The 69,248-nt window shown below is 39.5% G+C and overlaps 4 protein-coding genes and 2 long non-coding RNA genes across 10 annotated transcripts; 1 reads left to right on the plus strand and 5 right to left on the minus strand.

The window, feature by feature from the left end:
- Positions 1–7,898: 7,898 nt before the first annotated feature.
- On the minus strand, positions 7,899–10,686 carry LOC120433892 (type-2 ice-structuring protein-like). Its single transcript, XM_039600888.1, has 5 exons — positions 10,669–10,686; positions 10,450–10,554; positions 10,218–10,346; positions 8,986–9,094; positions 7,899–8,080 (listed from the first exon to the last, which is right to left on the minus strand). Exons 1-5 carry the CDS (start codon positions 10,684–10,686, stop codon positions 8,013–8,015), a joined length of 429 nt encoding a protein of 142 aa, XP_039456822.1. The 3' UTR covers positions 7,899–8,012.
- Positions 10,687–10,995: 309 nt separating this feature from the next.
- On the minus strand, positions 10,996–28,380 carry LOC120435924 (type-2 ice-structuring protein-like). 2 transcript variants are annotated; one of them, XR_005610019.1, is made up of 7 exons: positions 23,208–23,229; positions 17,700–17,809; positions 17,491–17,610; positions 17,072–17,177; positions 13,952–14,078; positions 11,950–12,025; positions 10,996–11,796 (listed from the first exon to the last, which is right to left on the minus strand). XR_005610019.1 is itself a non-coding variant. In XM_039606118.1 (6 exons), the coding sequence occupies exons 1-5, from the start codon at positions 28,330–28,332 to the stop codon at positions 17,133–17,135; spliced, it is 432 nt and encodes a 143-aa protein (XP_039462052.1). In that variant the 5' UTR covers positions 28,333–28,380; the 3' UTR covers positions 16,747–16,937; positions 17,072–17,132. The 2 variants fall into 2 exon arrangements, 1 of the variants encoding a protein (XP_039462052.1); XM_039606118.1 differs by lacking the exons at positions 10,996–11,796; positions 11,950–12,025; positions 13,952–14,078 and adding exons at positions 16,747–16,937; positions 28,253–28,380 and having other exon boundaries at positions 23,208–23,284.
- Positions 28,381–34,285: 5,905 nt separating this feature from the next.
- Positions 34,286–44,464, minus strand: LOC120435926. Of its 2 annotated transcripts, none has more exons than XR_005610021.1 (3): positions 42,287–44,452; positions 39,086–39,235; positions 34,286–34,711 (listed from the first exon to the last, which is right to left on the minus strand). It is a non-coding gene; the product is annotated as an uncharacterized LOC120435926 (long non-coding RNA). The 2 variants fall into 2 exon arrangements; XR_005610022.1 differs by lacking the exons at positions 34,286–34,711; positions 39,086–39,235 and adding an exon at positions 41,069–41,849 and having other exon boundaries at positions 42,287–42,540; positions 44,409–44,464.
- A 1,697-nt stretch (positions 44,465–46,161) lies between these two features.
- Positions 46,162–49,266, minus strand: LOC120435921 (type-2 ice-structuring protein-like). Its single transcript, XM_039606113.1, has 6 exons — positions 49,188–49,266; positions 48,275–48,351; positions 47,666–47,802; positions 47,457–47,576; positions 47,033–47,138; positions 46,162–46,894 (listed from the first exon to the last, which is right to left on the minus strand). The coding sequence occupies exons 2-6, from the start codon at positions 48,333–48,335 to the stop codon at positions 46,824–46,826; spliced, it is 495 nt and encodes a 164-aa protein (XP_039462047.1). The 5' UTR covers positions 48,336–48,351; positions 49,188–49,266; the 3' UTR covers positions 46,162–46,823.
- An 8,494-nt stretch (positions 49,267–57,760) lies between these two features.
- On the plus strand, positions 57,761–59,590 carry LOC120437697. Of its 2 annotated transcripts, XR_005611353.1 has the most exons (3): positions 57,761–59,148; positions 59,244–59,365; positions 59,455–59,590. It is a non-coding gene; the product is annotated as an uncharacterized LOC120437697 (long non-coding RNA). The 2 variants fall into 2 exon arrangements; XR_005611352.1 differs by having other exon boundaries at positions 57,761–59,365.
- A 132-nt stretch (positions 59,591–59,722) lies between these two features.
- LOC120437696 (Fc receptor-like protein 5) lies at positions 59,723–63,423 on the minus strand. 2 transcript variants are annotated; one of them, XM_039608213.1, is made up of 5 exons: positions 63,293–63,423; positions 62,430–62,702; positions 62,059–62,316; positions 60,604–60,752; positions 59,723–59,986 (listed from the first exon to the last, which is right to left on the minus strand). In XM_039608213.1, exons 1-4 carry the CDS (start codon positions 63,360–63,362, stop codon positions 60,610–60,612), a joined length of 744 nt encoding a protein of 247 aa, XP_039464147.1. In that variant the 5' UTR covers positions 63,363–63,423; the 3' UTR covers positions 59,723–59,986; positions 60,604–60,609. The 2 variants fall into 2 exon arrangements, with proteins under 2 accessions (XP_039464147.1, XP_039464146.1); XM_039608212.1 differs by having other exon boundaries at positions 59,723–60,752.
- Positions 63,424–69,248: the final 5,825 nt, after the last annotated feature.

Here is a 69,248-nt window from a genome sequence, read left to right on the forward strand (position 1 = left end):
CAGCTGGGAATTTACTCAGGGCCTTCGTGATATGATGTTCTGCTTCCCTGGCCTCTGGCTGCTAAAAGGTTAGAGATGAAACCATAACTTTTCTGAAACAATGTCAGAACTTCAGTTTTTAAAACATGTTTTGAAAGCTGATACTTCTTCAGACTAATCAAGACTGTCTTGTAACTGGCCTTGTGCTGGCCCATGTGTGGGCCACCTCTGGCAAACCTGATCTGGGCCGCCAAAGAGCCGTCATTCTTAGTGGTATGTGGGCCATGTGTAAGCACATTGTGTGGGCCAGATCCGGGCCATACCAATTTTGCTATGTGGGAATGTATGTAATGTATATGCCAGATATGCCAGATATACATTATATCTTGATTTCACCATTATGGCTACGTTTAGGACCCTTTTGGCTAACTGTAGACACGCTTCTCAGTGCGAGAGAAACAGTCCTGCAGTTGATGATTCATGACGTTGGGCCTTGTTGTGTGTATTCATAAGAAAGGAGCAGAGGAAGTGGTCAGACTGGCCTAAGTGTGGGAGTTACCTGAATCTTTATGTTTGTATAAACATGATCCAAAGTTTTTTTCCTTTCTGGTCGCACGTGTTACATATTGTACATATTGGTAGTGTTAGTTTAATTAGTGTTAGCCTCCATAATTAGCAAGACTGTTAGCTCCCTCCATAGAAAAAAAGGTTGTGGTGTAACAGGAAAGTACTCTATGTCCAGTCAGCAGTGTGTGTGTGTCATCATTCTTTTTTCAGACCAGCATATAAATGCACAAACCCCCTCATCGTCTCCTAGCTCCACAGGTGTGTTGGATCTTATTGAAATGCAACTCTCTCAGACAGAGAAATTTGCATGAATGAGTAGTTCAAACTTGTTCTTTTTTTGATCAGGGATTGTGTATTGCTGAGAAACACTCCTAGGCTGTGTCTGGGTGGTACTTTTGAGCAGCATCCCTGCTTCTGCTTCCTCTATCCTCCATCTTTCCCATCTGCGAGTAACAATAACAATCCACGTATCACCCACTGGTCGCGTTGGTTCCTTTGGTATGTTAAAGGAGCAACAAGACTCTTCAGATCTTGTCAGTTTCATGTTGTAGCCGATGTGCAGTAACTCCTGGCCGCTTTATGTGAGATTAGCAACAATTTTAAGCAAACTTTAATTCACTTAGTTATTAGGGGGTATTGTGTTTAGAATTTTGAAGTGAAAAAATAAATGTAATCCATTTTGAAGGAGGCTATAACATATAAAGATGTGGAAAAAGTGAAACGAGAACAAGTGAATACTTTTCAGATGCATTTAAAAAAAAAACGGAGTCACGGGGATTGAAAATGAACAACAGCCTTCACAAGAAAGCCTTCAACAGTCCCATGTTTAAAATTTTGCACACTTCTTTCTTTACATCATTATTATTTCAGAAAAGTTCAGGAATATCATTCAGTGAAAGGGGAATCATTTTAGCATACATCTTGGTGTATACAGTCACGTGACGCTCTCTGAAGCTATGTGTATCTGTTTGTCCTTGGCTCCTGGAAACAGAAAAAACGAAAGACTTAGCACATATCCTCACCCCTCATGTTTATGTGTCACTCAAGGTTGTACTTTCACTTTCATTTTGACTGCACAGATTCCTGGCACAGCCTCTCTGATTGCTTTTAGATGTCATTTCACTGACAGTTTCTTTTGTTTATTTGCTTGGTAATTAAACTTGATTTTATTTATTTTATTCTAAAGAAATTTTAAAGAAAAATGGTCATATATTTAAGGAAACCTATTAAAGATTATAAATGTCAGTTAACCCATCTGTAAGTTCAAGTAAAATAATAATGATAATAATAATACTTCCATCAATTCAGTTTACAACATGGTGTATTATACATGTTAATAAAAAACACAGAGATCCTGAAAATTGTTTTCTGAAGTGCTCATTTGTTGACACAGCTGACACTGCTCTCTTCATTTCCCAGACATCGAAGATCATTGTGTACATCTAAACCTTTGATATGTTCATCATTACACATGTGGTGCACTTTGGTGCCAGTGTCCTGTCTTAATGATCACTGCATTGCTGACTTCTGTCGAATAACAGCCCTGTTTTGATGACTGGTAGTAGCAAAATTTTTGAACCTACGATTCAAACTTGCACTTGTTTTTGCTGTTCCCTCCCAGGACTCAATGTCTCCACTCAGTTTTTCCTTTTACTGTCAATCATTGCTTGTTTTTAAGCACTAATAACAACCTGTTTTTGTTTAAGCACTAAAATTTGGCAGATTGGGGGAATTTCCGCTGCTGCTGTCGGTTTCAGAACACTAGGATTTGCTACACTTTGAGTTTCAGTTCCAAAAGAAAAACAAAAAGAAAATCTGTATCAGTTTAGCTAGTTTGTAGATGTGTGTCATAGAAGCATCTGCCCGTATTTAGCAAATGATTAAAAAACTTTCAAATGTTTCCCACAAACAATCAGCTGCTGCTGGTATGAATAAAGACAAATTACTTCACCACATTTTATTAATTAATTATTTTCCCCCCTGGAAAGCTAATTCAGTGCAGGTGTGTGTTATTGTATTACATTGTTGTTGACAAATCAAAGGCAAACCAGGAGTTAGGGAGTATTCTTGCATAGGAGACTGGAGGAGCTTAATGCATTTATGTTTTCCAAAGGTAAGTTTAACTCTATGGTTCCAATGTCTGACTCAACTATAGGCTGTTGTGGTGCATTATGGGTAATGTAGGGATCAAAAACTAAAACAGGAGGACGACTGTTTTGATTTGTGGTTTTACTACAAAAGTACTAAATAAGTGTACTCACAAGTAGTGTTGGGTAAGTTACTTTAAATTAGTATCCTGCCACAAGTGCACTGTGCCACCTACCAACAGAAAGGAAAAAATAATGTGCATATTACGATGAGAGGAATCCCACGCCTGGACCATCGTCTACTGCCGCCATGATTCTAGCCTACGTCACAGCGTCACGTGCGCTTTTTACATCCAACACAAAAACTGCAGTCGTGGTGCTTTCGATTGTACTCAGAACTCGGAAATTCTGCCTTCTGAATAGGAAGATGTAGGTAACATCAGACTGCAGATGAGCTGCATACAGAGCTGGACTGGAACAAAAAATCGGCCCGGGCATTTTGACTAGAGACCGGCTCACCATTATAGGAAAAACCATAAAGCCTTTGAATGAAAACAAATGCTGTTGTGACAGTGATGTACACTGTTTTGACGGTATATATGTATCAATCTAGCAATCGTTTGTTGTAAGATTCAGATAATTATTTGTTAAAAGCTAGATATTTTAAATGAGAATAAGAAAGAAAGGTATTTCTTTGTGCCCCCCTTTCCCTGTTAATGCCCTACCTGGCCCCCCTGGCAAAAGTTTGCTAGACCCACCCCTGCACAGTTACCAGCTGTCAGCTACGTAAAAAAAAGGATCCTGGTGTTATTTGTCTCTCAGAAACAGTTCATAACTTCCCTTCAACTCATTCATGTCACCTAAAAGGTAAACCTGTTCCTCCATCACCTGTTCAGCTCTGATGATTCAGTAAGGACATCTCCTGGTTTCATCTTCATGTTTCCCTCTCACCACATATCCAAACCGATATCATGACCAGCAGCTTTACAGCTGTGGCTCCAGCAAACATCAGCTGATACTAGAAATTAATATTAAATAAATTTTAACAACAGCTGATCAAGCTTAAATGTGCTGCTGTTGTTTAGCGCGACATCTACTGGGGCCTTCTTTCTGGCGCAAAGTGGATGATAAACAAACAAGAGAGATGGGACTTGTGACAGAAAAGCCGATCAGCTGATCATTGATCAGTTTCATGATTGAAGTAGAAACAGGAGAGGGAGGGGGAGAGAATGAGAGAAGAAGAGACAGCTGCAGCGTAAAGACGCAGAATAACTCCAGCTTTGTGTCTTTTTCCATTCTAGCTGAAGTCCGGGACAAACTGTTCCTTTTCACCTCTATACAAAACGCGTAATATTTTCTTTGAATACAAGAATACGAGACCTTTCATTGTTTATACCGTTACGGAAAAAAAGAGAAAATAAAACATCGGAAACATCAAAACGAAAAATCACCACCGGCCCACCGAGTCCAGCTATGGCTACAGAAGTGTTTAGTAGTAATTTGTTTTTGTAGAGGGCTAGCAAAACAACCATTTTCGAGGGCATTGCCATATTGGAATCCCGACTTGTCTGACGAGGCTAACCTGAACGCTGTTTACTGGAGTGTGACATTATTCCCAGGTCTTTAACATGTCTCAGTATTTTTCTTTCCCTGTTTGTGTGGGAATGTGTTCATCACAATTGTTGACAGTCTGGTATAAAAAAGTCACTTTTGTTTCTGTTAAGTTTTTTCAAGTTGCTGGGGGTGTGCTCTTCCAATCTGACCATGTGCACATGTGTAAAAAAAAATCAAGTGGTGCCTTTTTATGTTCCGGCAACAATGACATCCATGAGTTATTATTCCTCCGTGAAATAGGTTTATTGGACTGGTGTTCCTACCCTTGATATGATGTGCCAACATTTGGAAACAATTTGTGCGGGGCATGTCTGCATCATTGTCTCAATGAACGGCATCATCGAGATTTGGTGATAGCCAAATTGGCCAGCAGGGGTCAATATGGAGATAGTAAGTAAAGCACAATCTGATATCGTCGTGTTGGTGTTGTTCCCAGATCATCATACTAAATGTTGTTCCAGGATCAACATTGGAAGTGACCAATCAGAATGTTGTGACGTCATACTTTTGCGACTTCGGGAAAAACCGCCGTAAAACAAAAAACTGTACTTAAGCTGCAAGAAACCGCCTCTGTCCACCGATCAACGGACCCTGACCCTAACCCTTTAATAAACGGTAAGCAGAATTGATATTGTCCTTGCTACATTGGAATTTCATAAATGCACGAATGGCTTGGCGCGCAAAAGAATAACGTCACAACAATGTGATTGGTCACTTGCAATGTTGAACCTGGAACAACATTTTCATGATGATCTGGGAACAACACCAACACGACGATATCAGATCATCCGGAAGGAAATAAGTAAGTAAAATTTATTTATATAGCACTTTTAAAAACAGGAAGTTATTTCAAAGTGCTTCACATGGGGATATAAAAGCATATTAAATGAAACAATAAAACAGTATAAAGAGGGTATAATAGCATATCCAATAAAACAGCATACTGCACATGAATATTACCTAAATGCCTGTCTAAACAGATGTGTTTTGAGCTGTTTTTAAAAGAAGCCACAGAGTTGATGGTGCATAGCGGGCGAGGTAAACTGTTCCACAATATTGGAGCCAGGGTTTGAAAAGCGCGATCCCCCTTCATTTTCAAATGGGTCCGTGGAATGGTTAGAAGGACACTATCAGTGGATCTAAGGATCCGGTTTGGAGAGTAAGGTTGGAGAAGCTCAGTGATATAAGTGGGGGGTTCACCTTGTAGTGACATGAATGTAAAAGTGAGGATTTTAAACTGATATCTATACCCAACCGGAAGCCAGTGCAAGGATTTTAACACAGGGGTGATATGGGAGAATTTATGACTGTGGGATAAAAGCCTTGCTGCGGCATTTTGGACCGCTTGGAGACGATTTAGGGAAACCTTAGACAGACAAGAAAAGAGTGCGTTACAGTAATCTAAACGAGAGGAGATGAAGGCAAGGATAAGCATTTCCAATTTGCCTTTGGATACAATAGTCCTGAGTTTGGCAATGTTTCTTAGATGAAAAAAGCATCACATTTTGGGTTATTTAGACCAAAATACTAAATCTTGCTCTACAAGGGCCTGATATCCACTTACGAGGACATTATACCGCTACTGTTCTATCGAAATTTTAAGTGAATATCCTCATATGTGGCTCTCATTTTTCTTAGAAACAAAAATAAGGTAAAAAAAAAATCTGGTAATTCTTTGTTTTTACATTCATCGGGTCCCAATCAGCCCAAATATCAAAGAGAAATTAAAAATGCATGCCGTGGAAGAGTTCGGGTCTTAGGAAGTTAAAGGAGATGTAGTGATAGGAGATAGTGGGGTTAGGTGAATTTAAAAGTCAAAGGTGTGAATGTGAGTGTGAATGGTTCTCTGTCTCTATGTGTTAGTCCTGTGATAGACTGATAATTATCTTATATCTGATAAGATAATTTAGAGCATACTCTGACTGGTATGTAACCAGTGTTAGTGATGTAAACAATGGTGATATTTAGTGTCCAGATTGTGGTATTGTGGCAAAGAAGAGAAAAATAAAATTAACCTGTCAGTTTCAACCCTCACATTTAATTCTTTAAAGGCTCAACAATATAAAGAATATTAAAGGATAAAAACCTGGGGCTCACTCCACACATTGGCCCTTTAATTTTATTAATTTATTAACTACCTGGGTTGCTTTTTAATCATTATACAATTATTGTTGTGACCCTTCTTTTTAGTACTATATGGAAATGAAAAGTTTTTAACTGAACGCTGTTAATTTTACGTTTAAAGGTTAATCGTTTAACCTTTTTTTGTTACAGCTCTAGGCACATTTTTAAAAAATATAACAAATTAATTTAATATATTTCTACCTTACCAATAATCCTGCATAGTTTTATGATTGGTACAACTGTACTTATTAAAGGTCATATTTCCTGGGTTGAAATACCCCAGGTGGTGGTGTCAGTCCCCTTTCTTCCATTGTTCTGATGTCAACAGCACTTGGTTCAAACCACATATCTCGCCTTTCTCTTTGCCTTGCCAAATACTGTTATGTACACTCCAAAGTTTGCTTAAAATAGTTAGATTACTGTCATGTTTTGTTATCCTCTCTATGAAGGAGATTGGGCTTGAATTTGTAATTTCTGTGCTTTCAGAGATGGGCCCAGCTACAGATAAGTTTCTACATATTGGATTATGTGTTGACAATTTTTTGTTGTTTCATCTTTAACTGTATACAAAGAGACATGAGTGCTGTATTTAGGAATAATGTTGGTAGAGAGTCAGAAAGGGGTTAAAAAAAAGTAGATCAAATTTTCATCACATGCCCACTGATAGGTTTGTAGCTTAACCCTATTCGCTGGAACGTTGAAGACAATTTAATTACACAGCAAAGCAAGACACAAGTAGGCAAAGTTCTTTATGTTTCACGTGCACGGGAGAGAACCGGACAAGCGCCGTTCCTTCGCTTGACCCCAGTTGCTCTCGTCCGCTCCCCCGTAACACTGCTCTTTTATTGTGGTTACATGAATATACATAGGTTCATTAACATATGACGTATACATACACACAAAGAGTACCTTGCCTGTGCGTTGTGTAAGTATATGTGTGTGTGTGTTTGTGTGTGTGTGTGGGGGGGGGGTCAGAGTGTGACCCCATAAATGACTTACCTAAACCTGCTGGCCTGGAAGTCCAGCAGTTCATCTAAACAAAAGGCACTTAGCCTAAAACAGACATAGATACGTTTATCCTACCACAAAACAATAAGAGAAGGTACGACCTCTCCCATGCTCCCAGAGTGCTCTGGAATGCACACAAAGTTTGCAGACTATTAAGGATCAAACCCTACAACTAATTATAAAACTCTAAGCATATATGAGTAGATATTTCTAAGCATAAATGACAATCCACTATATAAACCTAACACCCACTTACCGTGGCATTACATACAAACAAGGGGGAAACACAAATTTGTATAAACAATCTTAGCACTTTTATTTAAGTTAACTGAATGTCTCATGAATGTATTAAATAAACTGGTTTATTGGACCAGACAATTAAACTAATACATGAGACAGAGACATGCTTGCTTAAAACTAATGTTGCAAGAAAGAGATGTGAGCAAACAAGAGAAATTTAAGATCTTTAAGGTAGCCCAGCTTGTGTTGACTGGTCATTTTGTTGTTTTACTTGGGTGGTACAAAGAAGAACATATTATACTTCAAAATAAAATAATGTAAGAGACAACAACACACAAACTGTATCACACATAAGTGCAGGAATTTACTGCTAAAGTCTCAGTCAAAGATTCATCAGATTTCCATAGCGCAGATAGATGGCCGATGATAGGAGCACCACAGATCATCCCAGCACTTGGGACCTGCAAGATTCAAAAGTAAAAATAAGTAAATGTTACAAAAATGAAAACCTAAACCCTACCCACTCTGCAAAGTGACGCCAGTGAGTATCAACAAAGACTGTTGAGCAGATAGACCAGTTCATACATATATACTTGCACAAACATCTCATACTTTCTGTTGCAACTTCTCTCAGTCCTGCCTTCGATCACAACCATTCACTTCCTTTAATAAAGCTCTTCCCAGTTAAACAGGATACTTGTAAAAATAAATCATACATAATGGATATATTCATTTAAAGTTTTTTTTAAAGGACAACATTCCTTTTCCTTTTAAAAGGAATTCCAAATTTTTTACTCAATAGTTAGCATTGTTATTTAAATGGATTTAAATGTGTTTACTATTTCATCACATAAATGACAGCTTTAACCTGGTTACAAACAAATAACTTGATTAACTGAAATAAATCAATAAATTATTAAATGGAAAAATGGAAAATAACCCCCCCGCATACATATTTACTGAATAAATAGGCAAACACATAATAAATAGTGTTTGTTAATAAATAAACCACATGCACATGTGTTGATAACAGAAATGTTGAATGGTGACATTTGTAAAAAAAAAAGAAAAAAAAAAGAAATACTGATATTAGTAAATAAAAAATATTCCATTTATTAATCATATAAATTTCCTCCATCTGTCATAGATGTAAAAATAAATGACCTAGTCCAAAGTTCAAATGGTGAACATTGTATTGACGTCCAAGTTAGGTCATGTTTGGACGTCCAAATGGACGTAGTATGCATGTCCAGATTAATCCAATGCAGACAAGATCTGCACGTGAGTTAACATGCTTTATGGCTTGTACCTTTAATCTCTCATTCACTTATTAATAACTCATTTTAAATATTGTGCTTTGAATCACCTCTATAATTCATCTGAAGACAATGCTGAAAGAACATATTATTTGGCTCTCCACTGCACCAGCGTCTGTAGTCGAAACGGCTCCCATCACTCCAGAACCAAACACCCTCCTAGAAGACAGAAATTAATTGCATTATGTAGACACGTCAAAATGTGAAGCGTAGTCTTCTCAGATCAGCTGACTTCAGTACAAGTACATAACTTTCCATGTAACTAACTGGCAGATTTCACTTAGTATTGAGGCCCAAGTTAGGTCATGGTTGAATGTCCAAATGGATATAGTTTGCATGTCCAGAATTGGTCATGGATTGATGAACCCAATACAGACACACACATTAAGAGCTCATTTTAAATATTGTGCTTTGAATCACTGCAGAAGTTACTTGGATGAGTGACAAAATGTACGCTACATCCAGATGAACATAATCAACTTTTGGGGGTAATGAATGCTTGAATTCCTTTTAGAGCATCACTCTGTTTGTTTCTAATTTTATAGAGATATTTTGCAAATGGAAGAAAGCTGTCATATATAAATATGCTTCATGTGCATTGAGACATCGTGGTCAAAAACCACTCCAAGTTTCCACCGAGTGTTACTGGAGACAAAGATAATGCCATGCCAATATAAAGCATCTGGTTAGACACTACATTTTTAAGAGTTTTCATTTCATACATTTTTCTACACATTTTTCTTGAGCTATCGTAAGGTCACATGAAGGTTGAAGGTTTGTAGCCAGTGGCTCTGCAGAAAATCAGTCACTTGCACACTGAATCCACTCTGTGATTTTACATGGCCGATTTGTTCTGGTTCTAAATCGCTTCCATTTTTTTACAATACCACTAACAGCTGACTGGAATATTTAGTAGCTTGGAAATTTCATGACTGAACTTGTTGGACATGTGGCATTTTATCACGGCTTAATGCTGGAATTTGCTGAGCTCCCGAGAGTGATCTGTTCTTTCACAAACGTTTGTGGAAGCAGTCTGCATGCCTAAGTGCTTCATTTTGTACACCTGTGCCCATTGAAGTGATTATAAAACCTGAATTCAATGATTTGGATGGGTGAGTGAATACTTTTGGCAATATAGTTATGAACATGAAAGAGATATCTAATATCATTAGACAGAGGTTCCTGCAAGTGTAAATTAAAAGTTTCTTTTCACTATGCAGTAGAGAGCCTGAATGAATTCAACAGACACCTTAGAAATAGTATGTAATGATAAACAAATTACATAGGCTGCATCAGTTCCTCCAAGCCAAGCTTCTCTGTAGCCATAAGGGGCAGTCAGCCTCTGAATCTGATGGTACTCCCACCAACTGTGCACTGATGCAAGGTGTGCCCCCATGTACAAGCAGTTTATCTTCAATAGAGACAGAGAGCAGAGGTTTTCAAAGTAACAAGTAACAGTTAAAATGATGTGGTTTAGCCAGGTGTTAAATACAATACAAACAAAGGAAAGTTACCTCAGCATTAGCCCAGTTCATAACTGCTGGAACGTAGCGAAAGCAGCGACCACTAATCAAAGTCCAACCATCGGGACAATCAGTGGCCCTCTTGACGATGTGACTCTTGGCTGGGAGTAAATGAATAGCTCTACATGTTTCTTTGGATAATATCTTATTTTATGTTATTTTTAATCATCATATAAATAGAATAGAATGTGTCTTTATTGTCACTGTTACAAGAACAATGAAACACATTTTGGCATCTCTCTGTTAGCAGCATGCAAATTTTTACACAAAAACTCTTTTAGAATAAGAGAAGAAAAAGGAAAAGGAAAAAAAAAACAAGAGAGACAATAAAGAAAATTGACTTAAAGTTTAAGAGGTGCCTACACAGCGAATGTGTGTAATAATGTAAGTATCTACACAGACACGTACAAGTTATATATGCTATATAAATGAGTGGGTGGAATGTAAGGAGCAAGTTATGACTTCAATTTAAGGTGCAATGTGATCGGTTGTAGTGCATATTGAGTAAGAGGTAGGACTAGAGGTAGGAATGCTGTGTAGAAACTTTTATTGAGTCTCTTTGTCTTTGTCCATTAACTGAACTGAAACAATAACTAAAGTTGTACAAGTAACAATTTCACAATGAAACATTAGTTAAGTGATTGACAGTTTACAGCTGCACGTATGCATACAAAATGTAGGGCATTCTGGCTTTCTCAGCGTTATAGATTTTAGTTCTATGCATGCAACTGTAAGCTCTGTAATTATTATGACATTATTCTAATTATAACAATATTAACTTCTCAGTTGTCTTGAAAAAATACAAAGTGATTTCACAAACAAACAATATCAGGGAAGAAGGTAAATTACAACAGGAAGACAAGCAGGAAGGTTAAACAAAGCTGAAGGACCCTGATGGCAAGGCCTGATCAACTTGTGATTCAAGTATCACCTTTAAAATATCCAGATCCTTGAATACACCATTTATATTAGAATTCAGCTCAGTTCAATTCAGTTTTATTTATATAACACTGGGACAGCTCCATCAAGGTGCTATATATTGTAATACCCTACAATAACACAGAGAAAACCAAATGACCCCATTTGAGCAAGCACCTGGCGATAGTGCGAAGGTAAAACTCCCTTTTGATGAGAAGAACGCTCTGGCAGAAACAAGCTCAGGGAGGGGTAGACATCTGCCACAACTGATTAGGGATGAGGGGAGGCAGAAAGGACAAAAACATGCTGTGGAAGAGACACTACAGTACAAACATTGAGGTGGTGTTTCTCTCAATTTTGGTGTATGTACAAAATGTCACTTACCTGGTGCCAAAGATTCCTCTGCCCCATCTTTGGTCTCTGCACATTGAAGACCCAGAGAAGTTAAAAAATATTGTCTGTGATCATCTGTTTTCTGTATATGATATTCATAAGCAAAGTGTACATTGCACTATTCATTTGTATGTTTAATGACACTGATCTACATGATGGACATTATATTGCAATACTCACCAGCAGCCATGGTCAGAGCTATTATAGCACAGAAAATTGCAGATGCAGTCAGCTTCTTCATGGTGATGTTTAGTATCTGTAGTAACCAGAAAACCAAAAGTGAATAACAATTCATTAAAGAAAGAAGGAAAGTTTGTTGCAGACCTTTTTTAGACTATCTTCTCCTATTTCTATTCACTATCAGCCCGTAACTTCAAGCATCAAGTGTGGATGTGCTGAACTGCTCTCAGACCAGTGTTTAGGTAAGGATTATTAGATTTACATATTTGCATAACCAGAATGTAACACTGAAAAAACTAACACCTTTATTTTTCATGTCTTCATCACATTTCTTTCCAAATCTAAACAAAAATAACTGTCTTATACCTAATTGGATTTCCTACTTTTTTCCAATTTTCCTGCTTAATTTCACACACTGACTGAACCTCAATAGAGGTTTCATGAGGACAAATACAGAACAATTAACAGTGTCTTGTAGGAAAAGAGCAGTGATGGGAATAACATCATTATAAGTAATGCCATTACTTTTTTCAGTAACTAGTAATCTAACTAATTCTTATTTCTATCCTTACAACGCCGTTACCTTTACTAACAAGAAAACGCAGGAGCTAGCGGGGCAAAACAATCGCACAAGTGCTGCTGATTGGCTGAGAAAGAAAAGTAGTCGTGTTAAACCAATCACATGACCAATTTAAGATGACATAGCAACAAGATGCTATATATGTCAACCCAAGACAAGCCTGAGTGTCCGTTTATGTGTTAAAAGTGTGGACTTCAAACTGTCTGGGCCTAAACAACATACCTGCATAGCAGTGATGTGTTCACATCACTGCAGTGGTGGCCCTAATCCATCCATCAGTCCCCTATTTCCTTCTTCCTGTACTCATGAACAAAACCCCAAGATACTTAAACACCTCCACTTGGAGCAACAACACATCAGTGACCCAGAGCAAACACGCCAGCCTTTTCTGGTTGAGGACACTGGCCTCAGACTTGGAGGTCCTGATTCTCATTTCTCCCACTTCATACTTGGCTGTGAATCGCTTCACTGTGAGTTGTAGGCTATCAGCTGATAAACCCAACAGAACCACTTCATCTGCAAAAAGCAGAGATAAGATTCTGAGGCTACCATAGTGGAAGCCTCCGGCTACTAGGCTGCACCTAGAAATTCTGTTCATAAAAACTAGGAAGAGAGTTGGAGACAAATGGCAACCCTGGCAGAATCCAACACCCACAGGGATCTAGTCTGACTTATTGCTGACAATTCAGACCAAGCCCTCACAATAGTTGTACAGGGAAAGAGTCACTCATAGCACCAGGTGAGAGATCCCACACTCCCAAAGCACCCCTCGTAGGATACGTGATCAAAGGACGTGGTTAACTGCCTTATGTCTTGCTCTCTGTCCTTTCATGTCTCCTCTTTCGTGTCTTCTTCTGGGCCAGATTTTTCTTTTGGATTTTTTTCTCTCCTTCTCTCTGATCGTTGTAGCTCTCCTTGTCTTGGTTTTTGGTTAATTGGATAAATGTTTTTTTTACTCATTAACATTATGGATTATACATTTATGTTTGTCTAAAAACAATCAAAATTTGATCAAAAAAATGAGAGAGAGAAACATTTCAGACAGTTCACACTCTCAAAATCACTCATCCACCATGTCGACTGAGAGAGAGAGAGATCAGGCACCACTGAAGCAGTTATTTAACAAAATTGAAGTGAGTGTGAGCACTAACCCTAAGATAAGTTCTCCCTGTTTTTTCTTTTTTTAATACAAAACACAGGATAAGATTTTAATACCACATATTCTTACATTTTTCCAGATTATTTACCATACAGTAATATTGATAATCAATGTTTATGAGAGTTCTGATCATCCTGATCAACATTATTTTAACATCATAATGCAATTAATGCTCTATTTTCTATTTTCTGCTGATGTAAGCAGGCAGCTTAGTTTGACCCAGAATTTCAATAGTTAAAATTTGACTCTGGTTTGAGACTGACCTGTGACACGAGACCCAGAATGACCGTCTGTAGATAAAAACACCCTCCAATGGAGCAGCCTCTGCAATGATCCACACGCAGACTAGAATGAGCTTCAGTCCAGGAAACAGTGGAACAAAACTTCACTCTGTGAGGACAGAGCATACACTTCTCATCAACACTTGGATCAAAACAGAAATAAAAGCATTTACAGCCCTGATTTTTGAAATGTGATCTGGAATCATTTAATCGGTGTCAACAGAAAGAAGAGAGAAAGCACTGGAAAATAAAATTCATAAAATTCAGATTCCAGCGATGACACTAGGAAACTCCCTCTTCCAGTCAGCAGCATTATGCTGTGTGTCTTTTGGATGAAATTTAGTTTGTCAAGATCCACCAGGCTAAAAAAAAAAGGCTCATTTTGAAACATCTCTGGCTTGATTCATATTACGGGTACCCAGCTTAACATTGCTCATATTTTTTTGTCTACCTCTGATTGACCATGTCTCTGTGATTGAGACTTTTTTCACTTTACATTATTGTTGTTTAGTTGACCAACCCCACTGTTCAAGAATGTGATGGAGCTCATGTAGATGTCTGTTTTCCATTTGATTCCATAACAACAGGCTCTTAAACAAACAGCACAACATTACACTGCTGTAACAATATCTGCTCCATATCCAGGTGTTAACATCCATAAAGAAGGTAATTTCCATAAACATTCTGAACCAAGATTATAATTATATTAATTACATTATATAAAGTGTTCAGTTTGCATTGAAACAAGCGGAAAGTGTCAAAATGTCCACAAGGTGGAGACAGACAGTAACACACTACTGATGAGGACATTTGTGAGACTATTTTTCCACCAAGAAGTGGTGGCTGTAGCTCAGGTGGCAGTGCAGGTCAGTCACTAATCAGAGGGTTGGTGGTTTGATCCCAGGCTGCCTCCTGGCTGCATGCCAAATATCCTTGGGCAAGATACTAACCCCATGTTTGCCTACTGGTGGTGGTCAGAGGGCCCGGTGGCGCCAGTGTCCGACAGCCTCGCCTCTGTCAGTGCGCCCCAGGGTGGCTGTGGCTACAATGTAGCTTGCTGTTGCCAGTGTGTGTGAATGACTGAATGTAGTGTAAAGCGCTTTGGGGTCCTTAGGGACTGAGTAAAGCGCTATACAAATGCAGGCCATTTACCATTTGTAATCACAGAGCTGAATTCAAGATTAAGAATATGGTTCATTAATTTAAATAAATATAACAAACACTCAGTATCAAAATAAAAGCTGATAGTTTAAATCCACTGAAAAGTAATTATATAAATTTATGTTGCATATTAGTTTTTGCAATATTACTCATATTGAAATAACTATATACACAAATATTCTAATTTTACATATTTGAGTTTATTATATATTTACTTACTTCTTATTATTCATCTTAACATATCATTTTATGTTTAAAATTTGTTTTTATTTATTATGGCACCTTGTGAGTGCTAATTTTTTCCCCTACCTCATGTTCACAGTGGGAATATTTTTGGAGTGTAACGTGCTTGAGTGTGTGTCAAAAAGATATTTTTAAGGGAAACTTTAGCCTGCCAGCCGCACCTTAAAGAGACTGAAGAAGAAAAACATCAGAACTGGATCTGAGAGAGATGAGTGTATGTGTGTATGTTGAAATGAATGTCTGATGGTATAGCTGACTACGTACATGTCTGTTTATTTGTTTTGTATGTTTTTATCGTGTATACTCATCTTCAATGTGTTGCTTTTATTTGAACTGTGAAGTACTTTGTAATTCAGTAAAAAGGACTAGATGTTATAGTCCCTTATCGGGACTATAACATCTAGTCCTTTTTACTTTGTAATTAGTGTAGTTGTTGTTGTTATTATTATTATTATTATTATTATTATTATTATTATTATTATTATTATTATTATTATTATTATTATTATTATTATTACTACTACTACATGTGCAATACAATTTTGTGCGCTTTTGCAAATGCTCAAATGCTGTGCAAAACAAGCAAGTCATGACATTTGCACAAGGTCTTTACTCATGGAGCACATCTTGAAACATGCTGTGGTTGCTGGACTGTTTGCCCTCATTTTAGTTGTGATGAGAATCACTGAAAACTGGCAAGCTCAGAAGTCATAAGAACATCAATGCAGCACATGTTCTTTGCTCACAAGAAGAGTAGCAGATTCTGCAGGAAGCTTAAGAAAAAGGCAAATAGTTGGTTCTTATGCAAGAAAACCATTTTTTTGATTTAAGCTGCAGTGGTAAACTTTTCCGGACTGAAAGCCTCTGTCCCCCAGTCTCCACTCACAAAAAAACTTATCTGAGCTAATAAATGAGGTAGTATAATAATCTAGGTGCAATAACACAAATGCATGAACAACTTCTGTAGTGCAGAAGAGGAGACAGCTCACAATTAATAAGTGTTGCTTAAATAAAAGAAACATGTACATGAGATCTATGTTATATGCGCGCATGGCTTGACTGATTCCTGAATTAACATCAGAGGGAGCTATAATCCTAGCCTCAGTCTTACTGTAGGCCATTACTGGAGTGTCAGTAACTAATCTGGGATAAACAGGGTGGACAACCTGTCAAATTGGTCTACCTTAAAATACACATATAGCTGAATGTTATCAATATAGAAATGATAAAAATGCAAGAAAAAGATTGAATAATTACAGCTGAAGGAATGGGGCCAGAAAGAAACTGAGAATAATAATTAATCCAGGCTCAAACCTTGTAGAATCATCAATAAATCATTAGATTTTTATTAGGTTTTATTAAGAATGTTGGGCTTCAATTTGTAATTTCTGTGCTCAAAGATGGGCACATGCACAATAAACTATAGACAAGTTTCTTTGTATTGTTGTATTATTATGTAGAGAAAAAGAAAAGGTGAAATTGTCATAGCATGCTACCAAGATATTCTTGGCACAGAGAGATGGCAGATGTTTTTCACACCATGTGTCACGCCAACAATTTGAAACTGAAAGAATCAAGAGCAGAAATCATTCAAATGTTACTCAAATGAAAAACCTAAAGAACCAGCCTTTATGGCTTGTATATTTGATCACTTCAACCAATCATACACATTAAGCATTGATAATTGTTCTAAATTACCTCGAGAACTCATCTGCAGACAGTTCTCATAGTAACCATTGCTTGGCTCTCCCCAGCACCATTATGAAAAGGAGAAACTGGTCCCATCATTCCACCACCAATTACCCTTGTAGAAGAAAAAAATTGAAAAAAGTAGTTCAGACAGACCTAAGTGTTATCCTAACCGGTGTTGGGCAAGTTACTTTGAAAAAGTAATTAATTATAGTTAAGTTTTCAAGTAATGAATTACTTTTACAATCTTATTACTCAGTTACTAGCTAAACTACTTTTTTGAAGAAGTAACTAGTAACTATAATTAATTACTGTTTCAAAGTAACTTGCCCAACACTGGTTATCATTAATGCCTGATCTTTTAGCTTCTCTCCCCTGCCTCAGGTTTCACTGCAGGTGGGAATTAACATTTTCTTTTGACAAAATACCTTGGGTCCTTTGCTGCCTCCAATCCAAGCTGGCCAGTTGCCAAACAGTTGAATAATCCTTTGGTGCTCCCAATAAGTGTGCACTGATGCAAGGTTTGCCCCCAACTCCCAGCAGTGTCTCTTCAATGAAGAGGGACAAAGCAGAGGTTTTTTAAAACAATGAGTGGTTCAATCAGGTGTTAAAGATGATAAAAGTAAAATAAAATTACCTTAGCAGAATCCCAACTCATGGGGTTTTGATTGTAGATAAAGCAGCGACTACCGACTTGAGTCCAACCATCAGGACAATAAATGCACCAATTGAACAGGTGACTCTCGCCTGTGAACAAATCAACAGTTGTACATGTGTCTCTGCTTCATATTTTATTTTGTATTACTTTTAATTATTATATATCCAATAACTGACAAGTCATACAAGTAATATTGGACATATAAACATTAGTTAAAGCATTGGTGGTGTTCAGGTGCAGTTATGTGTATGAAGTGCAGGGCGTTGTCTTTCCTTCACATTTATAGATTGGTATAGATATATGATATATGTAACTTTAAGCTTTGCATTTATTAAGACATTATAATTACTTGTAACAATGGTAACTTATATATCGTATCTGTTATCTTGGAAAAATAATATATATGATTTAACAAACAACCATAATCAGGAAAGAAGGTCAATTAAAAGTGGAAGCCAATGATTTAGGTATTTTTTTTTTTTCTCTTTTTTTTTTAACCTGTCCCGTTTGGTTCTTTTGCCATCAGAATTATTGTCTAAAGGCGAAGAAAGATGCCCAACGGATTTACTTTACCAAATGGACCATCCCAGCCTGTTAGGTACAGGCTGTGTGCAGACAGGAATAGGACCCAAGGTGCAGACTCCGGAGACCAAAGGTGAACTCAAAACAGCTTTAATACTGAACTCAAAAAGGGGTAACATAACATGACTGGAAAAAATCAAAATAAACTTAAACCAGAGGACTAACAGAACACACAGCTAAGTAAACGGTAGAACGCGACAGAGAGCACAGGAAAACACAGGGCTTAAATACGCAGAGGGAGTAATCAGGGAATGGGCAACAGGAGGGAAACACAGCTGGGGCAAACCAGGACTAACGAGACAAAGAAGCGTAAACTGAACACACTGAGAAAAGACAGAGACCTTCAAAGTAAAACAGGAAACACAACACAGACTGAACTTACAGACACAGACACTGACTGGACGTGGGGATACAGCAAACAGGGGAGACAGCAACTCAGAATCACAGACAGAAAACCATAAGACAGAACTCAAAGAAACCAAAGACTAGAAATTATAAATAATATAACAAACTCAAAAACCCTGGGTCAACGACCCAGGCCTCCTAACAGTACCCCCCCCTTAAGGGCTGGCTTCCAGACAGCCCAAACCAGAATCACCAAAAACGAAAAACAACCCAACCAGGGCGGGCGGTGGGGGAAACAGGATGGAGGGCTCGAAACAAACCAAACAAGGAGCCAGAAACAAAAAAAAGCACAAACAACGGAGCCCAGAAAGCAACATAACAAAACACACAGGCGGCCAGGAAAAACAATTCACACAAAGTTCAGGGGGCCGGCCCGGAGGACGACGACCCAAGAGTCCAGAAAAAAGTTCAGGAGGCCGGCCGGGCGGGAGGCACCGGCGGCGACGGAGCAGGTCAGGAGGCCGTCCACGACGGCGAGGACGCCCAATCATCGGCTTGGAAAGCGGCCAGAAAGGACGAGCAGGCCGGACAGGATGTGCAGGACGAGCAGGCCGGGCAGGACGAGCAGGACGAGCAGGCCGGACAGGACGAGCAGGACGAGCAGGCCGGACAGGCCGAGCAGGACGAGCAGGCCCAGGACGTGTAATCAGAGGCCTGGAAGGAGGCCGGCGCTGTAGAGGCGCAGGATGTGGTCCGGACGTCGGCGTGGCCGAGGCAGGACCAAGCGAAGCTGTGGCCGAGGCCAGACCGGGCGAAGGCGAAGACTCGGAGGCCGGACCGGGCGAAGGCGAAGACTCGGAGGCCGGACCGGGCGGGCGAAGACTCGGAGGCCGGACTGGGCGGCGGCGGCTTCGGAGGCCGGACCGGGCGAGGGTGACGCTGCAGGCGACGCTGAAGCTGGACCAGACGACGGCGGAGCTGAAGCCGTAGCTGGACCAGGCGAGGACGAAGCCGAAGCCGTAGCTGGACAAGGTGACGGCGTGGGAGCCGCAGGTGATGGCACTGCAGGTGACGGCGTGGGAGCCGCAGGTGGTGGCACTGCAGGCGACGGCGTGGGAGCCGCAGGTGGTGGCACTGCAGGCGACGGCGTGGGAGCCGCAGGTGGTGGCACTGCAGGCGACGGCGTGGGAGCCGCAGGTGGTGGCGATGAAGGCTGGACGGGCCCTTCGGACCCTCCAGCGGAAACAGAAGGCTGGACGGGCCCCTCGGACCCTCCAGCGGGAACAGAAGGCTGGACGGGCCCCTCGGACCCTCCAGCGGAGGCAAACAAAGGCTGGCGCGGTTCTCCAGAACCCCCAGCGGGAACAGAAGGCTGGACGGACCCCTCAGACCCTCCAGCGGAGACGAACAAAGGCTGGAGCGGTCCCTCGGACCCTCCAGCGGGAATAAACGGCTGAGTAAACGACTGAGGTGAGAACTGAGCAGGTGACTGAGCCGATAGGTGAGCTAATGTTCGAGCTATGGATAGAAGTTTAAGTTCTATTGACTGTTGTAACGATGGTAATAATGGTGGGTTAGGTGGTGGATTAGCAGTAAGCTGAGCTAGTTCCCCTGAGCCTCCAGAACCTGAAGAAAATCGCTGGACGGGCTCACCTGAGCCTCCAGCGAGGTCAGAAACAGGTGCAGGTACCTGCCGGATACCGCCTCTCCCACCCGAGGAGAAGGTGCGGGTGCCGCGACAGGCACCGGAGCAGGGACCAGCTGGACCTCAGCCTCCCTCACCTGAAGCACTGAAACAGGTGCAGGGGAATGCTGGGCCCGAGCCGCCCTGGGAGCAGGAACACAACTGGGCGAAGGAGCAGGGTCAGAAAACACAGAATCCTCTAAAATGTTTTTAGCTTCCTACCACCACCATGTGTAATAGTCTTAACGGTCTCAGTTTTAGCAGTGTTCATATGATTGTCTTTTTCCAGCTTAGAGGGAGCAGAATGAAAACAGTCATTATAACTCACCACGGGAGTGGCTCAGCAGAGACAGAGTGGCGACTGCGTGAACGTCGCTTTCTCCGGGAAGTGGGAGGTGGCAAACTGGGCTGCGAACCCTCCAAAAGACCGGGCTGCGACGAGGAAGCAGAGAGTTTGTGAAGCTCAGAACGTGGCAGACCCAAAAACAGAGCGAAGGATTGCAGCGGAGTGAGTCTAACGTCCGGCGTCACGTAATCCCTCTTCCTCCGCCGCTTAACCTTCTTGTCGGACTGGTAATCCAGGGGTGGAGGCGGAGGTGTAGCGACTGGAGAGAATGAGCACGTGCTCAATCTGATCGCCCGAGGCATAGGCGCCGGCTCGGCCGTGGCCATGGCAGTTTGGAGGCTGCGGGGCCCTCCAAAAGCCAAACGAGACCCATAGAAGGGTGACTGGAGCTCCTGGGCATGCTTAGCCTCCTGCCTCACGCTCTCCTTGAGGAAGGCAGAAACTGCGGGTCGCCGATACCAAACGGAGTCTGCTGGGTCCATAGTATGGTCGCGTTCTTCTGTTAGGTACAGGCTGTGTGCAGACAGGAATAGGACCCAAGGTGCAGACTCCGGAGACCAAAGGTGAACTCAAAACAGCTTTAATACTGAACTCAAAAGGGTAACATAACATGACTGGAAAAAATCAAAATAAACTTAAACCAGAGGACTAACAGAACACACAGCTAAGTAAACGGTAGAACGCGACAGAGAGCACAGGAAAACACAGGGCTTAAATACGCAGAGGGAGTAATCAGGGAATGGGCAACAGGAGGGAAACACAGCTGGGGCAAACCAGGACTAACGAGACAAAGAAGCGTAAACTGAACACACTGAGAAAAGACAGAGACCTTCAAAGTAAAACAGGAAACACAACACAGACTGAACTTACAGACACAGACACTGACTGGACGTGGGGATACAGCAAACAGGGGAGACAGCAACTCAGAATCACAGACAGAAAACCATAAGACAGAACTCAAAGAAACCAAAGACTAGAAATTATAAATAATATAACAAACTCAAAAACCCTGGGTCAACGACCCAGGCCTCCTAACACAGCCTTGCCGTAATGGTCCATTTGATTCACCTTTTATTGTTTATTTTATTTTCACTTGCTGAATACGGGACAGACTTGACTGGTGGAAAGAAAGGGAGAAAGAAAGAGGAAAGAAAACAGCTGAGAAGAGGGACGGGGAAAAGGGCAAAACCAAAACCAACAGAATAAGCAGACAAAAAATACATATATCGATCACCTGGATCACCTGTTGAGAAAGAAAAAAGAAAGCAAGCAGAAGAAAACGAGAGTAATAAACAACATCACAATGATATATGGGAATATGACAGTAAACACTAAATATTAAACATTATTGTGCAGCACGTGAGATCGACAGCGCACAGTGTGCTTTGAGGTAGGAGCCAAAAAGGGTGTAGTTTGTGTGTGTGATCACCCGTGTGTGCACCTGTGAGCATGAACGCGCTTGTTTTAAAAAGTTCCTTCATGTAATGATCTGCTAGAGGGTGTGGGGGCCACTGCCCGTCCTCCAGGGCATGAAGCAGGTATGGAGGAGATCAAAACTCCAGACATCCAGAGGCCCCAGAACACAAGAGACCAAGGAAGACCAACAGAGGGCAGCCGCGCTATCCCAGAAAGAGCTGAGGAGAGTCCCAGATGAGGGGTCACTCAGCAGCCGCGAGCAGAAGCCGGGGGTTGCAGTGACGTGCCCGTGAGCTCCGCCGGCAGCCAGCTGTGCCTGAGTGACCGAGCCCCGGGCCGAGAGGCCAAGGGCACCCCATCCCCGGCGGCCCGAGCGAGCCCCGGGCTCCAGGCCCCGATAAGCAGCCGCCAAGGAGTGAGCCGGTGGGTACCTGGGCGCCCATCCCCAGACACAAAGAACCACCAACGCACCGATGTCTGAGGGCGTCTGCCACCGGCAGGGGAAGTGGTGGGGGGAGATGGGCCTCCATACCTTGGAGGGCCTGAGATGTCCCTAGAGATGTGGCGTCTGATACCCAACCTGACATATAGACACAGACAAACAGGCACACACAGATACAAACATCTATTCCCACCCTCATGCTCTCATATACAATTACTCAACACTCACCCAACGTGGAGACAGACATAGAGAGACACTGTACACACAATCACACTCCCAAGCGTACTCTAAGCCCCGGGTCTAGGTACCCTTGCCCCTGGGGGAAACTGCACCCAGACCCAGGTGGTGTTACCCTTTTCCCTGCGGTGGGGAGAAGCAGACTGCCCCGACTCCGCAGCAGCAGGGAGGCCCCACATTCCAGACCCCAGTCGGACGGCCAACTGGTATTGATTTAGGTATTGAGTATATAACAGCCAGACACTTCAAGGTTTGTAAGGTTTTTTTTTTCTGTTAAGCGTGACATAAGTTATTGAAAATCTGGAAAATGCAGCTCACCTGTGGGCATCAATCCATTTGCTTTAACGCTCATAAATAAGATGTACATTTTACTATTAATTTGTATGTTTAATTACACTCATATATATATAATGGAAATTATACTGCCATACTCACCACCAGCAGTGGTTACAGCCATCATTGCACAGAAAAGGGCACACAGAGTCAGCAGCTTCATGGCGATGTTAGTGTCTCTGTGGAAAACAGAAAAAAAAGTTACTATCATAACATTTAAGAACATGTATAGAACATATTAAGACCAGCGCTTATATACAGTTTATTAAATTTTACGCATTTATATAACCTGTAACTATTAATAAAACAGCAGTGACGTGCATGTTGTTTTTCATACTCTTCTTGAATGAATAGTGTGTTAAGGACAAGCTTTGTTCAGGTGAAAATACACTGAAACCAGTATTATTATCAGCATTTGATAGTCTACTATTATATAAAAAAATTACATCATTTTGACTCTTTGGACCGGTACTTGTCATAAAAGAAATAAAGCGGCTACATTTACTTCAATATGGGAGTGTTTTCAGAACCATCTTCTAGAAAAACCTGAGTGAGACATCTTAACAGTCTTCAGTGCCACACATTGATTTTCTTCCATCGATCCTCCATAAAACCATCAGGCTGGATCATAAGAGGTTGAAATGTTTCCATTGTGAAGGAACTGCAGAACAGTAAGCAGTTCATACTGCTAGCTTTCACTCTCCAGCAATACAGTTGTATGTGGTGACACTTTTAGCAGACTGGTGCGAAAACAGCTCAACATATCTGTATTTCCTGCATACTCTGACTGGAACAGGGCATTATGGAAACCAGCAGCATATTTATGTATTTCTGCAAAATGATAAAATGGCCATTGTCGGAGAGCAAAAAATGACTCGTCCTTTTCTGGCCATTCCTTCTCTTCAAGTCAAAGAAAAAGTGAGAAAGAGTGTCTATCAGGGCGATATTCTGAAACCTGATGTACACCACAGCACACATAGCAGACACGCCCAGCAGATTGGACAAATCAATCAGAGTTATAGGAACACTGTTGAAAACATTAGCATTACATTTAAAACTGTAAAATCTGTCAAGCCGCTGCTGTTATGATTTAATACAGGTTCAACTGGAAACTCCAGTTTGAAATTACAGTTAGCAGTGTTTGCAGGCTTGTTTTAAGCAGTTACTCAGTCACACTCCCAGACTCAATCATCCACCATGTCCACTCAGAAAGGGAGACAGAGAGAGAGAGAGGGCTTTCACTGAAAAGGCTATTTAAAGAAAAGATAACAAATCAAAGAAGCAATAATTCCCCCAAAATATTTCTCAAACTATCCCAGAACATTCGTCCTAAAATAAAATTGATAATCAATGTTTGTAACATTATTTTAATGCCAAAATCGTTTTCTGTTTTACGCTGATGTCCCCGCAGGGGACACGGGAGAAAAAAAAATTACGATGAACTTTTGCGAAAAATTATGATGAACTTTTGTGAGATCTTGCAAAACTAACTCGGGATCTTGCAAAAGTTTTGCGAGATCTCGCAAAACAAACTCGGGATCTCGCAAAACTTTTGCGAGATCTCGCAAAACTAACTCGGGATCTCGCAAAACTTTTGCGAGATTTCGCAAAACAAACTCGGGATCTCGCAAAAATTTTGCAAGATCTCACAAAAGTTGAATTCCAACAATGGCGGCAGCTACTTAGTTGTAATATTACTCTTTCTGGGTCACAAAATAAACTTTTAAGATATTTTGAGGCGTGAATGTAGCTGTGTAAACGTCAAATATCTGCTCGGTTTACAAGACATCACATATTTGCAAAAGTGCTCCGACGTTTTCGGAGATCTGACACCCACCATCTCGAAGCTAACGGGAGGTCGAGACCTACTACAGCCGGGAGGAACACCGCTCTCCCGGCACATCGTGCCTCGACCTCCCGGTCGGCTTCGAGCTGGCGGCCTCCGAAGAATGTGGCTAAAACTTGTGCGAGATCTCGCAAAACTTTTGCGAGATCCCCAGTTTGTTTTGCGAGATCTCGCAAAAGTCCGTCTTAAATTTTTTTTTCTCCCATGTCCCCTGCGGGGCTCAGTAGTAAATAACCAAAATGGCTTATCCAACTCTTATTTTGACTTTACCTGAAGCCAGGAAGGAAAGAAAGAAGCAGCTCTCCAAATAAATGGAACGGCCTCTCCAGGTTCCAAACACAGAGTGGAAATTGCTGTGGCCCAGGAAGCAGTGGGACACAATTTCTCTCTGAGTGCCTGGGTTTTAAACTGTGACCTGCATTTACGTCATCGATGTCAACAGAAAGAGCCATAAATACAGATTCCAGCAATGACGCTACTTTTATGACTGAAGGAATTGTAACAAGACAACTCTTTCTTTCAGTCAACAGCGTCATCCTCATTACTGTCTGTTTCCTGTCCATGTGTTTTTCATATTGACTCTAAAACAGAATATAGACTCTAAAAATAGCTTAATGTCTGGGGGCCGCTTACTTCTCCAGTAGGCTGCTTCATTTCTGATGAACAGTGGAAAAGTGGACTAAGCCAAACACAGCCAAACTAAACTCCACTGAGCAGCTAAGAATAGGAGCCAGCTTTATGGCATAGTGGTGAGTCAACTGCTCCTGACCTTAACTAGTAGCAGTTACTGAGAAAGTTACTGGAATTGGCCATAGTCCAGGAAACAGTGGAACACAGTTTCTCCCTAAGTGCTTTAGGTGCAAGCATGCACATTTATAAAAAACAACTTAAGTGTTTTTGGGGGGTTTTTTTTGTTGTTTGTTTGTTTTGTTATTAAATGTGACCTGCAATTACTTCATCAATGTCAAACTGAACGAGCTGTAAATTAAATGGAAAATAAAATACAGATTCCAAACTGTACTTGGAGATAAATTATCTGAATTTCAGGAGCGGGACCACACCTCCAAACACACCCCTTCCAGTTCTTATCTATATATGACCCCCCAGTTGTACAAGCTGGTCATTCAGTTTTTGTGCCCCACCCTCCCTCCCCTTTTTTATGTGTAAAGCAAGCTCTTAAGACACGTGATTATCCCAATTGGACTTTCATCAAATCCCAGAGAGCAGATTAATCATTTTTCCACACTCAGCAACACAGCATTTCGTATTTTCAGATATTATGTGAAAAGTATAGTAATAGTTATTGATCCAAAACTGAAAAGCAATGTTCAAGCTGTTATCCACTTTGAGACTCATTAAGACCTGTCTTTTAAAGGAGAGAACATGTTTTAAGTGAGGAGACATTCAACCAAGAGGGATAATTTTAATAGCAGACATGAGCTGTGCATGCCTGGACAACGCCATCTTCATTTCTGATGAACATTGGAAATACACTGGTTTTTAACCCTTTAAGACCTACCATAGAACCAAGTCCGCCAGAGCTTATCTTTATATTTTTACATGCTGTAGTGCCATTTTTGGGAGCATTTTAATTTGCTGTGCATCAATACAACCATTATATGCCAAATTTTAATAATATGTATGCATTAAGTGCATAATTACTACATAAATTGCAAAAAAGTGCAATAAACTACAAAAAAATTAAAAATCTTTTTTTTTTTTTTTTACATATATTTCTAGTTAGGGAAATTTAAGAGGCTTATCCCTCAAAACTGTAAACACAAAAAAGCTGAACAAAATAGTTTCCAACCACAGGAAATTTATTTTGAGTGTCTTCATAGTTTTATTTTTGAGTTACACCAATTTGTATATACTGCAGGAAAACCTAAAAATGAATGTTATAATGCAAATTTTCCTCCCAAAAATCAGCATGTGCATCAAAATAAACTATTTCCAGCAGTGCAATTTGAGTTCTAAGCATCCCAGAAACTGTTTTTTGTTGCTGCAAATGCTTTTTATGCAATTTTTGCAAAGCTATATGTGGAAGGAAACTGTGGCCTAGGGCAAGCTGATGGCATAAGATGTAAGTACAACTCCTCTGGTTTCATATGCAAAAAAAATTATTGCGCTAGCTTACGTGTTTCCAGTTCTACAGGGATTTAAAAATAGTTGCGCAAAACTGAGCGTGCCCGCTCCGACTGGCTTTAAAGGGTTAAATAGCACTTTTTTATTCTCCTTGAGTGCAACCACATTTTTTCTATGCTTTTTTTCTTTTTTAAATCTTTTTTTTTTCTTATGGTTTCTATCTAGCATTCACCAGTTAGAGTTCAGTATCTTGACGGTGCCTCACTTTGCACTTTCATACCTGACTAGCTATTCCACAGCTAAACTAAACTCCACTGAGCAGCTGAGAATCCGGTTGTTCAGTCTGACGTCACTGGCCGTGTCTGGGCTTAAACTGCTGCAGGTCCATATATCTAATGATCACCATGGCATTACTGAGAGTTGAAAAACTGTCTAAAGTCTTTCATCTTTAATAAAATGATCAGTGTTCTGCTCTACCAGGTGTAACAATTGAGTTTAACATCCAGGCATCCATGAAAAATGGAATTTATGACATTTAACGGCGTTAGAAGTTAGCAGGAAGTTAGCTCGCTAGCTTCTATCTAAATACAATATAGCATGTCCTAACTGCAGGGGTTTAGAAACAAATTCAAACGTACAGCTCTGCTATCACTTCCAACATAAATGAAGACAGAAAACTAAACAGCAGTGACGTTTGTAGGGTTACTGAAGTTTGGCTAGCTGGTATATAATGATGTGCTACGTGACCGCTAGCGACACAGCTATGTTAGCGTAATATAAACAAGCTAACTTTTTTTCCACTCGATAAAAGTTAACGTGAGTGTTCTCGGTGGTCAGGAACAAATGTAATCGCATGGCAGGATGCTGTAAAAGGACTAAACTTTAGCCAGGAGAACAAGTGAGATAATCCATCCACAATACGAGGTTAGTCATTCATATACTGCTGTAGTTACATCGTAAGGTTTTAAAAACTGAGCTTAAATAAATGATTAGCAGTAATAAAAGCCGAGGGAGGTCAACAGTGATCACTGACTGTTTTATGAGCTTTTTGAGATTAAATAGAAGAAAATACAAAACATTAAACATGTTAACAACACAAAAGCCATATTAAACGCAGACTACTTTAGGCCCGGAAGTAGGATTCGTCGCGTCATCACTGAACAACCGGATAGGAGCCAGCTTCATGGCATATAGTGGTGAGTCAACTGCTCCTGACCTTAACTGGTAGCAGTTACCGAGACAAATCCTCCACACCCCAGACAACCTGACCACAACTGTGATGGAGTCATTCTGCATCCCCAGATCCACCCATCCACCATGTCCACTCAGAGAGAGAGAGAGAGATCAGGCATTTTCTGAAGCAGTTATTTAAACAAAAGCCAACAAAACATTTTTATAAATCAAGAAACAATAATCCTCCACAAAATGTTTCTCTCTTCATGTGAGCACTAACTGAAAGATAAGTTCTACTTTTTTTCCCTTTTTTAAAAACTGTATCTGAAACAAGAATAAAAAATCTGGAAATGGCCATAGTTCAGGAAACAGTGGCCATAGTCCAGGAAACAGTGGCCATAGTTCAGGAAACAGTGGCCATAGTCCAGGAAAGAGTGGAACATTCCCTGAGTGCCTAAGGTTGGAGCACACATTTATAAAAATATCTTCTTCTTCTTTTTTTTTCAATTTAATGTGACCTGCAATTACCTCATTAATAGAATAGAATAATGCAAATGCTGTTGCAATGCAGCAACATTTGCATTATTCTATTCTATTAATAGAATTGAACACTGTTTAGCATTAAAGTACAGTCTAGTGCAGGGGTCAGCAACCTTTAAGACCCAAAGAGCCATTTGGACGTGATTTCTTCACAAAAGAAAACACTGGGAGCCGCAAAAACTTTTTGACATCTAAAACAAAGATAACACTGTATATATTGTTTTTTACCTTTATGCTTTGTGTGAACAACTAAGGTGTGTTGCTTAAGAAATCCATGAAGTGCTACAGAGAAAATTACATTTTATTTATGTAATTAACACATTTTGAACTCTTAAAGAAATATAACCAAAGGAAAGACACCCAGCTGAACTAAAATGATCCATGTAGCAAACAAAAACTGTTGTGAGCCGCCACCCTTATATCTCCTTTGGGCTTTTGGAGCCTTGACCTGACTTTTAAAAAATAATTGAAAAAAAGCACTATGCTGCTGAAAGATGAAAAACAGATATTTGCAAAATTCTGCCTAAATATGTATTTTACCTGGTTAATGTGCCGCGCCGCTGCAGGGGAGGCGGACGCACCTGAGCGGCACCCGCAATCACGCCTCGCCGCCTTAACGTCTGTGCCATCTATGCTGTTGTGTTGGTACGTGTTGGGCTGTGAGCTGAAAAGCTACAGCCGGCTGTATGTGTACAGCAACTGTGTGTGAAAAGTGGTCAATATAGAGATGCTGAAAAGCGTGTTCATGGAAACATGCCGTGATATGTTTACAATGGGACTTCTGCTCCTGAACCTCTGCGCACAGCGTCTGCAAATCGGGGCTGTACGAAGTGATTTTTATCTTTGCGGAGGACTGTAAGCTGTCATCTGTGAGGCGGGAGCGGTGTTTGTTTTTAACTTAGTTCACGGTGGAGAACAGCTGCTGACATAATGTGGATCCGAATATCTTTAATTGGCCTACCTGGGGTTGAAAGTCTCGATAAATGCACGGTGTTTCGGCGGGAATATCAGCTTCCGCAAGTGTGACGCTTATTTTGAGCGATGAAAAAATAATAGAATATAATTTTATTTTTATATTTCAATATCACAATAATCTTCCAGTTTAGAACTACAAGTTAAAAAGAACTAACATAAATAAAAACTTCAGCTAAATACTTCTAATTTATTTTCCCAAACCACGTGGAGCCGCACTATAAGGACTAAAGAGTCGCATGCGGCTCTGGAGCTGCAGGTTGCCGACCCCTGGCCTAGTGTTACATGTTACAGCTGCAGAGTCAGAACGACACCTTCTCAACTGTTTGAGGCTTTAAGAGTATTAAAAATAATAAATGAAAATCGATGCAGTTACACAGTGAAGACAGATGACATGAGGATGTTCACACTACACCGAAAAAGGCGACTCACAACCAATAAACTCATGTGTAAAATGAACTAAAAGTAACATCTGTAATAGAAACATATTGATTTACCTTTAACATAATCCAAGCAGTGGATGAGAGTCCACAGTGAGAAAGTGAGAAGAGACTCCATGGATTTCATATTATAGAAACAAGTCGACAGTGTGTGGGAGAATAAAACATTTGTCTCTTCCTTCTTTAAATCAACACCCGTGTTTCAGTTTTAGTCCTTGGATTAAGGAAGTGTGCTCAGATGGACAGTTTTGCTTTTAAAGGTTACTCAGTGAATGTCCTTGAAGTTTCTTTGTGTCAGTCAAAATAAGAGCTGGCTGACATAAACTATTGAAAAGTGTTTCAGTGTTTGATTATTTTATCTTAGTAACCAGAGGAGACACTGGGTCAACTTTTATGAAAGGAACTTTCTAAACCAAGATTATAAGTATTTATATTACTTTATATGTAGTGTTCAGATTGCATTGAAACAAGCAACAAGTGTCAAAATGTCCACAAGGTGGAGACAGACAGACACACTAATGATGAGGACATTTGTGAGACTATTTTTCCACCAAGAAGCATTTCTGATCACAGAGCTGAATTCAAGATTAAGGATATCGTTCATTAGTTCAAATAGATATAAAAAACAATCAGTATCAAAATAAAAGCGGATAGTTCAAATCCACTGAAAAGTGCTTTAGCTGTCAGTTTTGTGACCTTAGTCATGGCACATGTATTTATATTTGTCCACATTTAATTTGTGTAGATTATAATATACATGTATTTATTAACATATGGGCAAACAGACCAAAGGACAACTTTTACAACAGGGCAATAGCCCTAATCAGTGCTAACAGCTGACCTGATTGGCTACCTCCCTGTACTTTTTGGGGGGGTAACAACAATAACAATAATAATATTTAAATTTATAACAAGGTATAATAATAACAATAATGTGCAATGATAACAATGTGCAATAACCATACACTTTTTCTTCTTTTTATTACTTAAGTTACTGTGTTGTGTTGTACATAGTGCAAATGTGGGACAGTTTTTCCAATTTCATTGTGCTATGTATGACTGTGCAATGACAATAAAGAGTTATCTTATCTTACATTTATGTTGCATATTAGTTTTTGCAATATTATTTTTTTTAATATATTTAAATAGTTCATTATCACTCATCTTACCTTATAATTTATTTGTGTGACATAAGTTATTTTTTGTGGCACCTTGTTGGACGTAATTTTGGTTCCTCCATAATGTTTACAGTAGGAATGTTTTTGAAGTGTAACATGCGTCATGTGCATCAGGAAGATATCAGAGTAAAAGGTTGCGTGCACACTGCCCTCCTGTGTTGGTGGTTATTATAGAGGATATTTTTTGGAGTAACTTTAGCCTGCCATTCACCCAGAAAGCAAAACATGTGAAAAACTCTGTCTGAGAGAGATCCTAAAGATTTAAAGATCCTGAAACTATCACATGGAATGGTGCTGAAAAACTCTAACCCTATTAGGTTATTACCATACTGTCACTTGAATGCCAGGATCAGACTGGGAACATAAATGACTATGAATTTCCTTATATAGAATAGAATACAATAGAACAAAACTTTATTATCCCACGGATGAGAAATTTTGGTGTTACAGAGCTCTTAAAGCAAGAGAAAATAAAATATAAGAGGAAGACACAAGGTGGTCCTATAAATATAAGCAACCAAAGTTCGTTTATATATGTATATACAGGTAACAATTTACAGAATATAGAAAAATTGAAAAATTGTATGGAGATATGTATAAAATGTACAGGGTTATGTATAAAATGTACAATAAACAAACAAGCTGGTGAGTAAGATAACCAAAAGAATGTTAAGCTGCATTATAGTCTGACAGCTCTGGTAAGAATGACCTGCAGTAGTGCTCCTTCCTACCTTATGGATGTAAAAGTCTACTGCTGAACGAGCTGCTCAGTGCTCGTACAGTGTCATGCAGGGGGTGGGAGGTGTTGTCCATGATGGATGTTAGCTTAGACAACATCCTGTCCTCCCCAACCTGTTCAATGGACTTCAGCGGACTAGGACAGAGCTGGCCCTCTCAGTGGCGTGTCCAGCGGGGTGGCCTGGGGGGGCACAGGCCACCCCCCCAACCAGACTGGCCACCCCAGGTGCCACCCCGAAGCTAAAACAATAGAAATCAATGAAATATCAAATGAACGATTATGTTTTCACAGTGAAGCTCAGATATCCGAGTGTAAGTGAATGCAGCATCGGCTTCTGCATTATGAGCATCAGGTTAGCAAAGGTAGGAGAGCCAAGCATGAAAGGCGGCACCGCAGAGAACAATTTTTCGGTGAAAGATTAACAGGTTAGCATAGCTGGACTGGCCATCAGCCCACCGCTGATGACTTATTATTATTATTTTTTTGTAACGGCATGAACAATGAGAGGTGGTAGATTGGCCAGGTGCTGGCCGATGTGTAAAAATAACTCAGTTGTTTGGTGGTGGCTATGGCGGACCTTCCACATAGGCCAGCAGGTGGATGAGGGAAGGGGAGGCAGGAGGAGGAGAGACCCGAGGCAGCCGTCGGTCCGAGCGTGAGGTGAACTGAATTTCAGGTAAGAAGTTATGACCTGCAGTCTATCTGGGTCAGATATAAACCAAGTTTAGGTGGAGTTTATTTTCGTTGTGCTGACATTTTGCAGTCAGTTACAATAACTCATACTGCGTGCTAGCTAGCATGACGGAGTTTCTACACAGCTGGGTGGGTGCTATGTTAGTGATAGTGAACTTTATTTTTCTTCATAAGGTTAGTTAGTAGAGTTGCCAACGGCTCCTTAAAAAATGGAATGGTCCCTCATTCAGAGAAAATATTACACGTTTTGTGTAATATTTAAAGTATTTACTTGCTTTCAGGTTTTATTCAATTGTTAGTCTTTTCATTTGTTTCCCCACTTTTTTCCTGTTTCAAAATCAAACACCAGTTTGTGAGAAGATTATCTTCTCTTTTTAATAGGCAGATTAAGTTTTGCATTGGCTAATTTGCCAATTGTATGTTAAAAATGTTTGTATTTTAATATTCAAAAATGTTTTTGCCCAAAACATATGTGCCCTATATGTCAGTAAAAATACTATGCAAATATTGCTGTCCTTGAATGCTGAATAAACGCTGACAAAGCACTGATTGTATCTCTTGTACTTTATCAACGCAGTATCTAAAAACTTTGCACCGTAGTGGTTAAAACCTCATTCTAATAAGAGTTAAAAGCGCATTCGGTTATTACGTTTACAGGGTTATTGAATGATGGTTAACGGTTGGTAGAATTTTTTTTTAACATTATCTGCTAATTACATCTGCCACCCTTCTCCAAATCTGTGCCCCTACCTGGCCCCCCCAACAAAAATTTTCTAGACACGCCACTGGGCCCTCTTGACCAGTTTGTTGAGTTTCCTCCTGTCCCTCTCTGCCATTCCACCACTCCAGCAGACAAAATATGAACAAAATGCAATAGACCACACCAATCTAACTTCATCAACACACATACAAACACATCTTCCCTTTTTGAATACTTTCAAGACTGGCAGAGTGACGCCTTTAACTTTGAAACTATCAAGTCTTCATAAACTAGACTTAACCTGAACCTGAGGATACAAATTCATGTAGTCAAAGAAAACCTGCTTTCTATAAAACAGGCTTTTTAAGTCTTTGGTAACATTTCCACCCACTCCAACCTAACCAAGTCATGTTCATGCTTAAAGTAAAGCAACTATGGCTGAAAATGGTTTAAAATGACCTGTTTGTATTGTACGGGACACCATATGGAAGACTTGGATCAAAGTCCTGTATTCAACCCATTTATTCACCACATTACTGTAACCTTATCTTGTTATAACCCATGTAGTGATTTTCAGCAGAAAGTTTTTTGTCACAAAGCCATGAAGGCAGACATCTGCACACAATCAAAGTAAGTCCTCCCAGTCATGTCAGAGGCACATCTGCCTGGTTACTGTTACTTCTTCATCCCACAGATAGTTTCTCTAATGCCAGGTTACAGAGTAACAAAAGAGTAATGTAACAAACTGCCTTTTACAGAGAGTAGAAAAGAAACAATGTATAATTTTTTTGATTTATTTAAAACAGCAGTAATATACACACACCACAACACACCACATATAATAAACAAGTACATGATATATCTCTCAAAGTAGGGTTTATAAAAAACAATATACTATTTTGTATATACAATACTAACAGCAAATACTGCCTGGAGAGTGAGCTGCCATGGTGAAGGTTTGCGCTCTCGGAGTGCTTCTTATTAACATTGTGACATTCATTCTTTTGTCCTTTAAAAATAAAACTCATCAAATGCAAAAATGAGACAGTTTTCTGTTCAGTTTATATGATGTTAGTTTCATATAAAATCTAACATCATGCTGCTGAGAGGTACTAAAGGTTAAAAAGATCAGTGTAAGACTATTGCTTTAATCCCAGTGATATGTTGATTGATGATCATCTTCTTCCAGCACTCGAGTTACAGACGATCAGGTCATTTCTTTTTAGCTTTTTAGCTCGAGCTGCAGAAAGAACAGAAACTTTATAAAGAGCAACATTTTGCAAAGGTAACATTTAGTCATGTATAAGCTGCTTCAGGCATGTCCACACTAATACATTTTCATTTGAAAATGCATCTTTTTCTCTCTGTTTTGGCCTTCCGTCCACACTGAGATGGTGTTTTCAGTCAAGGAAAACGCAGCGTTTTGAAAACGCTCTCCAAAGCGGATACATTTGAAAATGTAATTTTCGCGTCGCATTGTAGACGGCGAACCCAGAGCCTTTTCGAAAAACGATGACACATTTTAGTCATGTGATGCAGTCATGTGACTCATAAAACTAAGATCGCGGAGTGCATTATAAAGCAGTTGTTTTGTTTGCTCTCAGTTTTGACAGCACTGAAGGTGTGGGTCTTGTTGAATTGTTAAACATATTTTTCTTTAACCCGTAGAGGCACAAAAAAAAAAAATAATAATAATTTTCTTCTGGTTGATTATCGGCCTAGGCTTGCTCTACTTATCATTGCTGAGTCAGTTGTCTGTTTGAGCTACTTCTTTGAAGGAACAGTCGATTATTGGCAAGGGTGACTTTATGTGTTTGGTTACTTAAGTGGAAGGGCTGTGGAAAGTTTAACCTTACATACATACATCTGACAGTACAGGATCTGAGGAGGTTCAGCAGGTACTGAGGTAACTGTTTACAAAATGTTGTTTCCTATCCAAAAGTTCTTTGCAATTTTACATTGAGAAACATTATCCTTAACATATAAAGTTTTGTTTGCTCTCAGTTTTGACAGCACTATTAAAGATTAATATCAGTCTGTACATGCTGCAGACAGCTTTCCTTCAAATTCTTTAATTCTCACTTGGTTTTGAAACTTTGTACTTTTGTGTTACTCGCAGCAACAACTCCACCTCATTGTTAGTCCATTTAAAAAAAATTTGGAGCTTTTCCTCGACATTTTGCCAACCTTTCAAAGAGCCGGAAAGTAAATAAACGACAGACAGAAATGAGATAGGTTGAATTGTCTTGCGTTTCACGCATGCGCAGTACTGAAACGTAAGCATTTTTGGCCGTTTCAATATGGATGCACAACTCTGTGTAAACGACTGAAAACGATAGTGTGGACGTGGAGCGATTTCTGATGAAAATGCAGTTTTCAAATTAACTGGGCTAGTGTGGACATAGTCTCATACCACAATAACAACAACCTCCTATTGTTGCGTGACAATGAGCTCTGTTGACACCTCAATAACTGTAACAAGTACAATCTCTGTCAGCTGTTCAGCTACAGAAATGACTCAACAGCAGCTGGAAACTTTGCTGTAAAATGTGATACAAACAAGTGAACATCCATCCTAACTGCAGGGGCATGAACATACTCAGACAGGGGCCTGCATCACACAGTCCAATTAGTTGACTTTGCACCACTGTGGATGCCCTGCTCCCCTTAATGCGGTTAGACTGAACCAAAAGATTATAATAACTGTTTCAACTCTGTGGTTTCACCCATGTGAACAGACGTTGCCTTCGGGTGACAGGATGATTGTTATCTCTCCACTGTCTTATTTCAATAAAGGCCTTTCAAAAAAAGAGCAGATCAGTAAGGCTACGCTCACACTGCAGGCGAAAGCGCATCAAATCCGATTTTTTTTTACCCTATGCGACCCATATCCGATCATGGTATGATAGTGTGAACGGCACAAATCCGATCTGGGTCACTTTCGTATGTATAACGGTGCCTGAAGCAGCTAAAGCGCGAGAAACTCCCTGACTGGAACTTAGATCTTCTCCCTGCATGGAGTGAATGAGTGAAACTGGTGACCGAACCAGTGACGGGGCTAGCAGCGACAAAGGAGCCAGAGCTACGGGTGACACAGGAGGCACAGGAGCCTGGGCCGAGAGTGACACGGGAGCCTGAGCTGCTAACTGAGCAGGGAGAGGCACTGGAGACTGGGCTGCTAACTGAGCAGACGGTGGCCTCTGGGCAGCTAGCTGGGCTTGAGGCCGCTGAGCGGGCGAATCGCTATTCACTTTAGTATCAGACACACCAAACACAGCCCCAGAATAAATAGTCCCACAGTTCGAAAAAGAGTCCTCACTCACCACAGCCGGCGATTTAAAAGCCCGAACGTCCGGCTGTGGGGTGGCGCGCCGGCGCGATCGTCGTTTTTTTCCCCGCTGACGGCTCCGACGGACCGGGCAAAACCACATCCGGCGGGTCGGGCAGCGAGGTAGTAGTGGCGGAGAGAAGGTGTGGTGTGAGGTGGAGAAAAGCCTGCATGGTCGGGGGAAGCGACTCCAATAGCCAGGGCAGGCCGGAAAGGAGCCGTTGTAGCCGGTGTTGTGCCAAAAAGTGATTGTCTGCCAAAAACTGATTTCCGGTATTTGCCAAAAACTGATTGCTCGTATTTAAACTGCTATAAGTAACTTGTTGGGCTATAAAATGTGAAACATATGTGAAATGCATCCCTCATGGATGACATAAAGTCACCTGGAGCCACAAACAACATTCGTGTAACAAGGTAGAAGCTGCAATCAGTTTTTGCTAGTGACTTTTATATAACCTTTATTTATGCAGTTAAAAAAAAATCTCATTAACATTAAAAATGTCTTTTGTAAGAGTAAGTTGGCCAAGAGGACAGCAGAAATGGCAGCAAATATTACAATAGTTCAGTAAAAATATTTTAAGTGGGGATAAAGGACCGGATTGGTTATAATGTAAGTACAATAACACAGAGTTGTAAAGATACTTGAAAAACAGATAATTTTTTAATTCTATATATAACCCCTTTGTAAACCCTGTTCACCAAAGTCTATTTACCAACATACGTAAAGATATTACACATAAAAAATACACAAAAACATTGGAAATCAGTTTTTGGCACAACACCGGCTTTCCACTGCGCGGCGAAGCTCCTCCGGGGGGTGTTCTAATCACAGCCCGAGGAGAATCTCCACATTGTAGACAATGTCGTCCCGGAGCTCCTCGGACGGGTTGACTGCTGCTGGGTCCATGGTGGCTGCTTCGTTCTGTCACGTCCGGTGTGGCAGACGTGTGGAGTAGTAGGGAGGACCCAAGATGCGGCAGCTCTGGTGCAGGTGAGTTTATTTAACAGAAGAAAATACAAACAGCGGTGGCGAGGGTGAACTAGAAACTAAGAAAACCTAAACAGGACAAACTAACAAAACAAACCCGAAACGTAGATGCAGGGAGGACGGCTGGAGAGACGCAGGGAAGCCGAGGTAAACAACACAGACGAAGCAGCAACTACAAAGACAGAAGACGCGACTTAAATACACACAGAGAAACACAGGGAGATTACACACAGGTGGTGGACACAGCTGGGAGTAATTAACAAGACGAGACAAGAGGTAAAACCGAACACATTCACATGAGACGCAGACCTTCACAATAAAACAGGAAACAAGAGATCACTACACGAGGATGCAGACAGGACACTGAAAGACAGAATAAAACACATGGAACCTGAACTAAACATGAGGGCGCGATAACAAAACCTAAACCAGAAGTAATAATCATCATCCTAATCATTAACAGCACTAGAAGAGAATACGAGAACAAACCACAACATAATAAACTCAAAATACTGAGTCCAACGGACCCAGAACCATGACAGACACAAGACAGACGCCAATTATCAGCGCCGGAGAAGCGCCCGATAAGACATCGCGAACGATTCCTGGACATCCGGTGAAACTGTTGGGAAGACCACGTTGGAGAAACATGAACATTTTATTTGTACTGTATAATCTGCAGATTCTGACAGAAATCTGCAACTATCCTTTGAAGCACCGCTCCACAAAAACAGCAATAGAGATCATTAATAGGTTATCTACATTATTATGTAAATAACAAAATAACTTAAAGCAAAAATTGGGAAACATAAAGTCCGAAGTCTTTATATTAAGGGCCATCAGTCAAACAATATTGTTTGCTCTGGGTCTAAACAGAGCGAGTTGTGTGTGACATCTTCTTTTGCGCATGCGGGCCGCTTTGAGCGTTCACACTAGAGCGCGTTTGCTGTCGCATTTTATGTGTAGTGTGAACAAGCAGACAAAAAAATCGGATTTGATCAAAAATCGGAATTGAGCATTAAGACCTGCAGTGTGAACGTAGCCTTAGAGAGGTGCAGAATCTGCAAGTGCTTGATGTGATGGCTCGAAGATAAATGGACAAAGGTTATTGGGTTAAAAGGTTAAAAGTCTTACATTGTGAACTTAATGTCCAGACTGAATTTTTTGTTTTTGTAAAGTATAATCATTAGATATGATAATAATAGATTTTTGACATTTCTTCAGCATCTTTGTCCTCTGACCCCTTAAAGAAAATTGACATAAACCAACATAATCAGGATTTTTTGAGGTTTTCTTACCTTGAGCCCACTTCCGGTAGGTGTACACAGCCAGTATAAGTATACAAGTGTAGAGGATGAACAGCAGGATCGTGTTCACCAGTTTGGGCAGAGCGATCAGAGGAGGAGGATCAGGATCAGGATCAGGGGTGGTCACAGGGATATTAATCTCTGTTAGGAGAAAAAGTTTTATCAGCAGTTCTTCTGTTTAGAGCGAGTGTTACATAAAAAATGTTAATTTAAAATCAATATTTCATGTTGATACATATGCAGAGTTTACTGTGCGTTTCACAAAAACATTTCAAGGAACCACATCAGGACATGAAAAAACAGAGCTTCTGTGAAATGAGTCAAAGTTTTCAGCATAAAGATATGAGATGTGTGGCCTACAGTACCACTTCCTGTGGAAGAACCGCTGAATATACAGGAAGCAGCTTATATATGAGAAAAAAAAAACTGAAACACTTCATCAATCAATAAAATTACTTTTGAGAGCAGCTAAAAACTATTAAACAACAGCAATGCTGAGCCTGTTCCAATATTTGAATGTACGTGTGTTGAAGGTGTGGGTGTTATTGAATTGTTAAACATATTTTTCTTTAATCCGTAGAGGCACAAAAAATAATAATAATAATTTTCTTCTGCTTGATTATCGGCCTAGGCTTGCTCTACTTATCATTGCTGAGTCAGTTGTCTGTTTGAGCTACTTCTTTGAAGGAACAGTCGATTATTGGCAAGGGTGACTTTATGTGTTTGGTTACTTAAGTGGAAGGGCTGTGGAAAGTTTAACCTTACATACATACATCTGACAGCACAGGATCTGAGGAGGTTCAGCAGGTTCTGAGGTAACTGTTTACAAAATGTTGTTTCCTATCCAAAAGTTCTTTGCAATTTTACATTGAGAAACATTATCCTTAACATATAAAGTACTATGGCCATCACACTGTCATTTATAACTGTTTAAATAACTCCTGTCTTAACTCATTCCATCACGCAGAAAATAAAAAAGCTGCATGGTTCACTTTGACATCACAAAATGTTAGAAATATAAGCCGTTCATAACAACCTGAAAAGTTGGAGTTTAAAATGCAAACCAATGGAAGCAGAAGTAGAAGACTACAATGTCACAGAGCACACGGCGTCTATTATTGTGTAGACATTTATAAATAAGAGCTTAATAAAGACGCTTCATTTCTTACGAAATATGCAGATGGAGTGATCTTTATCAAAAAGTGGAAGTCACGTCTGCGGCAAAACCCTTGTACACAAGAACTTCAACAATCTATAGTGTGTGAGGCTGTTTAAGTAAAGGGTGGCTTGCACTTCTCGCCCACGTGTAACAAACCATCTGTTGGGGGTTGTGGATTTGAAACCTTAGTGTAGTAAAGTAGATTTTGGGTAGGCTTTTAAGTGATGTCTGCGAATGCAGCACTAACATCCACACCTTCCCAGCTGATAATTAGAGGCCTTATAAGAAACAGCTGCGCTTCACTACAACATGGAGGCATTTGGCAGTCTTTTCCCATCCAAGGTGGCCAAGCACTGCAGAGTGGTTTTATTTCTTCAGGAAAGCTGCTCATTTTAGTATTGCCCTTTAGGGAGTAGTAAATGGCACTCTTACATGTTTGTTATAATGTGACATATAGTAGGGTGGACCTTGACTACTGCTGTTTTGTTACAGGATCGTGTCACACTGCTGCTGTCTTGTTGTAGCCTTGTTGTCATTTTACAAACGTTTGTGGACTGGCCTTGACTGACTCCTGGTGTTATGTTTGATATGTTTTAATCATGCTTTTATAAAGAACTGTATCTTAGGGTGTATTTGTTTCGTTTCTCTTTTACTGATTTGTTTTATGTTTTGTTGCTTTAGTGGAGGTACAGCTGCTTGTTGTGGGGTAGGCATGACAGTGTAGACACTGGGAATAGGTAGGTTGCACCATTTAGATTGCAGTGTGACAGTGAGGTTTGAGTGGAACTACACGAGTGAGTAGTTGGTGTCTGTGGGTTTTGTCAAACTTGGGGTGAACAAAAGCAGAAAAACAGTAAAAGATGCGGACAGGGAAAGTCTGGTTTATTTGATGAATACAATGAAACATTTTACAGTCCACAGAGCAAAGTAGCATACATGATAATGGATACTTCAACATAACACAGGTAGTGAGAAGTAAAACTCATCGTCTTATCAGCTATTACAGACTTTAAACTTTAAACTTAAAATGAACTCTAATTTCAGTTTATTTTAATTCATCTATCAAAAACATGAGTCAACACTACTTTCTCAGCATTGCACACATTCACACAGAGCAACAGACAGAGATCATTAATACAAAATATTGCAGCAGCTTTTGGATTTTCACTCTTTGTTGGATTTAATATGAAGAGCCACATAAAATTCATTCCAGTTTTTTGCCTTTGCTTCAATTAAAATGTGTCTTTAAATCTACGATACCGTTCTTGTTTAAAACGTTTACTGACATAGTACAGTAGTAGGTAGGGAACTCCATAAGTATGAGCAGCAGTAGCTTAGGGACAATGTCTCCAATAAAGAATTTGCAGTTCGTGAAAAAAGTGCCATATTAAAAAAACAAATCCGTAGATCCACAAAGTATGGATACAGACTGTGGCGGGGGCGTGGTTTGGTGGCCTGTTGCAGAGGAGGGGTGACACAGTGAGCTCTCTGGGAGGCAACAGGCGTACGGGACTGTGTTAATGAGCGAGATGTCTTTTTGTGTGCCCACAGTGAGATGGAGCAGATGATGCTGGCAGAGAGACCGAGTGGCTGCGTCTGAGGCGGGTGCCAAAAACCGCAGATTATTATCAAAATAAAAGATGTTAAGCATAACCCGTGTGTGTGTGTGTGTGTGTGTGTGTGTGTGGGACCTGTGTCACACAGGCTCTTTTCAGCTATAGAGGTAAAGGTGTACTTTATGTACTTATCAACACACAGTTTAAAGGCCTGCATTAGAGTGCATTGGTGCACACTTGGGCGTCTTTTATTTAACATGGTTACACCATTGTGAATTTTGCTGTATAAATATGCTCAAGAGTCTATCATATGTTTGACATCCAGCTAAAAATTTTAAATATACATTGTTAAATCAGTAACTCTGTAAATTTAGAGGAAATGTTTTTGGACAACAAATGAGTCATGGTTTAAACAGGGTTTGAATAATCAGCACTTACAGACATTTATGAAGCGCATGCTATAACAGACATGCTTACCGTGTGAAAGGCCCGCAGATGTCTTGGAACAGAGAAACACGCTGTATTGTTGCTTTTCTCTTATGCATAAGCAACGCCCACCTGTCAGAAACGCTCTGTGCGGGTAGCAAAGTCGGCTCCAATGCACGTCCAGGCATCAACCGGTCTTTCCACTGGCTGGCTGGACCCAAAGCTTTCACGCTGGGATCTGCAGCAGAACCTCGCACTGCCCACTGGGGCACCTCAAAACTTGTAAGTCCTAGTTTGGGTCTTCACTGCTCGTAGGGAATTAACACGAGACTCAAATCAAACAGCGCAGTCAGAGTTGTCCACAACAACTGTCAGTTTCACAAATAAAAAACTTACACCAGCCATACTGTTTATAGACACAGGAGGGAAAACTGAAAACTTCCCAGAAACTGAAATTGTAATAAATTAATCACACTAAAGCCGCCTCTACATCATTCTGGAAAGGTCCAGAGCCTTTATACACAGCATATGCCAAGCAGACTCAGTGGGAGATAAATAATATGTAGCCTTAAAATGTAACATCTACAGTTTAAAGAGACACACAGGTCAGTACCTCGCTGTTGTCTCTAAATATTAAGATCCATAAAAAAAATCAGTTTCAATAACAGAGGACACATGAAACAAGCAAAGCTGGCAGTTCTTAAGAGCTGTGCACGCACTCATTTCACAAGTTGGCCTACATTTTCATGAAAGACAGACCACACAGTTCAAACCTGTTAAAAAAAAAATAAAAAAAAATACTGAATTAAGAAAAAAAGACTCACACTATGTTTCACCAAGTTAAAAACAAATGCAGCAAAGCTGCTTCTAACACAAACACTTCTTTCAGATCAGTGTCTAAAAAGCACCATTTAAAAAAAACCCTGATCCTGCATTTATAAAAGTAACTCCTGCAGTCAGGCTCCAGCCTCCGTTTCTACCTTTTCATGTTTCTACAGTAGAGTTGCTGTGGGCATCGCTTTAAAGTCTCTTTAAATACTAAGAGAATACACAGAGAAAGATTACATGTACTTTTTTACTTTGCTTTTTTTGTATAATGACCAAACACTGATCACAACAAAGAGGGGAAATACTCCCACAAATACTCCAACAAACATCTCACCACTCAGCATATTAGTAATTTGCATGAATATAATGTCTTTGACATGCTGCTTAGAGAGGATGGGGACCCTCAAAGTGGAGCCAATAATAACCGATGTGGAATCGGAATCGCTAAATTCTTATCAATTCGCTGACTGTTGAACAGCTAGAATACTTCATCAGACAAAACATGCGTTGCAAAATCAAAGTACAATAGTAAAGAAAACTCAAAACTGTTTCTCTTCACTCACTGCTTGTTTTTAAGCGCTAATAATAAACATTTTACTTTTAGGCACTAACATTTGGCAGAGTGGGGAAAGATTTAATTTAATTTTACCTTCTAGTCTTGGTTTCAGAACACCAGGATTTGGTACACTTTGAGTTTCAGTTCCACCAAAAAAATCAATTTAGCTAGTTTGTAGATGTGTGTCATAGCCAGTAACTGCACTTCAACAAGGCCTTAAATCCAGTTCATCAGCTACCGATGAGCCGCAGGTGTGTGCACATGGGTGGAGGTCAGGTGAACCACAGGAACAAAGATGCCACCCTGCTGATTGTGGAACCCTGTCAGAAACCGCATGACAAAGGGTTCTGATTTTTGCACAGAGTGTCAAACCACTCAGAAGTCTCCTGATCAAGTTTGGGGACGATATTGACCAGGAGACCATCTACCTGCATCAGGAGCAGGCCCAGATGTTTCCAGGAGTACATACACAATACTGAGCCACATTATGACACAGGTTGGATCAGATTTTTAGTGTGATTTTGAATCCAGCTGTAGTTGGCTGAGCATTAAAGTATAGTCTAGTCTAACATGTTGCAGGTGCAGAGTCAGAACAGCACCTTCTCAATGGGCTGTGGCTTTAACAGCATTAGAAAAATAATAAATGAAAATCGATGCAGTGAAGACAGATGATTATGATGGACTATAAATGTTCACACTGCACTGAAAAAGGCTGATGACTCACAAACCATAAACGCATGTGTAAAATGAACTAAAAATAACATCTGTACAAGAAACACATTGATTTACCTTTAACAAAATCCAAGCAGTGGATGAGAGTCCACAGTGAGAAAGTGAGAAGAGACTCCACGGATTTCATATTATAGAAAAAGGAAAAAAAAAACTCCCCAGTGTGTGGGAGAATAATACATGTTGGCTCCTCCTTCTATAAATCAACACCCATTTCCCTTTTAAAACTTGAATTAAGGAAGTGTGTTTAAACAGCAAGTTTTGCTTTTAAAGGTTTTAAAGGTTACTCAGAGAAAGTCCCAAAAGTTTCTCAGTGACAGCAAAATAAGAGCTGGCTGACTTAAATACTGCTGAAAAGATATTCGGTGCTTGATTTATTATTATCTTTACCAGAGGAGATATTAGGTCATCTTTTATGAAAGGAAAAAGATCAAATTTTATGCCTAACATTTATTTATTATGGCACCTTGTGAGTCGTAAATTTTTTCCCTACCTATTTGTCATGGTGAGTGATGTGTGTGACTGAAGAGGACGCTGTCATGTGTGTGACTCACAGGATTGCTGTTGGCCTTCCCCACCCTTGGATTCCCTGGACTTTTCCCCTTTGCACATTTTGTATGTGGAACCAGGTGTGTTTGTAAATAAACTGTTCCACGTATTTTAACCGAGTCCTGTGCTTCAGTCCGATCCTGCTTTGTGACGCTAACATTTACAATGGGAGTGCTATTGGAGTGTGACGTGCTCTCAGTGTCATGTGTGTTGGGAAGGTGTAAGAGGAAAAAGTTGAATACACACTGTCTTCTTATTAAAAAAGATATTTCTTTCATATTTCATCAAAAAAGAGCTGTCTCTGAGAGAGATCTTAAACATTTAACGGTCCTGAAACTGTCAAGCATGAAGCAGAAAGTCTCGCTCATATAAGGTTATTAGCCCTGGACTTCCTTATATGAACAAAATGCAATGGATTACACAATTCTAACCGCGTATGTGCAATACACATTTGTTTTGCTTTTGAGACTCAAATGATTCACAGTGGTAATTTACTCAAGTGCTGTGCACAACAAGTGAGTCCTGTATTTCATGACATTTATATTATGTCTATACTGATGCAGCACATTTGAAACATGCTGTGGTTGCTGGACTGTTTGCTTTCGTTTTAGTTGTGGTGAGAATCACAGAAAATTAACAGACATCATAAGGACACCCATGCCTCACACGTTCTTTGCTTACAAGAAGAGTAGCAGATGCTGCAGGAAGTTTAAACAGTAGGGAAATAGTTGGTTCTTATGCAAGAAAACCATTTCTTGATGTAAGCTGGTGGGGTAATCATTTCCAGAGCCTTGGCACCACAGTAGCATGAACATTTTAAAACCAATTCTAAAATCAACTGGGAGCTAATGGAAAGAGAATAAAATATGGATGATATGACGTTACTTGCTATAGTGTGTTAAGAGTCTGGCTTCAGCATCGTGTATTGCCTTGAGACATGAAAGCGATGATTTATCTAAGCCAATAAATACGGGAATACAATAATATAGGTGCAATGAGACAAATGCATGAACAACCTTTCTAGTGCAGAAGAGGAGGTCACAATTAAGAAATTTTAAGAAATTTTCTATGCGAGTCAAAATCCAAAGATGAATCAAATATTACAAACACTTGTCTTTGCAGAAAAGGAGGGAATGACTCGATTGATTCTTGAATTAACATCAGGAGGCGCTACAATGCTAGCCTCAGTCTTGCCGAAGTTTAAAAGAAGGCAGGAGTCAGTCACTAATCTGGGATAAACAGGGTGACCAATCGGTGAACCGCAGCATATATAGCTGAATGTTATCAGTATAGGAATAATAAGAATGCAAGGAAAATATAGAATAATGCTAAACTAAAGGAATGTGGCCAGAAAGAAACTGAAAATAATCATTAATCCAGGATCCAACCTAGTATAATCATCAATAAGTCATTAGATTTTTATTGTGTTTTATTATGCTTACTATCAAGGATTTAGGCCTCATTTCTGTCATTTTTTCTGTGCTTAGAGATGAGTACATGCAGAGCAAGCTACAGATATGTTTCCTTGTATTGTAATTGTCATGTAGAGAAAAATCTTAGTTTCCGCTTACTTTACTGTATACAAAGAGAGTACTAAGAATACTGTTGGCAGAAAGACACAAAGTAGTTTAAAAAAAGTTGAAATTATCATAGCATGCTCACCTAATCTGGCAGCACATTTAAACATCAGGGAGTAAATACAAATTGTACAACACATCTGAGGTGTAATGGTCTGGAAACTGGTAAAGATAACTTGTACATGCATACAGGTAGAGCAGATAACTGCTTAAAATATGTGTATATGCCACAAAAGAAGATGGGCATGTTTGCTTGAAGCTTTAATGCCGCAAAAAAGAGCAAACACCATCATACATCAGTATGTGCTTTATGGGAGTTTTGTGCTTGAGTGTCAGTCCAATGCTGCCATTAGATGATATTCTTGGCACAGAGAGATGGCAGATGATATCCACACCATGCATCAAGCCAGCAATTTGAATCTGCAAGATTCAAGAGCAGAAATCATTCAAATGTTACTCAAATGAAAAATGTAAAGAACCAGCCTTTATGGCTTGTATATTTGATCAATTCAACCAGTCATACACATTAAGCACTCGTTGATAACTGTTCTAAATTACCTCGAGAACTCATCAGCAGACACTTCTCATAGTAAGCATTACTGGGCTCTCCCCAGCACCAATGTGAAAAGGAGAAACTGGTCCCATCACTCCAAAACCAAGTACCCTTGTAGAAGACAATTTTTTTTTAAAGTAGTTCAGACAGGCTTGTGTGTTATCCTAACCAACAGATCAGCTCACTTTAATGCAACCACACATAACTTTCTGTATATCTAACTGGCAAATCTCACATTAGGCATATTATTTACCTGGTTAGTAATCTCTAAAAGGCAGATCCTCAGATCTCCACCCAAGATTGTTGATTGACATTTTTGACATAATATTGTATATGTTATCATTAGTACCTGTTTTTTTACTTTAGCTTCTCTCCCCTGCCTCAGGTTTCACTGCAGGTGGGAATTAACATTTTCTTTTGACAAAATACCTTGAGTCCTTTGCTGCCTCCAATCCAAACTCGCATGTTGCCAAACAGCTGAATGATCCTTTGGTGCTCCCAGTTAGTGTGCACTGATGCAAGGTTTGCCCCCAAGTCCCAGCAGTGTCTCTTCAATGAAGAGGGACAAAGCAGAGGTTTTTTAAAACAATGAGTGGTTCAATCAGGTGTTAAAGATGATAAAAGTAAAATAAAATTACCTTAGCAGAATCCCAACTCATGGGGTTTTGATTGTAGAAAAAGCAGCGAAAACCAACTTGAGTCCAACCGTAAGGACATCGGGGTTGATTCCAACCATCAGGACAAAAAACGCACCTCTTGACCAGGTGACTCTTGGCTGTGGACAAATGAACAGTTGTACATGTGTCTCTGGTTAATATTTTATTTTGTATTACTTTTATTTACCATATATATAACTGACAAGTCATACAAGTAACATTTGACAAATAAACAATAATTAAAGGTTTGGTGGTGTACTGGTGTGCAGTTATGTGTATGAAGTGCAGGGCATTGTCTTTCCTTCACGTTGATAGATTGATATCTATCTATCTCTCTCTCTCTCTCTCTCTCTCTCTCTCTCTCTCTATATATATATATATATATATATATATATATATATATATATATATATGTATATGTAGATAGATAGATATATATAGCTGTAGGCTTTGTATTTATTAAGGCAATATAATTAATTGTAACAATGGTAACTTATATATCTTATCTATTATCTTGGATATCTATTAAGCATGACATTATGTATATATACATATATATATATAAAATTGAAAATACACTGCCATACTCACCACCAGCAGTGGTTACAGCCATCATTGCACAGAGAAGTGCACACAGAGTCAGCAGCTTCATGGTGATGTTATAGTTTCTGTGGAAAACAGAAAAAAAACTACTATCAATTCAATACAGAAAGGATGAAAAAATCTGAGAGTTTGTCACAGAACATTTACAGAACATATTAAGACCAGCCTAACATACTGTTCATTAAATTTTACACATTTATATAACCTGGAACTATCAATAAAACCGCAGTGACACATATGTTGTTTTTCATACTCTTCTTTTATGAATAGTGTGTAGCAGAGATAGCAGAGAATGACTCATCCTTTTCTGTCCATTCCTTATCTTCAAGTCAAAGAAAAAGTGAGAAAGAGTGTCTATCGGGGCGATATTCTGAAACCTATACCACAGCACGCCCAGCAGATCGGAAAACCAACTAGAGACTCCAAAAAACTATTGAAAACATCAGCATAATGTTTAAAACTATAAAATCTGTGATGCCATGTGATTTTATAATTTAAGACAATTTCACCTCTAACGTCCAGTCAGAAACTACAGCTAGCAGTGTTAAGCAGTTACTCAGTCACAATCCCAGACTCAGTCATCCATCATGTCCACTCAGAAAGGGAGACAGAGAGAGATCAGGCATTCACTAAAGAGGCTATTTAAACAAAAGATAACAAAACATTTCTTCAAATCAAAGAAGCAATAATTCCATTCAAATATTTCTCTCTTCATGTTGTTTTCTGTGAAGAAAACAACATGATTGCAAAACCAAATATTTTCAAACTATTTCAGATCATTCATCCTACAATAAAAGGATAATCAATGTTTGTAACATTAATTTAACATCACAATTTGTTTTCTGTTTTCTGCTGATGTAAACAACCAACATGGCTTATTCAACTCCGATTTTGACTCTACCTGAAGCCAGGAAGGGAAGAATGAAGCAGCTCTCCAAATAAATGGAACGGCCTCTCCAGGTTCCAAACACAGAGTGGAAACTGTTGCGGTCCAGGAAACAGTGGGACAGTTTCTCTCTGAGTGCCTGATTTTTAAACTGTGACCTGCAAATACATCAGTGACGTCAACAGAGAGAGGCTTAAATTCATTGGGAATGAAAATACAGATCCCATCAATGACGCTATTTTTATGACTTTCATGACTAAGTGAAATGGCACCAGAACTCTCTCTTACAGTCAGCAGCATCACCCTCATTACTGTCTTTTTCCTGTCCAAGCCCTGCTGTGTTTTTCATATTGACTCTGGCAGAATGCCTAAGGTCTTGGGGAGGTGGATTCAGGTGGATCATCTTTATGGATCCTTTTGTGTCTTCCAAAAACTTTCTAATTTTAACAAAGAAATAGTTATTCTCTGTTTTTATTTTTACTGTCTACCTCTGATTCACCATTTCCCTGTGAATGACGCAGAGGGACTTTTGAATGTCCCTTTAAGACCTTTTTTTACCTCACACTTTTGTTGTTTAGTTGTAATGTTCTTCGTCTTTCTATAAAAATTAAAAGTCTTCATCCATTACAACATCCTCCTCCTCCCACACTGACTCACCTTCATTCCACCAACATCCACCATTTCACCATCAGAGATGGGCAGTAACACGTTACTGTAATCTGATTACTTTTTTCAAGTAATGAGTAAAGTAAGGGATTACTATTGCAAAAAAAGGTAATTAGATTACTGTTACTTTCCCGTAAGTATGCTGCGTTACTGCGTTACTAAAACCATGATTTTTTGCGAGTGTCTCATGACAGTGACGTAAGCGAGTGCGACGTTTGTGGCAACAGCTGTGTGCAGATCAACAATGGATAATATAGTGGGAGAGTGGGAGACAGTATGAGCGTGCAGCGTTTAAAGCGTGGAAGCACTGACCTTACTTTGAGTTTGATTCTGTAAAAAGTGACAAAAACATTAGCGTCCGCTGTTCACTGCGTGGGAAGAAAACTTCTTTTTGCAGCGAAAAAACCCCTAAACTTCCAAGCAAGCACCGAGTGCGCTACGACGTAATGTGAAACTCACAGAGAAACTCCCGGATTCTTCCACTGACATAACCGCTGCGGCACACCTGCACCACGGCAAACATCCGCCTGCTAAACAGGTGAAAATAGAGCAACAGGACCGCTGAGTCCTTGATTTTATTTATTTTCTGCTGTGTTTTATGTGCATCTATTTGAAACACAAACAAATGTTTTATATTATGTGCTTGAATAGAAAATAGATTTAAATGTTAAACAAATTTCTTCCAGCCAGAGAATGTTGCATATAATTTATTTTTTGCTTGGTGCATAAAGTTAAAAGATTAAAACTAATATAACAAGTTTTAAAAAGAGACTTTTCCATTTGATTACATTTTATATGATGGATTATGCAGAAAAAGTAGAATTGGGCTGAAAGATCTATCGCTACCTACTCAGGGTGTAAATCATGTTTTAATAAGTAACTAAGTAACTAATTACTTTTGAAAATAAGTAATCAGCAAAGTAACGGGATTACTTTTGGGGGGAAGTTATGAGTAATTAGTTACTGATTACTTTTTTCAAGTAACTTGACCAACACTGTTCACCACATTGCATGTAAAGTGCTTTCATCTTTTCACTCTTTTCCTTTTTATCACTTACCTTGTGCCCTGCCTTTTCCCATATCTACATTCATCTGTTTATTACTTGTTCAGCTGTCTCTACTTGGGATGCTCCCCCATCCCGCATCTGAAGCATTTCATATTTTCAGATACTATATGAAAAACAAAGTAAAAGTTATCGATTCAATCTTGAAAAGCAATGCTCAAGTTTTTATCCGCCGTGAGGGTCATTAAAACCTGTATTTTAAAGGAGAAAACAATTTTTTAAGCAAGCAGATTTGCAACCAAGAAGCATGATTTTAATAGCAGAGAGGAGTTGTGCATGCTTAGACAACTCCTGCTTCGTTTCTGATGAATGATGGAACACTGGTGATTGTAAATGGACTGGTTTTTACATAGCACTTTTTTTTTATTGTACTTGACCACTTGAAGCACTTTACACAACATGCCTCATTCACCCATTAATGCAAGAAACTTTTGTCTATACCTGTAATTATATTCAGAATGTTCAGTTACTTTGTTTTTAGGGCTTCTTTATCTTTTTCCATTCTGGACTTTTTTACTTAGCGTGTAGGTTTAGCTACTCCTCAACCTCCTTTTGTAACAGTGATACTTAAAATAGATTTTCACCACTTAGAGTTCAGTATCTTGCCAGAGCCTCATTTTGCAATGCCACACCCGATCAACTGTCCAACAGCCAAACTAAACTCCTTCACTGAGGAGTGCTGAGTCAGCTGCTCCTGACCCGAGCTGATAGCAGTTCCTCAGAAAAATCTCCACACCCCAGACAACCTAATGAGCAGCACAATGGAGTCATTCTGCATCCCCAGACCCACCCGTATACCTCATCCACTCAGGGAGAGAGAGAGATCAGGTATTAACTGAAGCAGTTGTTTAAACAAAATACAACAAAACATTTCTATAAATCAAGAAACAATTAAAAAATTGTTTCTTTCTTTTTTTTTATTTTTTTTTTTATACTGCATCTGAAACCAATAATAAAAGTCTGCAGAAAAAAGTAATAATGGGGAAATGGCCATAGTCCTGGAAAGGAAACAATGGAACCCGATTTCTCCCTGAGTGCTTGAGGTTGGAGCACGCATATTTATAAAAACATCTTTGTTTTAAAAATTTATGTAGTGTGACCTGCAATTACTTTATTAATGGCAATCAAAAGAGGAGTACATTCATTGGAAAATAAAATACAGGTTCCACCGGGGATTCTGCTTTTATGACTTAGGAAAGTTGAATCACACCAGTCGGAAATTCTGATCAGGAGCATTATCCTCAGTACTGAGTGTTTCCCAGCCAAAATGTAGTTTATTAAGAACCACCAAGTTAAAAATAGATGCTGGTTTCGAAACAGCAGTTACTTAGAAAAAAAAAAAAAAAAAAAATTCACTCAGTGTGAGAGTCTTCCTCAGTACCTTCATGCTGATTTATCCATGTGTAGTTATGCTAAAAGTACACTATCCCAATTTGGTGTGAGGTAGCAAATGGATTTGATTGCTAATGGGTAATTGACTTTATTGACTTTACATTATTTGGAAACAATAATTACAAAGAATCACATTCTGATTTTATGCATATTACATGTTCACATCCTAGAAACTGGTGGAAAACTGAAATGTATTAATGGACCAATTCTTATGCTGTTTTCCAGGTTTTTGTAGACCTGTTTCATGCAATGAATGTTTACCAGAGGTTTGGTGCATACTGTGTCTGTATTTGTTGTGTTGGACTGCAAAAGAACAGGCTTTTTTCCTGCCCTTGTCTTCAACCAATCTTAGTTCCTCCTGCCACAGATCCAAGCAGATGTGATGAACAGATGAGGAGAGAGAGGAGTTCAGTCAGCATCAAATAAGTGCTCTGACATCTTGATTTTGAAGTCTTATAGTAAAGTGATGTCAGTTAAAAGAGGTGGTGCACATACATTACTTTTTATTTGATTCTAACCATAATGATAGAGACAAATATTACTACATTAGCATGAGAAGTGCTGGTATTGACCTATGAAGCCTAGCATGAAGCTTATTTACATTTTGGCATTGACACATCATTTGTTTTTGTCTTTTAAACAAAAAACTCATCCAATGTAAGAATTCTGCAGTTTTCAGTTCAGCACAAAGAAAAGATTAAATCACGAGGGTGATACATGATTGTTATTGTTCATTGTTATCTTCATCCTCAGACACTCCAGTCAGAGATGATCACACTCTCTCATTTTTGTCCCAGTTTCAGCTGCAGGAGGAACAGAAACTTTACGTAGTGGGACTTTTTTTAAAAGCAGAATTTAATCCCATGTAAGCAGCGCTATACAAAAGTGGCACTTTCTATTGTTGCCATGAGATCTAGCTCTGACCTCTGACCTCATTAACAACAATAAGAATCCCTGATGATAATTGCCTGTCTTTATCTGCTGTGACATTTGTGCTCAAAACATCAATATCTGTCTTCACTTAATGAACATCAACATACAAACATGCCTGAGGTCACCTGATGAGCAAAAAACCTAGGGGCTGTTTCACAAAGTGTTATGAGTTGAGAAGCCACGTTACCCCACTGTGGTCAGTTGGCATCTACTGTCCAACTGGAGGAGGCTGCAAATGGAAAACATTAACATTGGTTTCACAGCAATGTTAATGTGTTGCTGCTGCTTTTGAGTTATTTTCAATCAGATGTATCCATCACCTGATTCCATTCTTGAATTGTTGTAAGACTGACAAAATGAGTTTGAAAAACTAGTTTTATGGTGGATTTTCTGTCATTTGTTTGGCAGCTAAGCTATTTGTTTGGTGTTGTATCTGACCTTTGACCCTGTGGAAAATTAATATATTCTCAGTATGATTTTTTGTGTTGTATGCTTACCTTGAGTGAACTTTTGGCGCATGGATATACACAGTATCAGTATACCAGTGAACAGGATGAACAAAAAGATTGTGTACACCAGCCTGGGAAGAGACATCAGAGGAGGAGGAGAAGGAGGAGGAGCAGTCGTAGACGGTAGGGCTGGGTATCGTCACTGATTTCTAGAATCGATTTGTTTCCGATTCAATTCAATTCAATTCAATTCAATTCAATTCAATTCAATTGCATTCAATTCGATTTGAATCTGGGAAATTTTGACAGTCAGAAATATTATAATTCAGATCAGTACATTTACATATTTTTGTATCAATAAAAAGGAAGCTGACACACGCAAGGCTTTATCAAAGGTGTGAGCGTCACAGCAGATGCCTTTGTGTCAAAGTAGCTGAAGATAAAACACAGAAAACAATGAAGGTGGTTTTCCTGGCCTGGGATTTTATAAAAATATCCTGCAGTACATCAAAAACAAAAGAAAACCATTAATCAACATATGTTACCTCTGACGTTACAGCGTTTTGCATTTTACATAATTTTAAAAAGTTAGATTTGTTCAGTATTGAACGGCAGAAATTAGGTTTTCTTTTCCGAAGTATGTAAAACGAAAAAAAACAAAACAACGGCCATTAGCGCTGTAAACAACAGTAGACTTGTGCGTAACAAGCAAGCGAATAATGCAGAAAACAGATTTTTAGACGGGAAACTGTTCTTGAAGTACAGAGAGAGAGAGAGAGAGAGAGAGAGAGCTGTGCATGAAGTGTGATTTTTATCGTGGTGGAAGCAAAACAGTAAAAGTCAGAGTGAATTCATGACGATGTTTATGTGAAGCGTAGTTTGGATCTTCTTTTGCTGCTGCTTCGGTCAATATTGTTTGGAGAGAGATCAAACTAACAGCTTTAGAATCAGTGCAAAAAGGGCGTGAAAACAAAGCGCGGACCCGCCGACAGATCAGAATCAGCGAGCTGTAGGCTTTCAGCCCCGACTGCGTCCCTGCCCTCAGGTGAGAAAGGCGACATCTCACTGATTCTGATCCGCGGGTCCGCGCTGTACCTGTACCTGCTCTCATTTACTGTCTTAGCTGTTTGGTGATTGTTGAAATTTTGTGAGGTTTCACCTGAGATTCTGGCATTTCGGGCAAAATTAATTTATGTGAAAAAAAAAATCGATTCAGGATTTTAATGAATTGATTTCAAGTTATGCAAGCCAGAATCGATTTTAATCGATAAATCGATTATAAAAACCCACCCCTAGCCATGAGCCCCATCTGCCTCAAAGGCTTGGTCAGACACTGCACATGCTCTGTCCAGGTGTCATGCTGCTTCATACTTGGATGATGACATCATCCAAGTATGAAGCAGCATGACATATGTGATGTGTGGTACGTGAGGCTGTACTGTTATTCTATTAATGAGGTAATTGCAGGTCACATTAAATTGAAAAAAAGAAGAAGAAGATATTTTTATAAATGTGTGCTCCAACCTTAGGCACTCAGGGAATGTTCCACTCTTTCCTGGACTATGGCCACTGTTTCCTGGACTATGGCCATTTCCAGATTTTTATTCTTGTTTCAGATACAGTTTTTAAAAAAGGGGGAAAAGTAGAACTTATCTTTCAGTTAGTGCTCACATGAAGAGAGAAACATTTTGTGGAGGATTATTGTTTCTTGATTTATAGAAATGTTTTGTTAGCTTTTGTTTAAATAACTGCTTCAGAAAATGCCTGATCTCTCTCTTTCTCTCTCTCTCTCTCTCTGAGTGGACATGGTGGGTGGGTGGATCTGGGGATGCAGAATGACGCCATCACAGTTGTGGTCAGGTTGTCTGGGGTGTGGAGGATTTGTCTCGGTAACTGCTACCAGTTAAGGTTAGGAGCAGTTGACTCACCACTATATGCCATAAAGCTGGCTCCTATTCTCAGCTGCTCAGTGGAGTTTAGTTTAGCTGTGGAATAGGTATGAAAGTGCAAAGTGAGGCACCGTCAAGATACTGAACTCTAACTGGTGAATGCTAGATAGAAACCATAAGAAAAAAAAAGATTTAAAAAAGATAAAAAGCATAGAAAAAATGTGGTTGTACTCAAGGAGAATAAAAAAAGTGCTATTTAACCCTTTAAAACCGCTCCATTTTGCACAACTATTTTTAAATCCCTGTAGAACCGGAAACACGTAAGCTAGCGCAATATTTTTTTTTTTGCATATGAATGCGGGGGAGTTGTACTTACATCTTATGCCATCAGCTTGCCCTAGGTCAAAGTTTCCTTCCACATATAGCTTTGCAAAAGTTTCATAAAAAGCATTTGCAGCAACAAAAAACTGTTTCTATGATGCTTAGAGCTCAAATTGCACTGCTGGAAATAGTTTATTTTGATGCACATGCTGATTTTTTTGCAAATTTCCATAATAGGATTTATTTTTGTTTTTCCTGCAGTATACAAATTGGTGTAACTCAAAAATAAACCCATGAAGACAGTCAAAATAAATATCCTGTGGTTGGAAACTATTTTGTGCAACTTTTTTATATTTACGGTTTTGAGGGATAAACCTCTTAAATTTCTAGAAATATATGTTAAAAAAAAAAAAAAAAAAAAAATGTGTTTTCATTTTTTGTGGTTTATTGCACTTTTTTGCAATTTATGTAGTAATTATGCACTTAATGCATACATATTATTAAAATCTGGGCTATAACGATTGTATTGATGTATATCAACTTGAAATGCTCCCAAAAATGGCTCTACAGCATGTAAAAATATAAAGATAAGCTCTGGCGGACTTGGTTCTTTGGTAGGTCTTAAAGGGTTAATGCCAATCGAAAAAGCAGTAAATTCACTGAAAAGTAAAATACAGGTTCCACCAGGGATGCTGCTTTTTTTTTTTTTTTTTAACTAAGGAACATTTCACCACAAAACTCCAGTCAGAAATTTTGATCAGCAGCATTATCCTTCGTACTGTGTGTTTCCTGGAGAAAATGTAGTTTCTTAAGATCCGCCAGACTAATAATAGAGGCTCATTTTGAAACAACAGTTACTCCAAAAAACGTTTTTCACTCAGTGTGTCCCATTTTCAGCAGTAAGAGAGGGGGGTTAGTTTCACTCGGAACCACAGGACTGCTGCTCAGGGACATCAGTACATCACACTTTAAAACCAGAGTCTTCCTCAGTACCTTCATGCTGATTTATCCATGTCTATTATGCTAAAAGTACACTATACCAAGTTGGTGTCAGGTAGCAAATTGGTTTGATTGCTACTGGGTAATTGACTTTCTGATTTTATGTCTATATCACATGTTCAGATACTAGAAATCAGTACTACTATTTTCCAGGTTTTTGCAGACCTTTTCCATGCTGCTGTCTACACATACAGTGAATGTTTAACAGAAGCATGGTGCATACTGTTTCTGTATTTGTTAATAGAATAGAATAACGCAGTTGTTTCTGCATTGCAACAGCATTTTGCAATGCAGTACAGTACGGCCTCATATACCACACACCGCATATGCTGCTGCATACTTGGATGATGTCATCATCCAAGTATGAAGCAGCATGAGTCCAAGTAAAACTTAGAGTCATTACATTCTGGACCTGTGAGCGAAGCTCCTGGTTCTTGGTAGGTTATTACGAGAGAATTTGCTTGAGGTCCAGGAAGCAGCATCTGTACAACACAGAGTCTTGACTTAGACATGTTTCACCAGGAAACAAAGGGCTTGTAATGCTTCTTAGTTAAGCTCAAAGTTACTTCCTAAGTGGCAAGGACTCTTTGTGATCAGACAGCAAGGGGCAGACATAGACTATGAAGTGGTGTATTCAGACACGACTTCAATCATACAAATTTATTACCTCAACTTCCTCAAAGTATGAGGGGGACTTGAAGAGAGGTGAGGTAGAGAAAGACTGAAGTGAGTGAACTGGGGCCTGAGGTGCAGTTCAGGAAAGAAAATAATAGTTTAGACCAGTTGTTGTGCACATGGATTCACAAATCCCACCAGAACATGGAGCTGCTGACTAAGTAATTAACAAGTAATTAACAAGGTAACGATACATTTGTTTATTTATAAGAACATTATTGTCCACTGACTGTATGTTGAGCAAATAGTGGACCCAAATGCAGACAAAAAAACTGAATGTAAAATGAACAAAAAGCCCTTTGTTAAGGGTGATTACATGAGTACAAATAACAAGATAAAGTGAACAAGGACGAAAACTAAACTAAAACCTAAACTGGAAGAAACTAAACTATGACAACTATGACAAAAGACATGAACATGATTCAGGGCAGGAGCATGTAAGAAGCTATGAGGAAAAAACATAAACATGGAACATGAGCATGACCTGAGTTGAATCATCAAATACGTGAGCTTAATGTTACGTGGAGGAAAGAAACACAGATGATCTGACAAAGAGGGGTAATGAGGGAAGTGGAAACACCTGGGGAAACAGCTGGCACTAATGAACATAATGACATCACAGGGAAAAAAAGTACAACTAGACACATTCAGCATACAAGACACAGTACACCCAAGATTTTCAAAATAAAACAGGAAACACGGAGACATGACAACACAAGCCTGACAATATGGAACACACAGACATAAAACACATGACAGACGGAACAAAAAAAAAAAAAAAAAAGGAGACAGATGATAGTAATGGCTAAACCAAAGCTATCTCAACCATAAATAAGAATAATTCAAGAACTTAAAATCACAAACTTAACATAAGAAAGTCAAAAGTACAGAACAAACTCAAAACGCTGGGTCACAGACCCAGCCCCTGATAATTATTCAAACAAAGTATGATTCATAGCTGGTAAAGACAAAAATAAATAAATAAATAAAAATAAAGCAATACTACAGTACTTACATGCGTTTTCATCATGGAGCATTGTGCTTAGAAAGTTGAGGGGAATGATGAATTAAATCAATTTTGGATTAAGGCAAAATGTGGAACTAGTCATCACTATGGTCAAACAACAAAGGAGTTATCCCCTCACCTCTATATGTGGAGTACAATGCAACATATCAACTGATAGCTCCACATGTAGCTCCACGTTTGGTCATTTTTAGTTTTATATTGATGATAATCCAACATACATAGCATTATGATACAAGAAGGACGTTCTTTGCACCCCTGGTTTCCTAAAAGAAACTTTTTTTATAAAATGTAATACACAGAGCAAATAAGAAACATAATACATTACTTTTTATTTGATTTTAACTACAATAATAAAGACATTACTACATTAGCATGTATTAGGAGTTGGTGGCATGTGTGTTGGTGTTTCTGGGGTTTGTTTTCCCTTTTCGGCACAGGTAGGCGGGGCGGTGTTTGACGGCATTCCGGCACACCTGCGGCGCATTGGACGTCATCAGTGGGAGCATTTATGGAGCTGAGTGACGGACGTCTGGTGTCGGATTATTGTCGTTCCCACAAGTGGTAACAGTGCTGTTGCAAGTTTAATCTGTTGGTTCCGTGCGACTGAGGTACATGTTTTTAAGATTCATCTCCTGCCTGCTTTTTCTCTGCACCAGCCTGTCTCGCCGCCTGCTCGCCTGCCTGTTTCTTTGTGCGCTGGCCCATCTTTGGATCTGTGACAGAGACTTACCTGGCGCTGGCCTGCGATCACTGTTATTCCTGTATTCTGGTGTTTCAAGTAAGCTCTCCAACTCTCCCCGTCCGCTTCAGTTTCATTCTCGATTCTCGACGTTTATCCCCTAATTCTGTTTTGTCCCTCGTTCTCAGGTAGCTCTGGTTCGCCACCTATATCTGCCTGCATACCTCGGCTCTGTTTATTCGCACATTTACCTGGTCATTGTATATAGCCCCGTCCCCTTGTAAATATTCCCTGACCACTGTTAATAAATCTGCTTCACCGCTATTCTGTGCCCGTGTGTGTTTCTGCCACTGAATCCACCTGTTTAAATGCACCTAACAGCATGGGAATGTTAATACTGACATATGAAGACTAGCATGAAGCTTATGTACATTTTGACATTGGCTTAATCATTGGTTTTGTCTTATAAACCAAAAACACATCAAATGTGAGAATTTTGCAGTTTTCAGTTCAGCGCAAACAGCAGATTGATCATCAAGTCATGAGCTAACAGTGTAGGCAAAACATCAGCTGTTAAAAAATAAAGTTAAAAAAGTAAAACAAATAAAAATTTTACTTTAATCCTGGTGATACATTGATCGTTATTGTTCATCATGATCTTCATCCTCAGACACTCCAGTCAGAGATGATCACACTCTCTCATTTTTGTCTCAGTTTCAGCTGCAGGAGGAACAGAAACTTTACGTAGTGGGATTTTTTAAAAGCAGAACTTAATCCCATGTAAGGAGCGTTATACAACAGTGGCACTTTCTATTGTTGCCATGAGAACTAGCTCTGACCTCTGACCTCATTAACAACAATAACAATCCCTGATGATAATTGTCCATCTTTATCTGCCGTGACATTTTTTTGCTGAAAACATGAATATCTGTCTTCATTCAATGAACATCAATACACAAACATGTCTGAGGTCACTAGATGAGCCACAACCAAGGGTCAGTTTCACAAAGTGTCATGAGTTGAGAAGCTCATTTTACACCACTGTGGTCAGTTGGCATCTACTGTCCAACTGGAGGAGGCTGCAAATGGAAAACGTGAATCTTTCACAGCAAGAGGTTAAAGTGTTGCTGCTGCTTTTCAGTTATTTTCTATCAGATGTATCTATCACCCGATTCCATACTTAAATTATTGTTAGACTGACAAAATAAGTTTGGAAAAATAGTTTTATGATGGATTTTTTGACATTTGTTTGGCAGCTACGGTGTTGTATTGGACCTCTGACCCTGTGTGGAAATTGAATATATTCTAAATATGATTTTTTTTAGTTGTACTCTTACCTTGAGTCAACTTTTGCACATGGATATATACAGTATGAGTATACCAGTGAACAGCATGAACAAAAAGATTGTGTACGCCAGCCTGGGAAGAGACATCAGAGGAGGAGGAGGAGGAGAAGGAGGAGGAGCAGTCGTAGATGGAGCTCGAGCTGTGACACAGAAACAGTTTTGTCATCATCTTTTCTATTTAGGACCAAATGTTACATGAAAAGTAAATAAAGTAAATCCACCGTTCATGTAGTGGTGAAGAGTTTACTGTGTAACAGGACTAGCTCTTATAAAGCACTTTTCTACTCTCAGTAGTACTTTTGAGCACTCAAAGCGCTTTATACAACTCGTGCATTCACCCAATCACTTTTATATACGGTTTTTAGTGCTTCTATCTAACATTCACACACGTTCACACTCCGATGGATGCATCGGAGGGCAACATGGGGTTAAGGATATTTGGCATGTAGGCTGGAGGAGCCTGGGATCAAACCACCAACCTTCTTGTGAGTAGGTGACCCGCTCTACCACCTGAGCTACAGCCACCCCAGTATGTGTGTATTTACATAAAAACATTCAACAGGACATTGAGGTGTGTCTGAAATGTGTCGTTTAACACTAAAATGGCCTTTCACTGCGTTTTATGGTGGAGCCACTGAATCTGCAGGAAGCAGCTCATATATAGTTTTTAATCAAAGAAACCTGAAGAGCTTCATGTGGATGACAACAGCAGTTTGCAGTTTGCAAATAAAAATGGGAGAGTTTGACAAAGAACTTTGACCTTTAGTTAGATTTTAATTTGCGTTCATTACTGAGAATTCTAAACAAGGACCCTGAACATTTTTGGGACCCTAAAAATGTTGGGACACTGTATGTAAGTAAATCTAATGCAGTGCACCCAATCTTGGGCCTAATGAAGGCACGAGAGGGGGATAGGAGGCTCCTCCTCATCTGCCGGAGACGAGGCTGGTGTGGACCTCGCTCTGGAGAAGGGATTCCTGGCCTGCGGGTGGACCCATAATGAGCATCTGGCATAATTACACCAGGGGATTATAGTGAATATAGAAAATTGTGTTTTTATGGGGTTTAGAGTTGTTTTATTTAGTCTCCATGGGGATTTTAGTATATTGATAACATTTTATTGTGTATGTTTTTAAGAGGTGTTTTTTGTTTGTTTGTTTTTTTTTAATTTGTGCTCCCTGGTCTGGAAATAAACTGTTTCCGATCAGACCTGCTTGTGCCCTTAGTATCTGACTCACTTGCTTCCCCTTGTATTTAAAATAATCATTCTAGTCAGCATGACATTCTGGCACATCAGCTTTAGTGTACGCATTACATAGGCACCAAAAACTGAAACAGGAGGATGACTGTTCTGATTTATAGTTTGACTCCTAGACTACTGGATACCTGTCCTTATAAGCCATCAGACGAAAGCTTCATGAAACCTAATATCATCATCATCATCACCTCTCACTTCCAGCCAGATCTCTGGTGACTCTCCTTTTGTTGGATGTTCACACTTGTAGAAGCCTTCGTTCTCCTTGGACACATGGATAAGTCTCAACCTTCCTTCAGACCTTTTTTCAATAAAAGCACCATTTCTGTAGAATTCAGCACTGAAATTGGACGTAGACTCCTTTGCATATTTTTCTTTATAGGAGCAGTTTAGTGTCACACTGTCTCCCTCAGTCAGAGGAACAGCAGGACCCTGCAGGATCACACCAGCTGAAATGCAGGAAGATCAACTGTGGTCTCTGACTCTGGTTTTTGTCCTCAGTTACAAAATGTGTTCATTTTTATTTTATCTAATATAAAACTATCTGGCATTGCAAGCTTACTTGCCACTGTGATGTTGATGGTGTTGCTGCACTCCCCGCTGTCAGACTCACACCAGTACACTCCACTGTCTGATGGGTAGACACCTTTGATGGTGCAGGATGACCCATGTAATAGGCCCCAGGTCTCACATGAAACAGAAGACATTGTGGAGGTGTTTCTCTTCACTGTCCAGCTGCTGAAGCTGCCTGGCACTGCACAGCTCAGAGTCACAGTTTCATAAAAAAAGAAGACTGACCTGCTGGGTTGGATGCTGAGAGTAGCAGCAGCTGCAGCTTCAAAAACATCAGGTCGAGACACATTAGTTAACATGCAGTAGACTACATGCAGTGTGTGGAGATCAATGACATGAACATCAGAGAAGTAACCTGTACTGATCGTAAGTGCTAAAAGAGAGGGGGGACTCACAAAAGATTAACATGAGAGTCAGAATAAATATTCCATTAGACCAGCAAATATGAAGACACGAGCTACAACAACCATTATAACTAACACTGGATTAAGATGTATATTATTCTGCTATACATGCAAGCATATCTATCTATCTATCTATCTATCTATCTATAACAGTCATGGTCTGCTGGGCTGTATCATTGGAGGGGCAAACGGACATCCACTGTTTAGCATTAAAGTACAGTCTAGTGTTACATGTTACAGCTGCAGAGTCAGAACGACACCTTCTCAACTGTCTGAGGCTTTAAGACCATTAAAAAATAATAAATGAAAATCGATGCAGTTACACAGTGAAGACAGATAAGAGGATTATTAATGTTCACACTGCACTGAAAAAGGGGACTCACAACCAATAAACCCATGTGTAAAATGAACTAAAAGTAACATCTGTATAAGAAACACATTAATTTACCTTTGACAAAATCCAAGCAGTGGATGAGAGTCCACAGTGAGAAAGTGAGAAGAGACTCCATGGATTTCATATTATAGAAAACAAACAAGTCGACAGTGTGTGGGAGAATAAAACATTTGTCTCTTCCTTCTTTAAATCAACACCCGTGTTTCAGTTTTAGTCCTTGAATTAAGGAAGTGTGCTCAGATGGACAGTTTTGCTTTTAAAGGTTACTCAGTGAATGTCCTTGAAGTTTCTCCGTGGCAACCACAGTAAGAGCTGGCTGACTTAAACTGGTGAAAAGTGTTTCAGTGTTTGATTATTTTATCTTACTAACCAGAGGAGACACTGGGTCAACTTTTATGAAAGGAACTTTCTAAACCAAGATTATAAGTATTTATATTACTTTATATGTAGTGTTCAGATTGCAATGAAACAAGCAATAAGTGTCAAAATGTCCACAAGGTGGAGACAGACAGACACACTAATGATGAGGACATTTGTGAGACTATTTTTCCACCAAGAAGCATTTCTGATCACAGAGCTGAATTGAAGATTAAGGATATCGTTCATTAGTTCAAATAGATATAACAAACAATCAGTTTCAAAATAAAGGTACAATAATAACAATGTGCAATAACCATACACTTCTTCTTTTTATTACTTAAGTTACTGTGTTGTGTTGTACGTAGTACAATGAAATTGGAAAAACTGTCCCACATTTGCACTATGTATGACTGTGCAATGACAATAAAGACTTATCTTACATTTATATTGCATATTAGTTTATGCAATATTATTTTTCAATATTATTTTTTTTATATTTAAATAGTTCATCATCACTTATCTTACCTTATAATATGTTTGTGTGCTATAAATTATTTTTTCTGGCATCTTGTGCGAGGTAATTTTGGTTCATCCATAATGTTTATAGTAGGAATATTTTTGAAGTGTAACATGTGTCATGTGCATCAGGAAGATAACAGAGTAAAAAGTTGAGTGCACACTGCCCTCCTGTGTTGGTGGTTATTATAGAGGATATTTTTCAGAGTGACTTTAGCCAGGCATACACCCAGAAAGCAAAACATTAAAAAAGCCGTGTCTGAGAGAGATCCTAAACATTTAAAAATCCTAAAACTATCAAAGGGATGACGCAGAAAATCTCTAACCTGGAAGGTTATTATCATATTGTCACTAGAATGCCAGAATCAGACTGGGAATATAAATGGCTCCGAATTTCCTTATATGAATAAAATGCAATAGACCACACCAACCTGACTTCATAAACACACATACAAACACATCTTCCCTTTTCTAACACTGCATGGAAGCATTGAATACTTTCAAGACTGGCAGAGTGAGGCCTTTAACTTTGAAACTATTAGAACTAGACCTAACCTGGACCTGGGACACAAATCCATGTAGTCAATGAAAACCTGCTTTCTATAAAACAGCTAACTGCTAACATTTCCACCCACTCCAACCTAACCAAGTCATGTTCGTGCTTAAAGTAAAGCAACTATGGCTGAAAATGGTTTAAAATGATGTTTTTGCATTGTATGGGACACCATATGGAAGACTTGGATCAAAGTCCTGCATTCAACCCATTTATCCACCACATTATTGTAACTAGGGAGCCATTTTGAAAACGATTCCCTTATCGATTCCAGTCGCCTCAAAAGACGTCACCACGTTGCGGAGCATCATTTACCTGGCAGGAAACATGCCGCCTAAGTGGCTCAAACGCTCAAAAGTTTGGTTATACTTTACCAGAACGGATGACAACAGGGCAACTTGCAATATTTGCAAAGTAAATATTTCATTTAAGGGAGGAAACACTACGAATATGCAAAAGCATTTGCTCACAAAACACGCGATAACCTTAAATGAATGTCGTGTTTTTAATTCCACTCCGGACTCGTGAATCTCAACCCAGCAGCAGCGGTAACGTTTGCACGTCCTCTCCCGTTAATGCGGCAGGTAAATAATCAGCTAACAGTGCATATTATGTTAGCGCGATCTGCCTTATTACAAAACCTGCCATTACTGTGCATTTAGGTGACCATGATGAGAGAGACAGAGTCTGGCTGGCTCAGATGCTGGCAGTTCTCGCTGCAGTCTACCGGTAGCGTCTCCTTTGAGACTAATGTTTGTGGTCAAAGGCTTGCACCCATTTGCCACAGCAGATGCCCCCGATTTTCGGTAAGTGAATGTGTTTAATTGTAGGCAGGGACATTACTGGATATTCTTGTGTAATTGCTACAGAATAATTTATGTTATACTTTGTTATTGCTACAGAAGAATATTTATTTTATTATTTTACATTTACAATTTTCCCCGGGGACCCTGTGACACCCCATTGAAGAGCCGTAGGCTGGATCTCTTAAGATCTCACTGTTGGGTTCGTAAGGCCATGTTACTCCTAAATTTCTATCTTGTTGAAAGAGAAGATATAAAACAGTTCTAAGCTAAACGACCTTAATGTTCTCCTTTTTAAAAACAAGAATCGATAAGAGAATCGATAAAGAATCGAATCGTTAAACAGAATCAAAAATGGAATTGGAATCGTAAAAATCTTATCAATACCCATCCCTAACTGTAACCATATCTTGTTATAACACATGCGGCTATTTCCAGCAGAAAGTTTTGTGTCACAAAGCCATGAAGGCAAACATCTTCGCACAATCAAAGTAAGTCCTCCCAGTTAGTTCAAAAGGTTGCAAAGGCACATCTGCCTGGTTACTTTTACTTCTTCATTCCACTTACCACAGCAGATAGTTTCTCTAAGGCAATACTAACAGCCTACTGCCTGGAGAGTGAGCTGCGTTGGTGAAGGTTTGCACTCTTGGAGTGCTTCTTATTAACATTGTGACATTCATTGTTTTGTCCTTTAAAAACATAAAATTAATCAAATGCAAAAATGAGACAGTTTTCTGTTCAGTTCATAAAATTTTAGATTCATACAAAATCTAACATAATTGCTGCTGAGAGGTTATTAAGGTTGAAAAGATCAGTGTAAGACTATTGCTTTAATCCCAGTGATATTTCGATTGTTGATCATCTTCTTCACGCACTCAAGTTACAGATGATCAGGCCATTTCCTTTTAGCCTCAGCTCGAGCTGCAGGAAGAACAGAAACTTTATATAGTGCAACATTTTGTGGAAACATTTAATCACATAAGCTGCTTCAGGCCACGTCCACACTAATACGTTTTTGTTTGAAAACGCATCTTTTTCTCTCCATTTTGGCCTTCTGTCCACACTGAGACGGCGTTTTCAGTCAAGGAAAACCCAGCCTTTTGAAAACGCTCTGCAAAGCAGATAGATTTGAAAACGCAGTTATCAAATTTATCCAGGCTAGTGTGGACGTAGCCTCATACAACAATAACAACAACACCTCCTATTGTTGCCTGAGAACCAGCTCTGTTGACACATCATTGACTGTAACAAGGATATCAGATAACTGTCTGTCAGCTGTTCTGCCACAGAAATGACTCAACAGCAGCTGGAAACTTTGCTGTGAAATGTGATGCAAGTGAACATCCTTCCTGGCTGCAGGAGCATGAACATACTCAAACACAACCAGGGGCCTGCATCACACAGTGTAATTTGACTTTGCACCACTGTGAATACCCCACTCCCCTTAATGTGATTAGACTGAACTAAAGGATTATAATAACCATAACTCTATGGTTTCATTCATGGAAAGAGATGTTGCCTTCAGGTGACAGGATGATCTGATCCTTATCTGTTTGTTAGTTCTGATATCATTAGCTATTTCTGGCTCCAAATGCCCCACCAAGGACAGCAGCTTAAGAAGTAAAAGTAAAATGGTGAAATTATTACAGTGAAGATGTCCAGGCCTGCATGAAAAAGAGCACATTTTAGATTTAATGGAGGCAGAAGTAAGCAGTAACCTCTACTCAGAATAAATGCACTTGAACACTTTTCTACTTCATTTCAGTCTCATTCACCCAATTAAACACATTCATGAAACACGTTTGTCTGTGCCTTTCAAACACTCACACAGATGCACTGTCAAAAACTCAGGGTTCAGGACCTTGCCCAAGCATGCTTTGGCATTTATACTGTAGCCTTCTGATTGGTAGAAAACCTGCTCTACCACTAATGCATTCACACACATTCAAAGTGACATTTTGGCTCACAGCACTGCATGAAACCCACAAATATTTTCATTTCAAGCTGTAAGGCTGGGGAAACCTGCAGTCAGCTGAGACTGAAGAAGTCACTTGGATGACTGAACAAATGTTTCTACCACTGAAAACGCTACGTCCAGATGAACAGAAAAACCACATTTTGGGTTCAAGCTGTCAGCTTGTTCTCCAGCTCCCTGGTCTCTGGGCAATGTTGACTGATGGACGTTATGCTGCAGTTTCCCTAGATAAGTAGTGTTTGGAAACAAAAAAGTTGAAATAGTTTCCTTTTAAATTGTTGCTTCAGACATCAACCAGGTGTGCAACCTCATGCAGTCAGATTCCATCTTTAAAGTAACTTTTGTGCCTGAAGACTGAAATAATGAAGTCCAGCCTGAACCTCATGGATCTAAAACTGAACTTGAGAAATTTCTTCACAAATAGTGACAGAGTGAGGTAAGGCTACTTTTCTTTGATGATCTGCCAAAAAATTGCAAGATACAGAGACAAATATCAAAATAACATTAGAGTTCTAAGAGTTATTATACTCTCCATCCATCCATCCATCCATCCATTCGCTTCCGCTTATCCTTTTCAGGGTCGCGGGGGGCGCTGGAGCCTATCCCAGCTGTCATAGGGCGAGAGGCGGGGTACGCCCTGGACAGGTCGCCAGTCTGTCGCAGGGCTAACACACAGGGACAGAGTGTGGATAATTAAATAATAGTTTATTGCAATAGCAAGTTGTGCCTTGTTCTCAGATGTACAGCAAGTGGAGAGTGATAGATGAGATGAGGGGATGAAGGAGGAAGAGAGGCAAAGAGTGATTCACAGGCAGAGCCTAGTTTGTTTCTCAGTTTTTTGTTGCCTTATGGCTCCAAGCACCATCACCAATCTTTGCATTTTGTTATTATCTCATGACACTTGTTTAATCAGCTACCACCTCTCCTATGGACTTTTTAATGTCTACAGTCTCAGATCAACACAGCCCTGCCCTCCAGCACTATCAGCAGCAGGAGCAGCAGAAACCCCTCAACAGCAACATTGTACCCATCAGGTAAAACATAGGCTACATTTGCTTTGTCTCACAACAGTGATATAGTATGATGCGATCCCATATTAGATTCTTGATGAATGCGTGTTGTTGTTATTCAGCCTGGTTCAATGTGCCCCTTTTTAGCTTCGAGCACCCGCCCCTATAAACGTCTCTGCACGGCCCTGTAAAAGGACAAAGCCTGCAACTAAGGTGGCACCATGCACACAAAGGTTAAAAGTCTTACATTGTGAACTTAATGTCCAGACTGAAATTTTTGTTTTTGTAAAGTTTAATCATTAGATATGATAATAATAGATTTCTGACATTTCTTCAGCATCTATGTCCTCTGACCCCTTAAGGAAAATTGATATATACCAACATAATCAAGATTTTTTTGAAGTTTGCTTTGAGCCCACTTCTGGTAGGTGTACACAGCCAGTATGAGTAAACAAGTGTAGAGGATGAACAGCAGGATGATGCTCACCAGTTTGGGAGTAGGATCAGGATCAGGATCGGTCATGGGGATATTATTCTCTGTTAGGAGAAAAAGTTTTACCAGCAGTTCTTCTGTTTAGAGCAAGTGTTACATTAAAAAAAACATTAATTTAAAATCAATATTTCGTGTTGATACATATGCAGAGTTTACTGTGTGTTTTCACAAAAACATTTCAAAGAAGTACATCAGGACATGAAAAAACAGAGCTTCCGTAAAATGAGTCAAAGTTTTCAGCATAGAGATATGAGATGTGTGAAAAACCCCACAGATGGCCTACAGTACCACTTCCTGTGG

This window comes from Oreochromis aureus, linkage group 3 (assembly GCF_013358895.1).
Source record: "Oreochromis aureus strain Israel breed Guangdong linkage group 3, ZZ_aureus, whole genome shotgun sequence".
Classification (NCBI taxonomy): domain Eukaryota; kingdom Metazoa; phylum Chordata; class Actinopteri; order Cichliformes; family Cichlidae; genus Oreochromis; species Oreochromis aureus.

Excerpts from the sequence above, each read along its gene's own strand:
- LOC120433892 (XM_039600888.1), bottom strand. Across the intron at positions 9,095-10,217 it reads GAGGAACTGATGCAGCCTAT|GAGGGTGTTTGGTTCTGGAG; the intron begins GTAATTTGTTTA and ends TCTGTCTTCTAG. Across the intron at positions 8,081-8,985 it reads TCTTCAGATGAATTATAGAG|GTCCCAAGTGCTGGGATGAT; the intron begins GTGATTCAAAGC and ends TGAATCTTGCAG.
- LOC120435924 (XM_039606118.1), bottom strand. The coding sequence starts at position 28,332 with ATGCAGAATGACTCCATCACAGTTGTGGTCAGGTTGTCTGGGGTGTGG. Across the intron at positions 23,285-28,252 it reads GGTAACTGCTACCAGTTAAG|AGACACTAACATCGCCATGA; the intron begins GTCAGGAGCAGT and ends TGTTTTCCACAG. Across the intron at positions 17,810-23,207 it reads GGCTGTAACCACTGCTGGTG|GCGAGAGTCACCTGTTCAAT; the intron begins GTGAGTATGGCA and ends ATTTGTTCACAG.
- LOC120435921 (XM_039606113.1), bottom strand. The coding sequence starts at position 48,335 with ATGAAGCTGCTGACTCTGTGTGCACTTCTCTGTGCAATGATGGCTGTA. Across the intron at positions 47,803-48,274 it reads GGCTGTAACCACTGCTGGTG|CCAAGAGTCACCTGGTCAAG; the intron begins GTGAGTATGGCA and ends ATTTGTCCACAG. Across the intron at positions 47,577-47,665 it reads TGAGTTGGGATTCTGCTAAG|AGACACTGCTGGGACTTGGG; the intron begins GTAATTTTATTT and ends TCTTCATTGAAG.
- LOC120437696 (XM_039608213.1), bottom strand. The coding sequence starts at position 63,362 with ATGAAATCCATGGAGTCTCTTCTCACTTTCTCACTGTGGACTCTCATC. Across the intron at positions 62,317-62,429 it reads CATCAACATCACAGTGGCAA|CTGGTGTGATCCTGCAGGGT; the intron begins GTAAGCTTGCAA and ends CCTGCATTTCAG. Across the intron at positions 60,753-62,058 it reads GATCTGGCTGGAAGTGAGAG|CTCGAGCTCCATCTACGACT; the intron begins GTGATGATGATG and ends TCTGTGTCACAG.